The sequence below is a fragment of the Oratosquilla oratoria genome, chromosome 12 (assembly GCF_046742065.1).
Source record: "Oratosquilla oratoria isolate Oo_2021 chromosome 12, ASM4674206v1, whole genome shotgun sequence".
Taxonomy (NCBI): Eukaryota; Metazoa; Arthropoda; class Malacostraca; order Stomatopoda; family Squillidae; genus Oratosquilla; species Oratosquilla oratoria.
This window is the reverse complement of record NC_134788.1, coordinates 62671691-62736855: the sequence shown is the minus strand read 5'-3', so window position 1 is coordinate 62736855 and position 65165 is coordinate 62671691. Positions and strand designations below refer to the sequence as shown.

The 65165-nt window shown below is 41.5% G+C and overlaps 2 protein-coding genes and 1 long non-coding RNA gene across 3 annotated transcripts; 2 read left to right on the top strand and 1 right to left on the bottom strand.

The window, feature by feature from the left end:
- Window positions 1–13409: 13409 nt before the first annotated feature.
- LOC143030452 (uncharacterized) lies at window positions 13410–15507 on the bottom strand. Its single transcript, XM_076193601.1, has 3 exons — window positions 15499–15507; window positions 15230–15369; window positions 13410–14986 (listed from the first exon to the last, which is right to left on the bottom strand). Exons 1-3 carry the CDS (start codon window positions 15505–15507, stop codon window positions 14335–14337), a joined length of 801 nt encoding a protein of 266 aa, XP_076049716.1. The 3' UTR covers window positions 13410–14334.
- A 4183-nt stretch (window positions 15508–19690) lies between these two features.
- Window positions 19691–20971, top strand: LOC143030451 (uncharacterized). The gene has a single exon (XM_076193600.1). The coding sequence runs from the start codon at window positions 19691–19693 to the stop codon at window positions 20969–20971; it is 1281 nt and encodes a 426-aa protein (XP_076049715.1).
- Window positions 20972–22890: 1919 nt separating this feature from the next.
- Window positions 22891–36295, top strand: LOC143030839 (uncharacterized). The gene is made up of 3 exons (XR_012966937.1): window positions 22891–23000; window positions 34868–35101; window positions 35769–36295. It is a non-coding gene; the product is annotated as an uncharacterized LOC143030839 (long non-coding RNA).
- The last annotated feature ends 28870 nt before the right edge of the window (window positions 36296–65165 follow it).

The following is a 65165-nucleotide window of genomic DNA, read 5'->3' as shown; positions in this document are numbered from 1 at the left end:
AAGACAGATATGTAAGAAAGCTGTGGGAAAAGGTAAGGATGTATTTTGGGCTTTTATGGATTTGGAAAAGGCTTATGACATGGTAGACAGTAAGGCACTGTGGGAGGTTTTGCAGATATACGGGATAGGAGGAAAGCTGTTAAGAGCAGTCAAGAGTTTTTACGAGAGTAGTACAGCTTGTGTTAGGATTAGAAATGGAGAGAGTGAGTGGTTTGAGGTAAAGGTGGGATTTTATCAAGGATGTGTTATGTCATCCTGACTGTTCAGTTTATACATGGATGGGGTGGTGCAAGTGGTGAATGCAAGGGTAGTGGGTCAGGGATTGGAGATGGTTAAAGAAAATGGAGAAAAGGGGGAGATAAGCCAGTTGTTGTTTGCTGATGACACTGCACTTGTGGCAGGATCAGAGGAGGGATTGAGGAAGTTAGTGATAGTTTGGGAAGATGTGCAAAAGAAGGAAGTTGAAAATAAATGTGGGTAAAAGTAAAGTGATGAGATGTACAAGTGGAGAAAGTGGCAGCAGACTGGAAGTGAGTATTAAGGGAAAGAAACTGGAGGAAGTGGATAGTTTTAGATACTTTGGCGCGAATGTGGCAGGAAAGGGAGGAGTGGAAGGTGAAGGTAGAATGTAGATTAAGAGAGGCGAGTAAATGTCTTGGTGTATTAAGATGTGTAATGAGAAATAGACATTTGGGAATGGATGCTATGAGGAGATTGTATGAAGGATTGATTGTGCCAACAGCACAATACGGGGCAGAAACATGGAACATAAGAGAGGAGTTTGAGATGAAATGACTGAAAAGTATGATAAGAGTTACTAGGCTAGATAGAGTGAGAAATGAGGTGAGGAGAACAGGCGTGGAAAGGGATTTGAGAGATAGGGTTGATGAAAGAGTATTGGGATGGTTTGGACACATAGAGAGAATGAGTGATGAAAGATTATTAAAAGAGGTATGGAAGGCAGAGGTGGAAGGAGTGAACATGAGGAGGTGACCTAGGATGAGATGGATGGATGGGGTAAAAGGGGCATTGGGAAAGAAGGGAATGTCTGTTGAGGAAGGACAGGAGAGGACAGAAGGTAGGGGTGAATGGAGAATGGTTGTGTATGGATGATGCTGTGATGCATGAAGGGAAGTGGGTGGGGAATGGGGGGTGAGGGAGTATGTATGAGAAAAAAAATGGACTCAGCCTGAAGGGATTTCTCCCCATCTTCTCCTTTTCTACATGAAGAGATGGAGAGGGAGGGTCAAATGAAGCAGCCTTGCTGCGGATGTGCTGTGTCTCGTGACTTTGCCTCTAACCCAGGGCAGTGGACCCATCACCCAGGAGGCTACTTTCCATGTAAGGGCAAAAAAGCCTTTGGTATATGTATGTACTATTTGTTTTTGGTATATGGAAAAATTCACTTTGTTGGACAATTAAACCTGAACCTTCATTTCAGGATGATGCCAGACTTCTGTTGTTTTTCATACTTGGAACAGACTGGTTCAGGACTGAAGTTTGGCATCTCTTGCAAGTTTGTATGATGGATATTCAGAACATAACCTCAGTAATTCACCAAGTAAAATTTGCATGTATTCTGCAAATAAGAAGTTGAGGTTTATATTTTGTACATTTTATTTAGTTTGTCATATCAAGACAATACCAAATTTTTAGGTAATTATTTTGAAGATATCACATTGCTCAAGTAGGAAGTCCTGTACTGTTTCACAGTTTGGATGCAATATGTAGCACAGTAATCCTTTATACATTCACCATATTTTAGATCAACCTTATCCTTCACCACTCCAACACCTGTTTTGACTGTGGGATAAGATAGCCCATTGCACCTCTGTTTTTTTTTTTTTTTTTTTTTTTTTTTTTTACATGAAATTTCATTGAGAAGTGCAGCATTATTTTTATTTATTATCATTATAGGTTTATTCAACAATATTAAATACAATTAGACATACACATATATATATTTTTTTTTTTTACAAAATTGGTAGTTGAAAAGGGAGAGCGAGAAGCAAAGCTTATGGGGAGTTGCTCTCCCTTAAGGAAAAAAATTATTTTTATTTATTTTTGTTACATGTTAGTATGGTACATACACATCTACACACATATATACACACATACATGCATACACATATATACACACACACAATGACATGCGTCACGACGTCCGCTAACTCCGACCTCACGTAGAAATCGGGGGCACGAGCGAGCATTGCAACTTGTGGGGGTCAGGTGAGAGGTGAGAGGTCAGGTCGATTGTTGACGGGACGATAATTGCTTAATGCGCAGATCTGGGTCACCATGACCTGCTGGAATAGAAAAAAAGTAGTAGTCTGGAAATGGAAAATTAATAATAATAATTTTCAATCAACATGTATACATTTTACCATTCTCAATATGAATTCAGCCCCCTTGTGCCTGAATTACTATACTGAAATTACATCAAGATGTTTGAAGTTCTTGTCTTCCTTTCATTAATTCTGTGGTAATTGTTACCTATTTGAATAGGCATCTTCCTTATTATTAGGAATCTTTAATAGTGCCTACCATTTTGTTTTGGAAACTTTCCCTCAAGGTGTTGTTGTCTACATCTTTCGAATCAGGAGCATTTCCTGAAGCTTTGAACCACGCCTATTGTAACTTTGAATAAGATACGATGTAACTCCCTTCCTTTTTTATTGCTTGTTAAATCTCTTTTTATATAATAAATATTAGTTTAATAAATCGGGGATTGAACTTTTGAGAATTTACTTAAAAAGTCAATATTAACCTGTGCCCTTTTCGAGCTTTATGAACTCAGAAGAGACGTGCCAAATACATTGTCCACACTAACTGTTGCCACAGACTACCCAGAGCTCTAGTACCTAATGGATGTCAAGACTAGAAACATCAAGGCAAGGGACCTACATCTTTGAAAATTCAAGCACTCAAAGGTCTTAATCTTCTTATTTCAAATACCACTGTTTGAGAACCCAACCAGGTTGAAGACTGTGACTGGTAACTTCTCGAATGTTAATGAATTTGTTAAACTATAATTTTTATACTTCATAAAAAAAAAAAGTGCTGAGACTTGGGAACAAAGAAGCACACAACTTTCTGATAAAATCCCAGCTCTGATGTTTGTTTCGTTGAATCACTGTTGCAACTTAAGGTGACACAGTAAACGATTTTTTAACTAAATACTTTATAAAACCTTGCTAACACATGAAACATGACAGATCACTGATCAAATTGGCAGCATGGAACGGCATTTTATAATGCATGCACATGGCAAGCATCAGGATGTAAACAGCAAGCTTGACATCACAGCCTTACAAGAAAAACCAAAAGTTGGCAAAGGAAAAGTTCATATGCTACTGATATTTTGATAGGCCTTTTTTTTTATTACATTGCATTGGATTTATTTTTGCATTATTTGATCAAAAAGTGACTAAGCCATACATCAAGCAAAAATTCACCAACTCCATGAGAACCTACTCACTAGGCCTTTAAAACTGTTCACTTGTCTGGTTGCTGTTTGAATTTAGTTGTAGCCAGTTGGGTTTTGACTCTTAGTAAAGTTTGGCCAGTTTACTTCTAGTTGCACCCCAGTTTGTAGTTGTCCCATTATTTCTTCCTAACCCCCTCTTTTATTTCTCCCTATTCAACAGCTTGGGTCTGTCCTAATTATTGTTTAATGTTGATTTTAGATTAGTTAAGAATTTTACCTGGTAGCTCCCCATAAGAGCTGGAGAGAGGGTAGAGTGCCGGAGGACTGGAGGAGTGCCTGTATAGTTCCACTTTACAAGGGAAAAGGGGACAAGTGTAAATGTAGTAGTTTCAGAGGGATTAGCTTGTTAAGTGTAGTTGGGAAGGCTTATGGGAGGATCTTGATTGAGAGGATTAGGAGAGGAACAGAGGGAGTAATTGGTGAGGAACAGTGTGGATTTAGGACTGGTAGAGGTTGTGTAGATCAGATTTTTGTGTTAAGACAGATATGTGAGAAAGCTATAGGAAAGGGGAAGGAAGTTTTTGGGGCTTTTATGGATTTGGAAAAGGTTTATGACAGTGTAGACAGGAAGGCACGATGGGAGGTTTTGCGGATATACAGGATAGGAGGAAAGCTTCTGGGAGCTGTCAAGAGTTTTTATGAGGGTAGTAGAGCTTGTGTCAGGATTAGAAATGGAGAGAGTGAGTGGTTCGAGGGAAAGGTGGGACTTCGTCAAGGATGCGTTATGTCGCCCTGGCTGTTCAACTTGTACATGGATGGGATGGTGCGAGAGGTAAATGCAGGGATTGGAGATGGTTAATTAAAGAAAATGGAGAAAAGTGGGAGGTGAGCCAGCTGTTGTTTGTGGATGACACTGCGCTTGTGGCAGGATCGGAGGAGGGATTGAAGAAGTTGGTGAGAGTTTGGGAGAGTGTGTGATAGAAGAAAGCTGAAGATAAATGTGGGTAAAAGTAAAGTGATGAGATGTTCAAAGGGTGAAAGTGGCAGCAGACTGGAAGTGAGCATTAATGGAGAGCAACTGGAGGAAGTGGATAGTTTTAGATACTTGGGTGCAAATGTGGCAGGAAAAGGTGGAGGTAGAATGTAGATTGAGAGAAGCAAGTAAATGCCTTGGTGGATTAAAAAGTGTAATGAAGAATAGACATTTGGGAATGGATGCTAAGAGGAGACTGTATGAAGGAGTGATTGTGCCAACAGTACTGTATGGGGCAGAAACATGGAACATAAGAGAGGAAGAGAGGAGTTTGAGATGAGGTGTCTGAGAAGTATGATGGGGGTTACTAGGCTAGATAGTGAGAAATGAGGAGGTGAGGAGGAGAACAGGGGTGGAAAGGGAGTTGGGAGATAGGGTTGATGAAAGAGTATTAGGATAGTTTGGACACATGGAAAGAATGAGCGAAGAAAGACTAGTAAAAGAGGTATGGAAGGCAGATGTGGTGGGAGTGAACATGAGGGGATGTCCTAGGATGAGATGGATGGATGGGGTGACAGGGGCTTTGGGGAAGAGGGGTATGTCTGTTGAGGAAGGATGGGAGAGGACAGAAGACAGGGGTGAATGGAGAATGGTTGTATATGGATGATGTTGTGATGGATGAGGTGGAATGGGTGGGGGGATGGCGGGTGAGGTAGTATGTGTGAGCAAAATTTGACACAGCCCAAAGGGATTTCTCCCCCATATTCTCCTTTTATGCATGGGGGGGTCACCAATTTAATGAAGTGGCCTTGCTGTAGATGTGCTGTGACTTGTGACACTGCCTCTGACCCAGGGCAGTGGACAAGGTGCAGTGGCAAGTAGTCTCGTGTGATCGACTCTGTAGGAGTGACTGTCATGTGGCAAGTAGTTGCCACTACCTCTAGCAGTGAATAAAGTCACCTCTTGTGGCTGCAACTTTAGTGTTGTGCCTTTAGCCACAAATAGTGGCATGTTTGAAATTAAGACATTACACCTTGCATGATTTTTTAACATACCAGAACGTGTTCTGTTAGTACTACTTATGGTGAAGGAAGAGTTGGTCAGTTCAAATCTGGCCAGCAGTATAAGGGTGTATAGACATATTCCCTAATTTATGAAGAGACCTTCTAGCCTCCTGAGGTATAGGAAGCTAGTGAATAGTTTTGTTTTGAAATACTTTTAACCACAGGTTGAAATAATTCATCAATTTATCTGTCTGCAGTCCTGATCTCTACAGGAGACCCACAGCACTAAGGTAACCACTACTGGATCAGCCCACAAATTGCTCAAGGAAGACCTATGAAGTTTGGATGTGTCCTACTTTTCTTGCACTTGTTTAGTTTTGCATGACTCCTATGCTCTTTCATAATAAACCAGTTTTGCATTTGATAGACCTGGGGTGGTGTTGAGCATGGTAAGTTAGTATTCAGTATTCCACTTGTGTAACAGAATTGTGTAAGGCTATTTTAATCAAATCTGAAGAGTTTCTTTGCTTCTAAATGAACCTGAAACTGTAGTATGAATGATAGTAAAATCACAGACAATTAAATTCTTATGTTCCTACAGCTGTAGTAAACATGATCTATTTCCTCCCCTTTCCTGTTTTACATGAAAATGTTTCAAGACCAGTGGCAAGTACCTGCAATTGATGATCCATGAAGATGTTGGTAATCGCTCCAGACCAAGACTTGAAACTTTTATACCTTTTCATTCCTGTAGCTTACAACTGGCACTCCTTTACACCTTCCACTTGTCCAGACACTGCAACAGTTTCCAGTCATAGACATAGGCACAACTCAAAGAGATTGAAGTCTGATTACAGATTCACCAGCATGTCAAGTCGGATTGGATTAGATTTTTAAGTGATTCAATTTTTTGTGGTTTAAAATGTTTCCAAAGGTAATTTGATGTTTTTTTCCCTTTAAGCCACTTCTAATTCAAGGAAATCAAGCATTTAAGGTCAAAAATACATTTTTAATTAAAATACTACAAAGGCAAAGATGCTCTGGCTGAGTGGGTTATGGGGGTTCAAATCCTGCCACCAGCAAAGTTGAACCAAGGGCATGGTTCATTAAATTCCATGCTACAAAGCCTTCCAGTAGGGGGAGTTTGTGACTTTAAACCATAAATGAAAAGAATGAAAGTAAAATATGATTACTTGAAAAATGGATATTTTTATCAAAAGGTTGCAAAAAAAAATTGATCAATCTGGGTTAATTGCAAATCATAATTTTTGGCAGTTCAACATTTTAATGGTTAAATTTGGTTATCGGATTAAAAAATGTGGATCTGCTCACCTTTGCACTTGAAGCTGATAATCAAGGCACAACTGAAACCAATGCATTCAGCCACTCAAAGGTTTGGATAATGTGTTTAGCATTATTCTAAGTATGCCGTAACTTTTCCTGTGGTGCTTTGGTGACTGCTGGAAGTTCCTCAATCGACATTGGGAGTACAGTCCTAGGTAGCCCTTTTAAGGAGAGGCAAAACCCCTCAAACTAGTTGTGGGTTTTCTGTACACTGTGAAGGAGAGTTACAGAAAACCCACATATACAGGAAGCTATCTATATTTTTTCAGCCATCACCCAGACAAAATTAAATACTGTGTAGCTTTGGGCCTATTTCTTAGAGCCCTCAGAATTTGCAGTCCACCTTTTTTTGAAACTGAATTAGCCACAATACATTCCCAGCTTACAAAAACAGGTTATCCAAATTGGTTCCTATCAAAAGCATTCACCAAAGCTAAAATGAGTTTCTACAAAATTACTCCTAACCCTAGTAGTAAGTTTGTATCATTCATTCTACCATTTAATAATACATTTCAAAAGTATGTAAGGATATTCAGTAAAGTGGTGAATGTCCATCATAGAGTTAAGATGGATGACAGCCAAGAGTTTACAAAATACCTTGTAGAGATTGTGAATGAGTTTATTGGGGCCAAACAGGAAGAGACCTCAAGAGTAAAAGAACATTCTCTGAAATATGCACAAGAAAACTCCTGCACACCTCAATGAAAAACCATATGGCCTTGCCCCTAAAAATTATTGCTGAAATACATTTTTTCATTAAATGGCCCAAATGTTTGAAATAACCCCAGTCAAGTAGATGTGATGTCAACCATCCATTTACTTCTTTGGACTCTGAAGATCCTGTTACTTAGCCACATGCCAAACTCCCCATAAAGAATGACATGTCCTCTCACTTTGTCAAGATCAGTGTAGCTGTGAAGGACAAGCTAGATGAACTTGTTGCCAAGTTTTTCTTCTCATGCAACTTGTCATTCATGGCTATGGATCATCCCTCCTTCTTTGAACTCATCCAGGCTCTTGGTCCTAACTATCACCCACCCAGTCATAGTCAACTCATTCAACCTCTTCTACATGAGGTCACACAAGATCTTCAGATCCAGATGAAGAACCACTTTAAGGGAAAGACTGTCACACTTATTGAGGATGGCTGGGTAAACATCCATTATGATCTAGCCCATGCTACTAGACTGAGTGCTACCTGCTTCCTGGATGCAAAGGATACAGGAACCCTTCAACAAGACAGCATGAAACTGCAAGATGTGTCAGTCATCAATCTGCAATGCTGAAACAAGAGTTTGGATTGAGTTCTAATGCTGTCACTGACAAGAAGAATATGGAGAAGATGCAGGAAGATCTGCAAATTGAGACCCATACCTCAATGTGTATGGTTTTTAGCCCATTGGCTCAATCTCCTTGATGGGGACATCACTCCAGAATCCATTATGAAATGTATCAGTGAAATGTCTAAATTCTTATGTAATCATCATCATCCTTCTGGATGACTGAAGGCATTCCCTGGCAGCCAGAAACCTCAGCTACCTGGTGATACTTGCTGGAAGTCCCAGTTAGCCAGTATTGATATATTCATCAACAACTGTGTCCACTATATACCTATAGTACAACAACATGAATCTGAGATGGTCTTGGGCATTGTGAGACAGATCATGGACTCCAATTTGTCTTGCCAGGCCTGGCATCTGAAAGAGTAACTCTCTCCCATTGTAAATGCACTTGATGTGTGTCAGTAGGACAACTCAGGCCTTGCAGTGGTATGTGATGCTTGACTCAGTTTCCTGGAGGATCCTATTCTAGCTCAATATTGGCAAGCTGTGAAGAAATGATTTGAGCAGGTTATACGACCATGCTATCTTGTGGCACACTTACTGCATCCCAAGTACCAGGGCAGCTGTCTCATCCCAGATCAGTGAGGAAAAAAAAAAAAGTAGACTATGTTGAAGCTGCCATTTGACACTAAATTAGCACCATGCCCTCCATCTTGTTGAGACATATCTCTGCACACTGATGGTGCATCATCTGCATCAGTTGAGAGAATATTTCTAACTTTTGGGATAATACATTCCAAACTATGAAACCATTTGGGTGTGGACAAAGCTTGTTTCTTTGTTATTGTATGCTTAAAGGGAAGCAAGGAGGTGAATATTAAGTAGATTACAGACTCCAAGTACAACTTGCAACTTTTCAGTTTTAGACATCTGAGCAACTTTGGAATTTGAATCTGTTAGTACTTACCTGTCTGGCATAAGTATAAAGAATGCTTATCCATAAACCTTCCTTGTAGGTAAAATAAGGCATTCATATAGTTACGGATGCACATTTATTATTTCCACATTATGAACAGATTACGGTCTCCAATTGTAACTTGTAATTTTTCAGTTTTAGGCATTTGTCTAAGTAATATTTATGGACAAGGTGCAGGGATGACCCATCAACTAGGAGGTGCTAAGATGAGAGGGAGGGTGGAGGGGTGTGGAGTGTATTCAGGGATGGAATGGGTGAGAATGATTTTATGCCTTTTCCTTTTTGGCTACCTCCCTTGTAAGGGGGAAAAAGCCTTGGTATATGTAATATTTATGGAATGTGAAGCCTTTAGTACTTACCTCTGCAATAAGCACAAAGAATACTGATCCATAAACCTTGTTAGTAGGTAAAATAAAGTATTCATATGGTTACCAATGAACATTTATTATTTCCACATAATGGACATTTCTTCCATTATTTCCTATTTTCTTCCACACACATGGAAAAAATTCATTTCTTCCAGAAAAAAAAAATCAACCCTGTATGGAAGGGATCTGTTGGGAAAGAATTCTAATGTATTTGGTGTGAGGCCACTAGATGACAAGCAGCTAATGCTGCATTAAAGGTGGACTGATACATGTGAATGAAATATACAGGATAAAACACCATTTTGAATTACAGTTAACATTGCAACAATTTCATAATCTCTGCATGCTGCAAGTGAATCTGGTTGTACAAAATTAATAGTTACTTTTCTCTATTCATGTATTAACCACAAGTATCAAATAGATCAGCTCCTTAGGAAATGACAAAAATCAGGGCAAAAATACATAATGTCAACGCGGCATTGAGTTAGTGGTGATGATCTGTGGATCTTGGAGCAAACCATGAACCCCACTGACACTGACTGGCCTCTTCACCTCATTGCCTCTCTCTCCATGCTCTATTCTGACTGATGCCTGCCACTTTCATTCAGCTCAATGATGTTACCTCAGCAAAGGCTATTTCACCTAACCCCTTTACATATCTCTGTTCAACTTCAGGTCACTGGCAAAAATGGAGCTAATGATCCACCGACCTACCACATGGAAGTCTCTCCCTTACTTTCTGTGAACAAGCAAAACCTATTTATATACAATGGGTTTTTCCCCCTATAAGAGAGGTAGCCTAGTCAAAAGCCATATACCCACCCACCACCCTTTCCTCCCTCTCATTGTAGCTCCTCATGGATGACAGGTTGTCCCTGTATCCTGCCAACTACCCTGATAGAAGCAGTGCAGCAAGACAGTACATCCACAGAAAGGCCGCTTCATTTAATCCACAATGCCCCCTCTCACAGAAAAAAAGATGGGGAGAAACCCCTTCATGCTCCATCAAAATATCATTCACACATAACTACTTCCTAACCTCCATCCCCTCCCTTCCTGGCATCACAGTATCATCTATACACAGCCACTCTCCACTCACCCCTACATCTTGCCTTCTCCCTCCCTTGCTCAACAGATGTTCTCCATTTGCTCAACACCCCTTTCACCCCTCCATCTATCTCATCCTCTGTCATCACTGCAAGTTCAATTCATCTACCTCTGCCTTCCACACCTCTTTTACCAATCTTTCTTCACACATTCTTTCCATGTGTCCAAACCATCCCAGTACTCTTTCATCAGCCCTATCTGCCATCTCCTTTTCCAACCCAGCTCCCCCTCTGCCCAACCTTGTAACTCCTACCATACTTCTCACATTTCATCTCAAACACGTTCTGCCTCCCTTAAATTCCAAGTCTCCACTCCATACAGTGGATTTGACACAATCATCCCTTCATATAATCTCTTTGCACCCATTCCCCAATGCCTATCTTATATCATGACGCTTTTTAATCCCTCATTGTGTTTACTTGCTTCTCTCCATCTACAATTTACCTCCATTCCTCCCTTTCCTGCCACATGCGACCACAAATACCCAAAGCTATCCACTTCTTCCAGCCCCTCTCCTTTCAGAATTATGTCCAACTTGCTGCCATCCTTTCCCCTTGTACATCTCATCACCTTACTTTTACCCACATTTACCTTCAACTTTCTCCTGTTGCATACCTTCCCAAATTCCGTCACTAATTCCCTTCATCCCCCTCTGACCTTTCCATAAGTGAGGTATCATCAGCAAACAACTGGCTCACCTCCCACATTTCTTTATTTAACAATCTCCTATCCCATGCCTATTACCCTTGCCTTTACCCCCTGCACCACCCCATCCATGTACACATTCAACAGACATTGCAACATGACACATTCCTGATGCAGGTACACCTTTACCTCAAACCACTCATTATCTCCATTTCTAATTCAAACACAGATTCTACTACTCTTGTAAAAAGTCCTAACTGCCCTTAACAACTTTCACCCTATCCCATATATCTGCAACACCCCCCACATTGCCTTCCTGTCTACCCTGTCATAAGCCTTTTCAAAATCTGACCCATGCAATCCCTATCTTCCCTAAAGCCACATTGTTCCTCACAATTACCCCCTCTGTTCCTCTCCTAATCTTTGCAATTAAAACCCTCCCACAAACCTTCCCTACTACTTACAAGCTGATCCCTCTGAAACTACTACTCATATTAATCCCCTTTTTCTTTGTAAAACAAAAATATACAGGCACTACCCTCCCTTAGACACACATTAAACAAAATCACTAGCCAATCCACTATTACTGAACAATACCTCCCTTATTCAGACACTCCACATGACACCCATCCAATCCGGGAGCCTTACCTATTCTCATCATTTTCAGAGCTACTTGCATCTCATCTTTTCTCATTTTTCCTCCATTTTCCTCTCCCATTGCCATCATTTTCTTAGCACCTCTCACTGCTACCACCAATCCCTCCCTATCCTCCTCCACATTCAACAGCTTTCTAAAATACCCTGCCCATCTTCCCTTTCACCACCCTTGTCACCACTGTCACCACCACTGTCGGTCCTCGACCATTACACTTATATTTGACTTGTAATTCCACTCGTCTCGAGGCCCCTTACCTTCGTTACGTGAGTTTCACTAAATGTTCAAGTTCTTCTTATGCAGTAGGCCCTATGCCTTGTATTTCCTTTAGTCTCACTAGTTTCCAATTTCATTAGACCCCATGCCTAGTTCTCTCGTCCTTTGGGTTAATAAAAGGGTGGTGAATTTCTTGCTTGTTAAACTAACGGACTTCACGCAGAGAGAGTCCACCGGTTCTCTCCAATACTTCAGAGCACCTTCGTTCAGACGTCACTTTTTATTCGTCCAATAGTCTTTTACGTTTCAACACAAGTGACACCCTTAAGGGCGTGTCTTTTCCTTTTAAAGCCAATAGTATTACTCTACATACCCATTTACCTCCAATCCGAGAGGCTGTTACAGTCCTTCCAGAATTATTGCTGCATAAGCAAAAGCATAGAAGCAAAAACATGACATTGCACAAGTGGTATGTCTTCACGGAGGTGGTCTGCAGCTAACACAGTTTAGATTACATCAGCAATTATAAAGCAGTCACCTCCGTCGGTGTGTTTACATAGACAGAACGACGCCTTCCAATCTTTGTTTATAACAACAATAGGCGTCGAATCTTGACTTGTTGACTCAGCATGTATTTCACCTGATTACCATTCGTACAACTACCGGCCTCTTACATCCCCTTACTATCTCCTCTTCCATTATCATCTCTTCCTACGTGCTTTTTACCTTTTCTACTTGACTTGCCTCCCTTTCCTCCCTTAACTTCCTTCCAAAACATCTTTTTATTACTTTCAAAATTTTCTGTCATACCCCTCCCCATTTTACATCTGCTCTCCTTTTTTGTCTCCTTTATCTTATGCTTTTCTTCTTTTTTCTTTGTAGCTCTCACACTTTTCTCTCGTCCTACTTTGCAACCAGTCTGTGAATGCTCGCTTCTCTTCCACAGCCTTCTTCACTTTATCATCCCACACTTATTACCCTTCTATTCCCTCCCATCCTCCTTCTTCCATATACCATCTTTGCACACCTTGTCACTCCTACCTCTACTCTATCCTTCACCACCTCCCACACTTCTTGTTCTCCTGCTCCTTTTCCTCATTTAACAGTTAACTCTAAACACCTCCTTACTCTCTGTACTTTTCCTATTTTCCACCTACCCTCCACTCTCAACTTGCCTTCCACCAAAAAATGATCTGATATTACCCCACTCTCTGAACATGGACATCCAAAACTTTTCCTACTCTTTCCCTGGATACCACTACATAGTCAATCAAAGCCCTCTCCCATGTGTACTTGAATTTATTCCTATACACTGTGTTACCTACCATCAGCTCTCTAAACATATACCGGTATTCACCATTAACTCCCCATTATGATTTTTAAATGACACTCCTACCTCAGCACCAAGATCTCCCAATACCACTACAGTGGCATTTCCCCCCAAACTCTGTAAGTACTCATTTCAATCTATCCAAATTGCCTGCCTCCTTTTCCTCTGCACTCTTCTCACCACCTGGCCCTTATGCACTTAACAAAGACCCACATCTCCAATCCCAGTTTCACCTTCATCTGCATTAATCTTGATGAAAAATCCTTCCACTCCACCACAGAACCTATCTCTTCACTTACTAGTGTAGCCACCCCTTCCCTCCCTTATCCTCTCCTCACTCCTGACACCCTCACCACTGCACTCCCAAACTCAAAATCACCATTTCAACTTTGTTTCATTTAATGCCAACACATCCATTTTCTTGCATAGTGTACCACACCCACATACATTAAAAGACCAAAACCTTAGGGTTCAGGTGGGAAAACTTCCAGATTCTATTATGCCTCAACTTTTTGTAGGAATGTACCACTCAGGGTTACATAGGGCAGGATGACTAGTCCCATCACCCCCCTCTCTTTTTTTTTTTTTTTTTTTTTAAGCTGCCTTTTACAACCACAGTGTGAAAACTCTGTGGCAATATTTTTTCTTCCACAGGAGAGTAGGTGAAAATGGACATATAGACATATATATTAAGAGAAATTGTACAGGAGAGCATTAAGAGTGGTGGTGGGGGGGACAGCATAATGGAGGGACAGTTGCACTACAATAAGGTAGCATCATTTCTATGAGTAGATAGTTCCTCTATCCCTGACAAAATCATGTCCATAGGGGCACCCCATATAGACCCTAAAGTATCAGCTGCATGCTACTGAGTATATTTTATCATACAATAACATGCAGCCAGTGCCAGTGACGGGGAGCAAAACCCTAGCAAAACATAATCATTTATATTCATTGAACTGTGGATGTGACAGTGAACACGGGTTTTATTTCCCTTTGCAGAAGCTTACCTTCGTTTTGATTCACAGAAATACAGGTCACATGAATAATTACATGAACTTGAAATGCTCACATTCCCCACCGTTTGACTTGTTCCGCTTGCAGGAAATAAATAAACTGATGTTTTTGGACAAAACATTACCTTGTATTGTTTATCCTTTTCTAGGGCAACTGTCTTTGTAAAAGTAAACTGACAATCTTCAGAGGTTGCTGAGCTGACAACTTCATTCTTATCATCCATTATTTTAATAGTTCCACTACTGGGTGCTTGCATGTAATGAATATATATATTCCTGTTACTCACAAGATTTTCGATCAAGCCCAATTCTGAAGAAGGAGAGTAAGTATTTCCATAATAATATCCACCGTCATAGCCACCTGAGAAGTTAATGCAAGAAAGCACCTCTTTCCTACTGAGCCTCATACCCAAGGCTGGATTCAAAGGCACGTTCTCTGGAATGGACGAGGGGTCAGCTCCCCTAATGGCCCTCAGAATGTGAATACACTCTGTGAGGGTCAGCACGTCAGTATCGATCACATTGTCAACAAACTCGTTGCAGGACATGTCAAGGAATTGGACCTCCTTCAGTAGGTCCCCTATCTTCTCCCGAACTGCACTCCCTGATGGTTCCTCCTGCTGGGCTAGCTGAGCTTTTCCCCTACCATGTGATGAGTTACAGTTGGCATTCAAAGTATCTTAATGTATGAGCTTAATGGACAAATACTAAAACACCACTACATACTACAATTGAAAATGCAAATACATGGGAGCATTCAAAGTATCTTAATGTGTGAGCTTGACGGACTAATACTAAAACACCACTACGTACTATAATTGACAATACAAATACATGGGAGCATCCATCATTAATCAAAACCATGAATATGACTACTGTACTTACCATGCAATCAGGGCTTTGAAGGGGACAATCTCAGAAGAAAATTTTAGGCTACGATCCATCAGCAAATTCTTGAAGCTTTCTTGGCTCAGATATGATGCAGTTTCAGACAACAAGGAAGTATCAGGTTTAAGATCCAGCATCTATGAAGAAAATTTAAGTTCTATTTTCACATATACTGACAAATGATAGGAGAGGAAGCCATTTATACACTCACACAATGTCGCTATCAACAAGTATTCAGTTGTGCCATTTGGATACTACTGGGTCACCAGAATCATAGTGAACGTGCTTGTTATGGCACAACGGTTTCACTCAAGCTTTGTATGGTGCAAATCCAGTTTCCAGTCCAACAGATTCTATGGGATGCTATCTACTCTCCCAACCTGGACACACTGGGTGACTGCCTCAGTTGAAGCAAAGTGCTTCCTAGTACAAAGTTATGGCAAAGTTAGCATATGATGCCTACATCCATCCATCCATGACTTATCTTATATATTTATTCTAGCTAATGCTATAGGAAGAGCTCAAGTGTGTTTGGGATACATATACATATACAATGCCAAGATAAGAGGGAGAGAAGAGAGTGGAGGGTAGTGGAGTATGTAGGGAATGGAATGGGTGGGAATGATTTCTATGCCATTGTTTTTTTTGGCTACCTCCCTTGTATGGGTGAAAAAAAAAGCATTGGTTGTATGTGTGCATTTACTTAGTTATATTTTACAGGAAGGGGAGCTATGCTCGTGCTGTCCCGTCTTCATATCTCCTTTTATCTAGACTGTTTTTAAATTCGTGTATCGTTTTTGCACACACCACATTCTCATCTAACGTGTTCCAAACGTCTATTACTCTGAGGGGAAAGTTGTTCCTTTTTAGGTCTCTTCTATAACTGTCTTTCTTGATTTTCTTTCCGTGTCCTTTTGTATCTCTACTATCCCATTTTATTAGATCCTCTCTATCAATAGTTTCTATGCCTTTCATGATTCTATAAATAGTTATCAAGTCTCCTCTCTTCTTTGATCTAATGTCTGTAGCTAGTCTCTCTTCATATGATAGTTCTGAGAGTGTTGGTGCCAATTTCGTAATTGCTCTTTGTATTCTTTCAAGTTTTGTTATACATTTTTTTGTACTTGGTGACCACGTCACCATTTCTTCGTCCAGGTATGTAAATGTCACTTTGATTGTTCTTATTAGATTACAAGTTTCTCCAAAAAAGATTGTTTAAATGTTTCTCAGGGGACATATTATTCATAATAATGACTCCCAGGTTTTTCTCACTTTCCACTTTTTTAATTTCTTCCTCTCCCAATTTATATGATCCCACTATTCTTTTTTTCCTCTTCCAAATTCTATTATACTACACTTCTTAATATTGGATTCCATCTCCCACTTCCTACTCCATTCCCATACTTTATTGAGATCACGCTGTAGCGACTTACTATCTTCTTTTCATTTTTTTTTTAACAATTTTGCATCGTCCGCAATGAAGCTCATATAATTTTCAATTCCTTTATCCATATCATTAATATATATATATATATACATATATATATATATATATATATATATATATATATATATATATATATATATATATATATATATATATATATATATATATATATATATATATATATCAAACATTATTGGGGCCAGAACTGTTCTTTGTGGAACTCCATCAATCACTTCATTCCAATTGGAGTGTTTGCCTCTTATCACCACTCTCATCTTTCTTTCATTCAAGAAGTCTTCCATCCACTTCAGCAGTATGCCCTGTATTCCTCCTGCAGTTTCTAATTTATTTAGCAATTTCTTATGTGGCACCTTATCAAAAGCTTTTTTCAAGTCTAGAAATGCACAATCAGCCCATCCATCTCTTTCTTGTATTACATTAGCCTTGAAGAGAAACACATTAAGTTTGTGATGCATGATCGTCCTTGTCTAAATCCAAATTGCCTTGAATTTAGTATATATTTTTTCCAAATGCCTTATCCACCTAATTTTGATCATTCTTTCACAGATTTTAGCTATCATACTTATAAGAGAGACAGGTCTATAGTTAGTAGGGTCTTCCTTGTTTCCACCTTTATATATTGGTACTCTATTTGCTCTTTTCCAATCTTTTGGAACTTTTCCTTCTTTCAATGAACTGCTTATTAGACTATGTATGTTATCTGTTAGTTCATTCCTGCACTCTCAAATTCCAGTTTGCCTTTTCATCTGGTCCATGTGATTTTCTGACATCGAGATTACTCAAGTGATTAATTATCTCATTCCTTGTTACTTCTATCTCTTTAATAGGGGGGACTTTCTCCTCCCACTCGATATCTCTAGGTTGTATGTTCTCCCTCGTATACACTGATTTAAATTGCTTGTTCATAATTTCTGCCATTTCTATTTCCTCTTTACATTCAACTCTTCCTTGTCGTAGTTTCTCTAATTCTTGTTTGTTTTTCAGTTTGTTGTTTACAAATCTGTAAAATAGTTTTGGTTGATCTGTGGTGTGAGCGTGTGTGTGTATGGCGCGGACGGGGACGGACGGCTGGCACCCCTCCCCCTCCTTCGGGGGGAGGGGGTCAAAGAGCACGAGCGCTGGTATCCCCCTTCCCACCAGAAGGGGGGAGTGCCCTCGCGTCGGCGTGGGTGAGCCAGTGCCAGGGAAGGACCGCACGTGGGTGGTGGGGTGAATGTGAGTGTGAGAGAAGTATACACAAAGGAGGATCTGGTAGGCTAGTATTAATGGTTAGGAGGTAGGGAATTAGGCTAGATTGAGACTAGGCGCAGTGGAGTGTGTGTTACGAAGGAAGGCAAGGACCCACCCAGGAGCGACCGAAACCGAAGAAACGTCGTCATCGACGCACAAGTAAGTACTTTTGATCACAAGCTATCTAGGCACCGCCAAAATTACTGCACCCGCGAGTGGAAACGAGCTGTTAATGTCCGCACCTGCGAGTGGAAACGAGCCGTTCAAGATGAACAGTGTCACCCTAAGGCCGTTTGACGGGGTTGGAGATGTCTCCGTGTGGCTAACAAAGGCGGGATTGGTCGCGCGGCTGACGGGAGTAAAGGATGTGGCGAGTTACATCTCGCTAAATTTAGAGGGCGTGGCCTTATCCGTCTACATGGAGATGGCAACCGAAGATCAAAAGGATGTGGGAGAGGTGAAAGAGAGGTTACAGGAGGTTTTTGGCGAGAGTCCCTTCGAAGCGTTCTGCAAACTACAGCGAATGCGGTGGACGGGAGAACAAGTTGACGTGTTCGCCAATGACATCAGGCGATTGGCAGGCCTGATTAATCTCGAAGGCAACAGCCTGGAGATGGTAGTGAGAATGGCTTTCGTGAATGGGTTTCCAGATTACATATCGACTGGGCTGCAGGCAATGGAAAATGCAGCAAAGGCAGACATGGGCGAACTGATAGCCCGCGCCAGGCTCCTGACGAAGGCTAAGGATGGAGGGCCGATGGGGGCTGTAGCCAAAGAACAGCCACGAAGGAGGATGCTCTCGGCGGGAGAAGGCGCGCGGGCCGGAGCCGTGGCCACTGACGCCTACCGAGAAAGGAGAGCGGGTGAGCTCGGGGGTGACTACAACGGATGGCGTGGGATGTCGCGGGTCCGTTGTTACGAATGTCGGCGACTGGGTCACCTTGCAAGGGACTGTAAGGAGGTAGAGCTCATCTGTTACTCGTGCAATCAGCCTGGGCACATGGCCCAAAATTGCAGTCAGGGAAACGGGAAATCGGCGGCCACCATGCAAGGGGCCGCCGAGGAAATGTAAGGACACCTTTCAGTCGTATGCCGATCGTGGATGTCTGGGTGAGAGGGAGACGCTCGAGGGCGCTGATAGACTCAGGCTGTTCAACCACGATCGTGAGGACCGACATAGTTCAAGAGTTCAGACGGGGAGATGTGGCCCTGACGACAGTCGACGGGAGAGAGAGACGATATGCGAAGGCGACCAGGAAATTGAAGTGATAGTGGAGGGTATCCCGATACGACTTAGAGTGCTCGTCATTAGAACGATTCTAGAGGGAATTGACGTGGTGCTGGGAACGGACGGAATTACCCAGCTTGGAGAAGTCACGTTGATCGGTGGGCTCATACGGATTGGAATGAGGCGGGACTCGGAAGGGAGGATGAAGAACCGACCGAGGCCGGGTGAGGACATAGGAGTGGCAATGGGAGCCGCGGAGGGCGGTGCTGCCCCGAAGCTCGACCCTGGGGAGAGGGCGACGCCGTGCACGATTGAGGACGAGGACTTCCGGGCGGAATTTGACGGCCGGAAGTGGGAAGTAGAGTGGTATCCGAAGGAAAGCTCGCCCGTCTTGAAGAACAAAGTCGACTGCTACACGCGGACCCTCAGAGAGGGGGTGAGGGAAGACTTTGACCTCGAAGTGGAGCGATGGATCGAGGAGGGAATCTTGAGTCCCTGGGAGGAACCAGTGGAGGGCGGAATCCTGCCCTTGATGGCAGTGGTGCAGCCAACCAAGAGCAAGGTACGGCCGGTGCTGGATTTCCGAGAGCTGAACCAGTTTGTGAAGTGTCATACTGGCGACGATTTTGTAGATGTGTGTAGCGAGACCCTACGCAGGTGGCGCCGAAGGAGGGGGGCGTCCGCCGTTGTAGACTTGCGGGCGGCTTACCTGCAAATTCACGTGACGAAGAATCTATGGAAGTACCAGCTAGTAAAATACAAAGGGAGAATTTACTGCTTGACCAGACTGGGTTTTGGGCTCAGCTCGGCGGCCCCGAGGATCATGACAAGAATCCTGAAGACGGTACTGGGGAAGACTGAAGTGATGAAGAAGGGCACTGACTCGTACCTCGACGACATACTGGTGGATGATAGCATAGTATCAACGTCGAGCTTGGTGGAACATTTGGCTCGGTACGGATTGACAGCTAAGGAACCGGAGCCGTTGGAGGGAGGAGCAGTGTTGGGACTGCGACTGGAAAGGAACGGGGCCGGAACGCTGATGTTCAGGCGAGGGAACGAGATCCCGAAGGTGACGGACGAAATGTGTAAGCGAGAACTTTTCTCCCTTTGCGGCAAATTAGTGGGCCACTACCCGATCGCCGGTTGGCTCCGTACGGCATGCAGCTACATTAAGAGGAGGATGGGATTGAAAGATTGGGGAGAGAAGGTTGATGAGGACACGCTAACCATGATACGCGACGTTGTCCAGAGGACGATGCACGATGATCCTGTGAGAGGACAGTGGAACGTGCCCCAGCAGAGCCATGGCGTAGTATGGTGCGACGCGATTAGTATCGCGACCGGCGCCGTCTTGGAGATAGGGGACGTGATAGTCGAAGATGGAGCGTGGCAGCGGAAGAAGGACGACTACCACCATATTAACGTGTCAGAGTTGGACGCGGTCATAAAAGGAATCAATTTGGCGCTGAAATGGGGGCTGCGTGAGATCGAGATCAGGACGGACTCAGCCACGGTAGCGGGGTGGATGAACTCGGTGCTGACGGGTGAGAAGAGAGTAAGTACGCACGAAAGGAGCTGCAGAGATCCTTGTGAAGCGCCGCCTCGGGATTCTGAGAGAGTTAATCGACGAGTTCGGCATGAAGATAAGGAGGGTGAGGGAGGTATCCTCGGAGACGAACAAAGCAGACGCACTTACCAGAGTAAAGAAGAGCTGGCTGAAAGCGAAGGAAGAAACAGGACGAGGAGAAGCTCGAGGTGTGCGCCGCTGGGTCCTTTCGTGCAAAAGAGTTGCACGAAACGCATGACCTAGGGGTCCATAGGTCATTGTTCCTGGCAAGGAAGGTTAACCCGAACATATCTAGGGAAGAAGTGCGGCATGCGGGGAGGGCGTGTGCCCGCTGTCAGTCCATAGACCCCGCCCCCAGACCGCATTCAGCGGGGGAGCTCTGCGTGGAAGAGAACTGGGGGCGGCTGGCGATTGACGTAACCCACTATCAAGGCACCAGATACTTATCGATGGTCGATTGCGGGCCAGGGCGGTTCGGCATTTGGCGAGAACTGAAGGCGGAGACTGGAGAAGAGATTGCGCGGGTGATGAACGAGGTATTTTTGGAATGGGGCCCAGTGGATGAAATCCTGATGGACAACGGCACGGCGCGGCGTTTCGGTCGGAGGCAGGCACTGAAAGGTACATTGGACAAGTGGAACACAAGATGCTTCTTCCGGGCAGCGTACCGACCGAGCGGAAATGGGATAGTAGAACGACACCATCGTACAATTAAGGCCATAGCTGAGAGGCCGCGAATACCGCCGACGGAGGCAGTTTTCTGGTATAATATCTCCCCCAGGTCAGGCCAAGACGACCGCTCGGTTCCGCAAAAGGCTGTGTTCAAATATGATTGGCGGCATCCGCTGCAGGGACCGGAACTGCCGGCCAATGCCGAAGAAGGCCCAGTACGCCTCAGTGCAGGTGGGGGAGGAGGAGGTATGGGTGAGACCAAAGGACAGGAAGTGCACGTCACAGTGGACAAGAGGGACAGTGACGGAGGTGAACTCCCGGAACAATGTTTCTGTTGAGGGAGTGCCGCGGCATATCTTGGATATTCGGCAGGTAGTGAGTGAAGGAGAAGATGAGAAGGAAGGCCACGGAGCGACAACGAATGAGGATGGGGTGTCTCGGAGACCCCACCGCGAAAGACGCCCGCCAAGGTGGCTGCAGGACTATGATGTAGAGGAAGGAGAAGACGAGGAGTAGGTTGATCTCGAGATCAAGGGGGGGGGGGTGGCAGCGTGAGTGTGTATGGCGCGGACGGGGACGGACGGCTGGCACCCCTCCCCCTCCTTGGGGGGGAGGGAGTCAAAGGGCACGAGCGCTGGTATCCCCCTTCCCACCAGAGGGGGGGAGTGCCCTCGCGTCGGCGTGGGTGAGCCAGTGCCAGGGAAGGACCGCGCGTGGGTGGTGGGGTGAATGTGAGTGTCAGAGAAGTATACACAAAGGAGGATCTGGTAGGCTAGTATTAATGGTTAGGAGGAAGGGAATTAGGCTAGATTGAGACTAGGCGCAGTGGAGTGTGTGTTACGAAGGAAGGCAAGGACCCACCCAGGAGCGACCGAAACCGAAGAACCGTCGTCATCGACGCACAAGAAAGTACTTTTGATCACATGATCTTCACATTTTTCTATGACATCTTTCTCATGTTTTCTCTTTTCTGCTCTGCACACTTGTACATATTCATTTCTATAACTAGTATGTATCTTCCATTTTATCCAAGCTTTATCCCTTTGTCTTTTAACTCCCTACATCTTTTGTTGTACCAGCACTTTATATATTCTTTTTCTTGTTTTTGTCTTGGAACATACTTTTCCACTCCTTTATAGATTTTTGTCAAAATATTCCATTTCTCTTCTACTCTCGTTTCCTCTTTGTGTATCCTTCCCAAGTCTGCTCTTTGAAAGAATTCTCATATTCTATCAAAATTTGTTATTCCATCTGCCCTTTCTAAATTGTTCGTTTTTTCCATGTATTTTCCTCATTTAGTGTGTGTGTGTGTGTGTGTGTGTTATTTTACTTTTGTCACGGTATGTTATTCAGTCTAATAAATAAATCCTCTTATTTTCCCAAGTATTTCTTCACAGTGAAAACTATTTATGAAATATTCAATTTCATATATCAAACGTTGCATTTTCAGCAAATGCGATTACGCATTGAAACACAGTAGGCGAAAGTGTGTCGGATGGAAAGTGGAAGGTGGAAGGCTACTATATTATTCAAAATGGAAAGAAAATGGTACAAATATCGTAGCATAAAGATTGGAAACCTTCCCCCGGATATTGCATAGGTAAGAAATAGCGATATCAACAATAGGTAACGGAAAGTTGAATAATTATCAACTAAGCTGAAAATTTATGGAACTAATTTGTATACAAATCATGGAGGACCGTCACCAGTTACTGTCGATCAATTAATGTAAACATTTAAAGTCATGATTCAAATGCTGAATATAGGAAGAAAAGTGAGAATAGTACACTGATTTGGCTTACATGTAAAAGTAATACAATGCAGAAATATTTATGTGAATAATTCTGTATTGGTTGCATTGACCCAGCTTTCGACTGGTGACTCGGTACAATAGTAAAATTATTTCGATTTAAATCTTTGTACAAAAATGGGAGAGGTTGCAGTTATCAATGAGAGCTGTACATGGAAGGTTATCCAGTCTTGTCCAATTTTAGAATTAGGTTTATGGCACATTTATATGAATAGCTGTATTTTGTTAATTTTAAATTTATTTGATTTTTATTGCTGAGTTTGTGGCTATTGTTAAACTTGCTCATATGATATGGGAACAATTTCTCTGTACAGATTTGGGTAGGTATTTACTTCATTAATGTAAATATTTATAGGTAGATTTTTTCGCCTTTCCTTTACTTCAATGAAGAAACAAATGATAAATTAATAGTAACAGCGGTGTCTTGTTATCTAAAAAAGAAAATAAGTAAGTAACATCCCCTGCTTTGGAGTAATTGTTTTAAGTGCATTAGTGACTTCAGAGCCCCAAAGAGCATTTACAGGGGAATTGTACGATCTGTTACCGGGAAAGTCAAAAGAAGTTTTGCATGGCAGTAAAAACCCTTGAAAGGCCCCAAGGCAGTCAAAAGTTTTGGACAATTTATAGTTTCATCCAACCAAAGATTTTGATATGTGGCTTATGTGTTTCTGGTAAGAAATGTTGTGATATGAACGATAGTGTACATTATTTCCATCGCAAATGCATACTTTTCAAGTAATTATATATTGAAGTTATGCACTTATGCCAACATCTTCCCAACGACTTAGGGGGACCTGTGGGAAATTGGGGTTTTTGGGAGGGGAGCACTATTAACTCGAGTAATTCTCGTTACCAAACAGGCATAAAACGAACAAGAACACAAAAAAAAAAAACATATTAAAAAACATAAATTTCATCTTTGAGGGTGGGGATGGTGCCGGGGCACAGCCATATTTGTTTACCAACGATTTGAAATATTTATCGCTATATCCTCTACATTGGTAATGCGTTACCAACGAATCGCTAAATTTCTTGGTTTGTTATTATTGAGCAGCGTTACCAATGAATCGCTAAATTTCTTGCTTTTGGTTTCACCCAACCAATGTTTTTCTAATGTGGCTTATGTGTTTCTGCTGAGATATGTTGATATCCATCTCAAATAGTTTTCAAGTAATTGATATTTCAACTAATGCTTACATTTCCTCCGCAGCGATCTTTGGGGATATGTGGGAAATCGGGGTTTTTTGGGTGGGGGATTATTAAATCGAGTAACGTGCGTTGCCAAACAGCTCGGAAATGTTTTTTTATTTTCCGGAATATATGCTTACCATTTACTTTATTGCCTATTAGTTCTAACACATAAACACACATACTAATTGTTATATGTTTAAGAGACCACAAGTTACATTACTAAATGTGCTGTTGTGCGGATTGGAGGGGTCTGGGGGCGAAGCCCCCAAGCTAGGTCAGATTGAGGTTATGTTAAGTTAGGATTGGTTAGGTTAGGGTTGCTTAGGTTAGGTTAAGGTTGGTTAGGGTTGGTGAGGGTTGGTTAGGTTAGGTTAGGTCAGGGTTGGTTAGGTTAGGTTACGTTGTTAGGTTAGGTTATGTTGTTAGGTTAGGTTACGTTGTTAGGTTAGGTTATGGTAAGGTTGGGTTAGGTTTAGTTAAGTTGAGGTTATGTTACATTATGTTAGGTTAGCTGTACACAAATTCGCAACGATTGGTCCTCTCCAAGCCTCATGCATTTATTCCCTATTTTACGGTTAGCAACTTTTGTGCGGGCAGACTGGGCTAAATTTAGCGGATATAGTGAAAAATTTAGCGATTCGTTGGTAGCGCTCCTGACCAACATGCGCGGTTGGCTTCGCTAAGTCTAGTGGATATATCAATAAGTATTTCGAATCATTGGTAAACAAATATGGCTGTGCCTAGTGCCATTCCCACCCTTAAAGGTGAATTTTATGTTTTTTTATACGTTTTTTTAGTGTTCTTGTTCATTTTATACCTGTTTGGCAACGAGCATTACTCGAGTTAATAGTGCTCCCCTCCCAAAAACCCTGATTTCCCACAGGTCCCCCCAAATCGTTGGGGAGATGTAGCCATAAGTGCATAATTTCAATATTTAATTACTTGAAAAGTATGCATTTGCGATGGAAATGATGTACACCATCGTTCATATCACAACATTTCTCACCAGAAACACATAAGCCACATATCAAAATCATTGGTTGGGTGAAACTATAAATTGACCAAAGTTTTCCGCAAGTATGATTAGGCCTACAATGATTAATAATGATGATGATATGGTATAACGTCACAAACTCCCCCCTATCGGAAGGCTAGGACAGTGCCCCACACAGAGGACTTTGTAGCGTGGAATAAAACGAACCATAATGCCCATGGTTCAACTTCTCATGTGACAGGGCTCGAACCGCCATCCCCTCGACCTTCACCGCAAATAATGATGCCCAAACCCGCTCAGCCAGTGAGCTTCCTAATGATTAATTATAAATACTGATGGAAAGAAGTACGCAGTGTGTGAATACAAAGGATTACAAAGGAAGAGCATGTCATCATGGGATCTTTTGGTCCATAACTAGGTCGGATGCAAAAAAAAAAAAAAGTGAATACATGAGTAATTAGATAAATTATATAAATAAATAGTAAACATAGATGATGATATATAAAAATTATAAATAATAATAAACTAATAAAGAAGATAAATGGCAGGTTATAGCATATTTCTTAGGTGTTTATCTAAAGGAATCTTAAAGCTTTGAGCTATACTAAATTGCACTGCCTCAGCAATGTTTGTGTATGTATTTACCTAGTTTACCTAGTTGTATTTTACAGGAAGGGGAGCTACGCCCATGGTGTCCCGCCTTTGTATCTCACAGTGTCTAGTTTGCTCTTAAATTCATGAATGGTTTTTGCACACACTATTTTTTCATCCAGTTTGTTCCAAGTGTCCACCACTCTATGTGGAAAACTGTTCTTCTTCAGATCTCTTCTATAACTATGTTTTTTGAGTTTCTTTGCATGTCTTCTTGTGTTTCTCTTGTCCCAGCTTAACAAGTCCTCTCTCGAGTATTTCTGTGCCCTTCATGATGCTATAGATGGTCAGCAGGTCACCTCTCTCTCTTCTTTGCTCCAGAGTCTGTAACTCAGTTTAGCCAGTCTCTCTTCATATGACAAGTTTGAAAGTGCAGGGGCCATTTTTGTGGCTGCTCTCTGGACTTTTTTTTAATAATTTCATTGTCCAAATATGTAAATGCCACTTTATTGATCTTAACAAGTTATAGGATTCCGACAATTTTGTTTATTTGTTTATCATAGGACAAGTCATTTGAGATAATTACTCCCAAATCTATTTCAGATCCCGCTGTCTTTACCTCCTTAGTTCCGATTTTATATTGCTCTGATATTCTATTGTGTGTGTATTTACCTATTCTTTTTCAGATCTCTTCTGTAACTGTTCTTTTTAAGTTTCTTCTTGTGTCCCCTTGTATTTCTATTGTCCCATTCAAGTAGATTATCCCTGTCAAGGATTTCCATCCCTTTCATAATTCAATATATGGATATCAAATCACCTCTTTCTCTTCTTTGCTCCAGAGATAATTTTAGTGTGTCAAATCTTTGTTCATATGTCAGCCTACTGAGTGTTGGTGCCATATTTGTTAGTGCTCTTTGAATTCTTTCTATTTTTTTTTTTTTTTTTTTTCTCTCTCTCTCCTCCTAGTCCATATTGTCAAAGGCCACTTTCATTGATCTTCATAGGTTGTAGGTTTCTCCAACCTTTTTGTTTACATGTTTGTCTTGTGGCATGTCATTTGAAATGATCACTCCTAAGTTTTTCTGAATTTACTTTTGTAACTTCTTTTGTTCCAATTTTAGATTTACCGGGTATCCTATTTTTGCTTTTTCCAAATTCCATTACACTACATTTTTCAATGTTTAAATTCGCTTTTTTTTTTTTTTTTTTTTTTTTTTTTTTTTTTTTTTAACTCCAGTTCCAGACTTTGTCCAGATTTCCCTGAAAAGATTTACAGTTTTCTTTGTTACTCACTCTCTTCAATAGTTTTGTATCATCTGCAAAGAAGTTTATGTAGTATTTAATTCCTTCATGTCGTTTATGTAAATAGCAAACATTATTAGAGCCAATCCAGAGCTTACTAGATAAATTTTCATAAAGTTTTTTGTGTGGTACTTTGTCGAAAGCCTCTTGTAGGTCCAGGAAGGCACAATCTGCCCAGCCATCTCTTTCTTGTATTATGTCTAGCAATCTTGAGTAAAAGCATCTTAAGTTTGTAGTACATGATCTTCCATTTCTAAATCCAAATTGTTTGGGATTTAATATTTTGTTCTTTTCCAAGTGTTTAGTCCATTTGTCTTTAATAACTCTTTCGCATATTTTTGCAATTGTGCTTGTAAGGGATACTGGTCTGTAATTTGTTGGATTTTCTTTATATCCTCCCTTATATATTGGTACAATATTAGCATTCTTCCAGTATTGTGGTAATTCTCCATCTTTGAGTGAGAAGTCAATTATCTTGTGTATTTTGTCAGTGAGTTCATCTATGCATCCTTTTAATATCCAGTTCACTATTCCGTCTGGCCCATGTGACTTTCTGACATCGAGTTCCTTTATTTGGTCTCTTATTTCTTTGTGTGTCACCATTATTTCTTCCATTTTAGGGGATTCTTCCTGTTGACTATCATCCCACAATTATGAGCTTTCAGTTGTATAAACAGACTTAAAGTGTATGGTCATCACTTTGGCCATTTCTACATCTTCTGTGTACTGTATTTTTGATTTCCTTCACGCAGTTTTATTATTTTGTGTTTGTGTTTTAGTTCGTTGTTTACATATTTGCATACCAATTTAGGTTGATCTTTGCATTTTGCTATTATGTCTTTTTTATACATACATACATATAGATCATGCACCACAAACTTAATATGCTTCTACTCAAGACTAATAGACATAGTGCAAGAAACAGATGGACTGATTGTGCATTCCTAGACTTGCAAAAAGCATTTGACAAAGTACCACACCGAAAATGACTAAAAAAAAAACTAGAACACATAGGAGGAATACAAGGGAACGTACTAAAATGGATGGAGGACTTCCTGACTGGTAGAAAGATGAGAGTAGTGCTCAGAGAAAAATATTCAGATTGGAAAGAGGTGATCAGTGGAGTACGCAAGGATCTGTACTGGCACCAATAATGTTTGCTATCTATATGAATGATATGGACGAGGGCGTGAACTGTTACATGAGCTTCTTTGCTGATGATGCCAAACTGTTAAGGAAAGTAGAAACTGATAAGGACTGTGAAGCACTGCAAGAAGACCTGAATAGGGTATGGAACTGGAGTCAGAAATGGGAAGTGGATTTTGATACTAAGAAGTGTAGCATAATCGAGTTTGGAAAAAGCAAAAACAGAATATCAAGAAAATATACAATTGGAACCAAGGAAGTAAAGAAAGTAGGATCCGAAAAAGACTTGGGAGTAATTATCACAAACGACTTGTCCTATGATATACAGATTAACAAAATTGTCGGAGAGACTTACAACTTGCTAAGATCAATAAAAGTGGCATTTTCTTACTTGGACGAAGACATGATAAAAAAAAAAATTGTTTCATTGATAAGGCCTAGACTAGAGTATGCGGCGACATTGTGGTCCCCCAGTACCAAAAAGAACATAAAGAAAATAGAAAGTATCCAAAGAGCAGCTACAAAAATGGCACCTGCACTTGCAAACCTACCATACGAGGAGAGATTGGCTAAACTGGAGCTACCGACACTGGAGCAAAGAAGAGAGAGGGGAGACCTACTGACCATCTACAGAATCATTAAAGGCACAGAGATACTTGATAGAGAAGAATTACTAAACTGGGACAAGAGAAACACAAGAGGACATGGAAAGAAATTAAGAAAACATAGCTATAGAAGAGAACTGAAGAAAAACAGTTTTCCACATAGAGTTTTGGACACTTGGAACAAACTGGATAATGAAATAGTATGCACAAAAACCATTCACGAGTTTAAAAATACAACTAGGTAAAATACATATACCAAGGCTTTTTTCCCCTTACTAGGGAGGTAGCCAAAAAGGAAAAGGCATAAGATCATTCCCACCCATTCCATCCCTGAAAACACTCCACACCCCTCCACCCTCCCTCCCATCTTAGCACCTCCTAGATGACGGGTCATCCCTACACCTTGTCCACTGCCTTGGGTCAGAAGCAGTGTTGCAAGACACAGCACATCCACAGCAAGGCTGCTTCATTAAATTGGCGACCCCCCCTCTCCGTCCCCCCATATAAAGGAGAAGACGGGGAGAAATCCCTTCGGGCTGCGTCAAAATTTTGCTCACACACACTACCTCACCCCCCCATCCCCCTGTCCATTCCACCTCATGCATCACAACATAATCCATATACAACCATTCTCCATTCACCCCTGTCTTCTGTCCTCTCCCGTCCTTCCTCAACAGACATTCCCCTCTTCCCCAAAGCCCCCTTCACCCCATCCATCCATCTCATCCTAGGACGTCCCCTCATGATCACTCCCTCCACATCTGCCTTCCATACCTCCTTTACTAGTCTTTCTTCACTCATTCTTTCCATGTGTCCAAACCATCCTAATACTCTTTCATCAACCCTATCTCCCAACTCCCTTTCCACCCCAGTTCTCCTCCTCACCTCATTTCTCACTCTAGCCTAGTAACCCCCATCATACTTCTCAGACACTTCATCTCAAACACATTCAAGCTCCTTCTCTCTTCCTCTCTTATGTTCCATGTTTCTGCTCCATACAGTGCTGTTGGTACAATCACTCCTTCATACAGTCTCCTCTTAGCATCCATTCCCAAATTTCTATTCCTCATTACACTTTTTAATCCACCAAGGCATTTACTCGCTTCTCTCAATCTACATTCTACCTCCACCTTTATTCCACCTTTTCCTGCCACATTTGCACCCAAGTATCTAAAACTATCCACTTCCTCCAGTTGCTCTCCCTTAATGCTCACTTCCAGATTGCTGCCACTTTCACCCCTTGTACATCTCATCACCTTACTTTTACCCACATTTATCTTCAGCTTTCTTCTATCACACACTCTCCCAAACTCTGTCACCAACTTCCTCAATCCCTCCTCCGATCCTGCCACAAGCGCAGTGTCGTCCGCAAACAACAGCTGGCTCACCTCCCACTTTTCTCCTTTTTCTTTAACCATCTCCAATCCCTGACCCACTACCCTTGCATTTACCTCTCGCACTACCCCATCCATGTATAAGTTGAACAGCCAGGGTGACATAATGCATCCCTGACGAAGCCCCACCTTTACCTCAAACCATTCACTCTTTCCATTTCTAATCTTTTTCATAGTTTCTTTTTTCCTCTCTTCTTGTGTCTACGTATTCATTTCTCAGCTTAATGTATGTTTGCCATTTGGTCTCTTTTTTTTTTCGTCTCTTCCATCTTTTCCAAGCTTTGTCTCTTCTGTCTTTAGGATCGCTACACTTTTTATTATACCAGCACTTTATGTACTCCCTTTTCTGTTTCCGTTTAGGCACATATTTGTCTGTTCCCTCTATATATTTCTTTGAAAATGTTCCATTTCTCTTCTGTCTTTTTCATTATTTGCAAATTTTTCCCAACAGGCATTTTGGAAAAATTTACTAAGTTTTACAAAATCAGTTTTGTTGTACATCAGTCTTCCCTCTCTGTTTCTTGTTCCTTCTTACCACATTTTGTTCCTTAAGTTTGATCTCTATTAGTATGTGGTCATTCTTCCCAATTGGTGTTTTATAATTTATTTCTTCCACTATTTCTGGTTCAGAAGTGAATATCAAATCTAGTCTCGATGGTTCTTCGTTTTGTCTAAATCTAGTATTTTCTTTAACCCATTGCGTCAATGTGTAATCTTTGGTCATATCCAGTAGGGCATTTCCCCAGAGTATGTCTCCACCTCCCATAGTAAATTCTTCCCAATTTATTTCCTTTTCATTAAAGTCACCCATAATCACTATATTTTCTCTATATTTCAGTGTCTCAGTTAATTCATTCTTTGTATCTTCTAGTAATTTTGAGTGTTTGCTGTCAGTCCGGGTCTTAGTTTTTGGTGGCACATAAACAACTGTAAACCTTCTACTTTTCATACTGCTGTTTTTGGCCTTAACTGTGATTAATTCCACATTATCTTTTCCTTCTGTTGCCTTTATCACATTTAGGTTCTTTCTAGTCAATATCATGACTCCTCCCCCTGTTTGTCTGTCCTATTTTTTGACCAAATATTGTATAATCCTTGTCCCACCGTACTTGATTGTATTGGACCTTTCAGTTTTGCCTCTGCAATTCCCATCATGTCAGGTTATACTATTGATAGATAGTCATTCAATTCATTTAATCCTGATATCATACCATCCATATTTGTATATGCCACTTTTAATTTTTTCTTCTTTTCTTTGGTTTAAGTTTCCATTTTTCTGATGTACCATTTTCTCAGTCTCGGATCTAGCACTCTCCAATTTTTTTTTTTTTTTTCAGTCTCCATTATTTTCTTGTTTTTTTCCTTATTCTCTCTTCTCAGTTCCCTATCTTTTTCTAATTCCTCGGGATTCATTTCCTTTTTTATCCAAACATTGTGTGTGTGTGTCAATGAAAGTGTATGTCTGACTGGGAATTGTAGAAAGCACTTGTCCTCGAGGTGGCGACGGATGTTGCGTGGTTGCCATGGGGCTGTTCTTAGCTCTTGGACCCCCCCCCCCTTGTGTAGGTCCTGTCTGTTACAATGTCAAACATGCCCTTAATGATCAATATTATTGTGTAATATTCTGTATCATACAGGATTGTTGACAGTGTAGGGATGGTTCATAATGGGATAGGAGATTGTGATCTCTGGAACCACGTATTAGTCATGACCCAAATGGCAGAGGGTGTTGGGCCAGTGTTCTGTAATACTGTAAAATACAGAATATTGCACAATAATATCAATCATGTAGGGCTTACTTAACAACAGAGGTTATGATTAGGTCCGTGTCAGGAAGCTTCCACCGCTTGTGATGCTAAACAGGGAAAAATTAATTGCAACTGTACAATTTATCACCAAATGTTCAGAGTATTTTAGTCTGAATATATGAGGGTAAGTCGTTTTGACATGCTTAGGATGCGAGAGGAGGCGATGAAGGCGCAAATTAAGACTTATACTCTTCTATCTATCCATCTATATACCAAGAGCTTTTTTCCCCCTTGTAAGGGAGGTAGCCAAGTCGCAGGCACGTACCTACTCCCACCCATTCCACTCCCATCTACTGCCCTTTCCACTCCCCTCTCCCATATTAGCTCCTCCTGGATGACAGGTGATCCCTGCATCCTGCCCACTGCCTTGGGTCAGAAGCAGTGTAGCAAGACACAGCACATCCACAGCAAGGCCGCTTCACTTAATCAGCGACCCCTTCTATCCTTCTATTCTTAGATTATAAATTTTTTAATGAAAATAATTCTGTTTTAAGAAGAAAAATGCTCTTAACCCATTCAACTCCGATGACAAGATGTCTTGTCATTTGGTCAAATAAAACAAAAAATCATAAAACACCAAAATGTTTGATCAAACACCAGAAAAATATGACGTCAGTCCTCGCTTCGCTCGCGAGCGAGCGAGCGAAGCGAGGACTGACGTCATATTTTTCTGGTGTTTGATCAAACATTTTGGTGTTTTATGATTTTTTGTTTTATTTGACCAAATGACAAGACATCTTGTCATCGGAGTTTAATGGGTTAAGATCACAAGAATAAAGAATTAAATATCCTTGCATGTTAGAAAGTAAAATAATTAAGTCACAAGCTATGTGCCAACTCGCTGATCCTTTCATTTGTGTGCATCAGTTCGTATGTATATTTTCTATTTGGTGACTGACTGTTAGTACCTGCAAATGGAGGTCTTGCCTGTCTTTACAAAAGATTACAAAGGAGGACCATGCAAACAGGAGACCTTTTGGTCCATAACTAGGTATGATAAGGAAAATGATAATGATGAATAAATATAGTAATATAGATAATAAAATAAATAAACTTTCACCTCTATCCAGAGGTGCAGCCTTGAGAGGCTGATGTTTGGTCCCCAGACCAGGCCCAGGATTTCTCCGTATCAACTTTGTTTTCACTCCAACTTTTTTACGTAATGAGAGCTAGCTCTCCTCTTCCTCCTCCTCCTCCTCATTATTCTTCTACTCCATATTCTCTTCATTCTCTCCCTCATTCTTCTCATTTTTCTTCTCATTCTCTTCATTGTCATCCTTCCTCCTCCATTTCCTCCTTGTCCTGCTCCTCCTCCTACTCCTCCTCCACTTCCTCTTCCTCCTCCTCTGCCTTCTCCTCCTCCGCCTTCTCCTCCTCCTCCTCCTCCTCCTTCTCCTCCTCTGCCCCCTCCTTCTAGTTCTCTTCTCTTCCTCGTATCATCACATCCTTCCCCTCCTTCACCTCCTATTTATCCTCTTCCCCCTCCTCCACTCCTAATCCTCCTCCTCCTCCATTCTCCTTGTCCTCCTCCCCTCCTTATCTTCTTCCTCCTCCTTCTCCTCCTCCTTCTCCTCCTCCTCCCTTCCTTATCTTCTTCCTTTTACCATCTGGTGACGTAGAAAACATCTCTTGTCGATACAATACGAACAACATTCCAAATGTTTCTGTAAGGGAGAACCCAAGGGGCTCTTTCTGTTTTGGGTCTGCGGGATTTCAGTCGGTGAATCTCGAGGCAACGGCAAATATTATTACTCCCCCGTCATCCGTTGCCCTCATCGTACCTTTCCAGCAAATCTCTTCCTCTCTTAATGTTTGGTACTATTTTTTATTATTTTTTATATTATTATTATAATGTTCTCTGGTACTATATTTTACCATTTTATATATTATTTATTATTATTGTTATTATGTGCTATGTTTTGCGACACTGCTTCTGACCCAGGACAGTGGGTGAGATGCAGGGATGACCCGTCATCCAGGAGGAGCCAAGTAAAGAGGGAGGGAGGGGTGGTGGATGGGAGTGGAGTGTGTGGGTTGGAATGGGTGGGAGTGGATTTTATGCTGTTGACTTTGGCTACCTCCCTTGTAGGGGGGAAAAAGTCAATGATATATATATATATATATATATATATATATATATATATATATATACATATATATATATATATATATATATATATATATATATATATATATATATATATTGTGTGTGTTGTGTTTCGTCTTAACAAATGGAAATAAACTCCACCACAAGAACTTGAACCTTTGCCGTAGTGACTGCTTATTCTGAAACAAAAGCAATAGCATTTGTCAAAATGACACTCAACTTGTCGGAGGGCTCGCCATAATAAAGACTCGGTGAAATTAGAATAGAGACCGAGCTGGCCTAGTACCATCGGGGAACCTCCAGGTCGAGAATCGGGTGGTTCCTTTTATAGTACGGCCTGGGTGGCTTGATGCTATCGCCTTTGTTTCAGAATAAGCAGTCGCTACGGCAAAGGTTCAAGTCCTTTTGGTGGAGTTTATTTCCATGTATATATATATACTTATTACATAATCCCTTCCCTTTTCTTCCCATCTTCGTCTTAATCATTTGAATCGTGCAATTACGTGTGGTGACTTTCAGAGTGAGGTGGTTCAGCTGTGCGGCTTCTACAGAACCATCCGCTGTGTGCGTTTCTCCTCCGGAGCGTCCTCCTCCTTGGAGGGCGGTGGTGGTCTCCCCGAGAGATCCCCTGGCGGCGCGAGGTTGTCCTTCGGAAGGAGGAGCCCATGCAGGGCCAAGAGGAGCAGCAGTGCTGGTAGAGGGGATGCCTCGTGACCTTCCTGGTATGTCAACTTCTGCAGGGATGAGGACGCGGTGAGTCCTCCAGGTGCTGAGGGAAGAAGGTATAGGTCTTCAGTGTTGCTTCCCATCTCTCTCTTGTGCTCTCTCTCTCTCTCTCTCTCTCTCTCTCTCTCTCTCTCTCTCTCTCTCTCTCTCTCTCTCTCTCTCTCTCTCTCTCTCTCTCTCTTCCTCTCTTTTCTCTTCTCTGTCTTTCTCTCTTTTCTGTCTCTTTCTCTCTTCTCTGTCTCTTTCTCTCTTCTCTGTCTCTCTTCTCTTTCTCTCTTCTCTGTCTCTTTCTCTCTTCTCTGTCTCTTTTTCTCTCGTCTCTCTCTCTCTCTCTCTCTCCTCTCTCCTCTCTGTCTTCTCTCTCTCACTTGACCTCTCTCTCCATCTCCCCCTACTCTCCTCCCTATTTCTCCCCCTTTTCCCCCCCATCCCCATATCTCTCCCCCATCTCTCTCTCTCCCTCCCTCCCTCTCCCCTCCTCTCTCCCTCCCTCCCTCCCTCCCTCCCATCTTCATTATGAATTAAAAGAAGCAATGGGCCAGTGTTAGTGATCATGAGATAAAATGCAGAAAAATCAACTAGTTTGCATAAAAAATGATGAAGTTACATATCATACAATAAAAGGGCGAAGTGATTTTATACTTGCATATATTTTATGCACATGGATCTTTTCTCACGTATTTTTCCCCCACAGTGGATGTGTGAGAGCTGCTTAATCGGCATCAGTTTGCGTAACTACCGGGTATACATCAAGGGCTCCCGAGGCATTATGTTTGTGGCTGCCATGGAGTACCAGAAAGGGCACAACACCTTGAGGGAATTCTTGCCGAGGAAAGTGAGTACTCCATACCCCAAAGGTAGTGTGAGAGGCTGAAAAGGCTTCTGCTGTAGTTGAGGCTGGCCGAGGTGCTGTGGAATGTGATGAACGGGTAAGGGAAGGAAGAGGAAGAAAAGGAATTGGTTGCCTTGCGGAACCCGTTGAAGGGACAGTAAGAGGAGGGGGAGAACTGAATCCTGAGGCATTCATATTCGTAGGGGAACCCGTCATAGTCTTATCATCCAACGGAAATGGTGACCAGAACCTGGCGAACACAGGCATCGAGGAACTCAGCCAGGGTGTTGATAATCGCTACAGTGTTGACGAGTCACTCGGGGCCACTGACGTTCCGCACGATGCAGCCCAGACTGGGGAAGATCTCTTATTACCAGAACACGAAGGACGTCAGGAACCCAGAAATGATAGACCCTGGGAAAGAAACCGCCGATAGTTACGACAGAGCCGAGGTTGCTGTGCGAGAAGGTGCAGGAGTTGTTTGTGTAGAGGCAGTGAAGGCTAAGTACGGACTGACATTCTACGACCATGAAGAGTCCTTTGTGGATTTGTTTAGTTAGAACAATACTGAAAAACCTGCCTTGAAGTGTTGGGAGAGCACAGAAGACCCAGACATTTCTTCTCGACATAACCAGTGCCCTCCGACAAAGACGATCAAATGTCAGGCAGAAGACAAGTTGAGCAAAAGCGGTTCCGATGGAAAATGTTCCTCTCATCATCATGAGGCTTCTCCCGCCCCTCCTCCTGTTTCTTCTTCCTCTCCCTCAGCCATTTTGTCCTCTGCCACCTCGCCTAACCCCTTCATGTCGACAGTAAATCTATAAAGTATCCCCCGTTCCTCCCATAACCCACAAGAGTCACTACCCCAGCAGACGACAGCCTCCAGTTCTGGGGCGGAGAACTTAGATTTAGGTAAAGTCATAAAGAAGAACCGTAAGGGTTTGGATACCAAGAGAGGTGGCAGTAATGCCTCATCCGGTAAGTTCAGTGGAGACTTTTGTTTGTGTGCATATCCAGGAAGTGCCAAGATAAGAGGGAGGGAATAGAGTGGAGGGGAGTGTAGTGTGATAGGGATGGAATGGGTGGGAGTGGTTTTTGTGCCTTTGTTTTTTGGCTACCTCCCTTGTAAGGGAGAAACCCTTTGGTATATGTATGTGTACATGGGCCATACATTAGCTCAATTAGTGTGATTCCTGGGACACACTTTGGGCATTGTCGCATTTTTAGGGTTATATATATTATTATTATTATTATGTGGGAGTGGATTTATACCTTTGACCACCTCCCTTGTAAGGAGGAAAAAGCTGCTGATATATCTATGTATTTATTATTTTGTTATATATATATATATATATATATATGTATATACACTCACTATCTGAGTTACGACCTAGATCGGTTCCGACCAACCGGTCGTAAGTCGAAACGGTCGTAACTCGGACCGTATACATTCGAGGTGTATACTCAAGGACATATGATGCAGAGCGTAAATCCAGCTCAAATGTTTCGTTTGTGGCCTCATTGTAGAACATTCTCAGTGTATGCAAAATATCCAATACTCTTTGATTGTTATACTAAATAATAAATTAATAGGATAGGGTAAAGAAAGAAAATATATTACACAGGATTCTTATTAGAGACCGAAAATACAAATTAACACAAAGATACAAAATATAAAAAATAGAAAATATGCATGTAAAAAACAAAAAAATTAAAATCCACTTTTTGGTTGCACGTCATCTACACTTTCTTTGTGCGTACGGTCGAGGGAAAGATCAGGCAGTAGGTCTGGCGAGGCACCATGGGGGATCCGTTGGTATCTGCTGGTCGAGGCATAATTAATAAAAAGAGGTTGAAGTAATAAAGGCTTAATAACATTTAAAATAATTCCCTCAAATGTACATGAAAACAATTACAAGATTCGCTTCTATGCACTGGGCTCAATCGTCGCCTCCCATGCGAAAACGTTCGGTCTCTCTTCGCAAGAAAAGAAGGATAATCATAGCATAACGTTATTTCATCAAATAAATATTTTATGCATGGAATAGTACAGTGAGATATATTGTCTTATTGAATATAAGATATTATACTTCAGAACTCCAGGAATATCATAGACTTGGGTTAAAGCTATTTGTATCCATGTTCGTACACTACAGCTTTCGACTTTCGACCAATAGAGAACTCGAACCAGAATGAAAAGTACGAATGCAGGACTACTGTAAACCAACTCTCTGTCTTGGCTTTCGGGGAAGCGTGTATCACCGATCTGGCAAAACTGCCCTTTCTGACCATTCCCACCTGCCCTGATTATCGGTGGGAACTGGGAATCGAAATACGGTATAATATCAATTCCAGTAAAATTATGGTATATGGTAGACATCGTATGGTAGATGGTAGACACACACTAAATTATGGTAGAAATACCATAATTATGGCAGACAGCGCAACCTTGGTGAGATGCTGTGCTGTGCTGCCGTAACTGTCGTGCGGGATGCTGGACGCCACGTGCAAACGTACAGTAAACCAGTAAACTCATAATATGTGCATGTAGGCATCTGCTGAATGAGGTCGTGAGTACGGGTGGACGTAAGTCGCACAGGTCGTAACTCGGATAGTGAGTGTATATATACAGGCACTCCTCGTTTAACGACGACAATTGGGACCGGCTTTGCCGTCGTTAAGCGAATTGGTCGTTAAGCGAAAGTGTATACTATACGTACATGTACTGTATGTACAATGTCCAGCAATACATGTATCTTTATTTTCGTGTATTTTCCCTCTTTTATACAGTACATTAAAGCTTTATTTACTGTTTATTTATGGTGGTTAGGTTCCTGAAATTACCGTATATGACCAAATCCGCGTATGCTGACATTCCATATTGAATACCAGGGTATTTTTTTAGTTTCGACCATGGGCGCAATATAGCAATAGAAAATTAATTATTAATTTTGTAAATTAAACTGTATCAACGTAATATGCAATTTTGTGGGCAGAAATGAAAGTAAAAAATACCATGCTACAAGAAAACATGCTAATGAACAAAGTTGGTATCATAGGATTGGGACGCCATCTTGTCGTCTGCCAACGTCTCTCACGACGACGACAACGAGGATGAGCCGGATGACATTTAATTTGCAGGTAATGATTTATCAAACACAGGTCAGGTTAGTTTAGGTTAGACGAATTTATCATCCTTTTATTTCTTCGACATCGGCATCTATCATAACATAGTGTATCATTCGTCCGACATGACTTCGTTACTTACGAAATTTGTTTTAGCACTTCTTTTTTTTCCGCTCACAAAATTGCATATTACGTTGATACATTATAATTTACAAAATTGATAATTAATTTTCTATTGCTATATTGCGCCCATGGTCGAAACTAGAAATTTACCACTGCCGGTATATACTGTACCCCAGGTAGTTTTTGCAGCTTGCAGGATGGTAATGTAGACATAAGCTTCAGAACACTTTACCTTACAGCTAATATCCACCGTACAAGTTAAATTATAACATCATACAAATTTGCCTCAGCCAACTTAATTATCGTACACGACGTCGTAACTTCGGGAGATTTACATTAAACGTCTGTCATAAAGCCCGTCGTAACTCCGCATCGTCGCTAACCATGTAGGTCGTTAAACGAGGAGTACCTGTATATATACAGGTAGTTCTCGTTATATGCGGGGGTTCCGTTCCGCGGACCCCCCGCATATAACGAATTCGCATATATCGAACTATTGAACCTATGGGAAAAAGGGGGATATGTTCTCAACTCGGATTGATTTTTTTTTTTTTTTTTTTTTTTTTTTTTTTTTTTTTTTTTTTTTTTTTTTTATATATTTTATTTTGGCAAAGGGCTTACATACTGCATCTCATATATGTTTACATACATTTTAGCACAAGGCAATGGTATTCTGCAACATCAACACTTCCTGACATGTAAGTATTAACCTCGGGAAAAGACGCTACCGTAAACATCACTTATTTCGCCAAGCGTATTTTCTTCAGCTGTTTGAAAAATCAGTCTGTTTACAATTCACATTTCAGACTGCTTGCTACGCTTAAACTGACTGTTGATGTGCTCTGGAGATACACAGGCAGGCTTACTGCTTAGAGTTTATCCAGTGCGGAGAATAAACGATAATTCTTGCAGAGAGTGAAAATTGACGAAATTAATTGGGGCAGTAATAAGTATCAAAAATTAATTTGTTTGTGAAAAAAATAATTAATTTGTGTATCAAAAAAGCTTAATTACCTGCAGAAAGACAATGGTTTGGCCTATGAAACAGGAAGGATGCCTAAGACGATGCCGTCTGTACAGCTGCCAGTGTTGTTGTTGTGATAACGCCGCAGTGATGCCAGCTCTACCTAGCTGATGCAGCCAGTGTTACCACACGGCTTTATGCGCACCAACTTCAAATATATAATAGGTATTTTGAAAAAAATAATCGGCCGCGACTATTTTTATTATTATTATTTTTTTTTTAGTCAAATCGGATATCTTCGAATATATCCCCGCACATATCGAAAAGTGGTGCAAATTCTTGAATCGCATATACGCGAATTCGCATATATCGAAGTCGCATATATCGAGAACTACCTGTATATGCAATAAAAACACTAGGAGCGTGTGTTCACAAATGCGTAAGTAACCACTAGGAAAAGTAAACTAACGAAGCAGAGCGCTTTCGTATAATTACATCTTCAGTGCAGATACAAAGAAGGAATTATAAAATGAAGAAACAAGGTACAGAATATATGACATAGTGAAGAGGGCATTCGGAGAGGTAGTGGAAGAAGTACATGTGACGGACGTTTGGACCGTCCTGGTAACCAACAAGTATGGGACAACTGCTCATAATTTATATTACAATTTAAACAATTTTGAAATTTCATGAGAAATAAAACTATCTAATTTGTACAAACCTTGATGAAGATTAACATATCCCCTTACTAGATTTGATCAAACTGCATTCAATTAAATTTGTTTCTGTTATGTTGTTGTTGTATGTGATGACTTTAGCGTTATCCCAGTCAACTGGGTGGTTAAAATGGTTCATGTGGTTGAATATACCGCTAGATTGGTTTCCCTCTCTAACGTATTTCTTGTGTTGATTGATTCGTGTTGTGAGTGTTTTAGCAGTCTGACCAACATAAAACTGATTACATGATTTGCAAGGTATTTTGTACACACACCCTTTATCACTATTGACATGCACAGGCTCTTCTTCCTCATTTCCCTCTTTTTCTGCCTCCTGTAATGCCTTGTCTCTTTAAGTTCATCATTTGTGAGAGGTTTACCATGGCTTTCCAAAAGATCTTGAACTTCATCATCATTAACTCCATCAAAGCCAGCCTTATGTAACAGATTTATGATGTCATCTCTGATCACACCGATGTTGTCTTCAGCGAAGCCTGGGAAGTTATGCACACATTCTGGCCATACTTTACTCCACGCCAAGTTCATGGTAGAGTTCTTCGCTTCATCCCAAGATGACTTGATGTTATGTAAGGCATGCTTAATGTTATAAGACTTCCCATCATTCTCTGATAGTGGGCTTGCCCGGCCCATCTGTGCCCTTTATCAGTTGCTGCATGGTTCACCATTGGTAATAATCTTGGAATGTCTTGATGACTGTCTGAGCCATCGGTTGGATCAGAGCTGTGGTGTTTGGGGGAGGAACATCACCTCAATATTATCCGCCCAGTCTTCCATAGCCCTTGGGTGGCTGGAAGCATTGTCAACTATCAGTAAGAATCTGTTGGCAATGTTGTTAGCTGATGCATACTCTTTAAGAGTTGGAGGCGGATATGATGTAAAATAGTCCAGGTGAACTGAAGTGGTCAGCCATGCCTTTGGATTTGATTTCCATACCACAGGTAAGCATTGCTTCAGTAACCCCTTGAGTGCTCTCAGGTTTTCTGAATGGTATATGAGGAGTGGCTTTAGCTTCAAATCCCCTTCTGCATTGCCTCCAAGTAACAGGGTTAAGCGGTCCTTAGAGGCTTTAAACCCCTTTGCACTTTTTTCTTCCTTGTCAATGTAGGTCTTCCACTAAAGTCCTGTTTCATCATAATTTATAACTTGTTTCTTGCTGTACCCTTTCTCTTCAATGCACTTCTCTAATTCTGGCTTGAATTTGTCTGCAGCCTCTTTGTCGGCACTAGCAGTGTAACCGATAATGGTTGTGGTTACATAAGGAGGACTTAATGCGGGCGAGATAAACTCCAAAAGCGGAGTTTCTTCTATTAACAATGAAGCAATCTGGTTGCAAATATTACAAGGTACAAATGGGCCCTATGGGCAAAATATAATACGTGCCAGGCCTTGACCTAGGGCACAACTGGCTGGCAGCCTCTTGGCCTGCCTAGCTCTGGTTGGTAGGCTCTTGACCTACCCAGCTCTGGCCGGTAGGCTCTTGACCTACCCAGCTCTGGCTGGTAGGCTCTTGACCTACCCAGCTCTGGCTGGTAGGCTCTTGACCTACCTAGCTCTGGCTGTTAGGCTCTTGACCTACCCAGCTCTGGCGTTTTTGACATAGGTGTTATAGGGGGTTAGTGGGTTGTTGTAGGTAAAGGCGTTGGTCTCGCAATTCTATGCATTGGGGTCAGTTTTATATATGAAGGTTAGTCGTATAGTTGGTGGGTGTTGTTAGGTATGTGATATATGTTAGCTTATGAGTAAAATGATAGGGCAGTTATAATAGGATTATTAATAGGTTAGTCTGGTGACATTGGGTATCTATATCTTGTTTGTCTTGAAATGGGCTGCATTAGATGTATGTTCTGGGAAATGCAAGGTAAGCAAGAGGGTAGTCTCACTATGTTGCAAGCATGTGGATCACGTGCGTGGTAGGTGATGGTTAGTAATGGTTACAGCAGCCTCACCTGTGACCTTGATATTACGGAGAGCTGAATGTTGCCTGAATTTATCAAAGCACCCTTTGCTTGCTTTAAATTCAAAGTCTTCCACTCCCATTTCTACCTTCAGTCCTTCAATAATAGACCATGCTTTCTGACAGATTAAATTCAAAGACAGAGCCATATTTTGACAATTCTGGTCGTCGATCCACATTTTGAGCAACCTTTTCATCTTCTCCATTATTGGCCAACCGTGTTTTGTTAGCAATTTGCTCAGCAGATGCGTTGCATTCTCCCCAGCTTTTTTTATAGCCTCATCATTCTTCGACACCGTCCAGACTGTCGTCTGGGCTAGGCCCAAGTTTTGACTTATGGGAGGCGTAACTTCTCCCTGCTCTTTCCTCTTCAAAATATCTAATTCTACCTCCAATGTTTTGTATGATTTCAACAAACAAATGAATGGAGGACATGAAAAGAAACTAAAGAAGGACAGTTACAGAAGAGACCTGAAAAAGAATAGCTTCCCACACAGAGTGATTGATGTCTGGAACAAAGTAGACATCAAAGTTATGCACAATTTTAAGAACAAACTGGATGCGGAGAGATAACTAGGTAATTATGTAATCTTTGTGGTCTCTTTTCTTTCTTTCAGATTTCTGGACTCCAGGTCGAGGACACTTGGGAACAAGTGCGAATTGTGCCTCCTGTGGTGGAGGAACATAAAGAGGAGGTGCAGCAGGATGACAAACAGGAAGGGAAGTGGCAGGAAAGCAAATTGGAAGAGAAGCTGTGGGAAGTGGGAGAGGAAAAGGAGGAGGAAGTGGAGGAGTTCTTGGTGACTTTGGTTGACAACGGTCACTCGGTCGTTGCGAAGAAGGACGACTTAGCCCTCCTACCCAGGAGCACGAAGGACTTCACTCCATTCCTGACGGAGTTCACGCTCAAGAACGTCAGGCCCCTACGCAAGGCAGATCCAGACCTTCTGCGGCAGGTAACGCGCCATACTACGGACCTCCTTGACCATCTTGGTCGTCACAAGTTTGCCCTAAGGGTTGGCATTATAATGTGTTATCTCTTGTATCTCGCTAGCCAAGTGGGTCAGGGTGTCGTTACAGTACAAAGTCCTCTGTGAGGGGCACCGTCCTAGCCTTCCGATAGGGGGAGTTTGTGACGTTACACCATATCACGTGCGACGAAGGTAGAGATGATGACGATTCGAGCTCTGCTCGGGGTATAGTTCATTAGATTCCACGTTACAAGGTCCACCGTAAGGGGCACTGTCTCAGCCTCCTGATGGGGAGGAGTTTGTGATGTTAAACGGAAACACATCATCACAAACACTCTCTCTTTATGCCTCTTGCCTCTCTTACTATCAAACACCTCCCTACCTGTCTTCCTCTCTTCCTCTGTCTCCTTCCCTCCCTTTCCCCCTCCTTTCCTTCACTGCAAAATCACAGTTGAACACTGCAACAATGATTGATAATCAAGAAATCAAATGAGGAAAACCTTTTTGACAGTAATGGCATAATTGGCAAAGATGACGAATGCATTTGAGGCGTCTAGAATAGAAAGGGGAACACATTCTGGCCAGTATTTTACTTTGGCAGCAGTGCCTAAAGTCACAGTCAATGTCATATGGAGATATCATAAGACAGTTTCCTGTGGAAGCCAAAAATGCTGTCAGAAAAAGAGCAAAAGCAGATAAGAAGCTCTGCAACAATAATTTTGCCATGATTTGTTATCAAACATGCTTCAGAGAAAATCTGCCCATATATACAAAGAAATATATATATATATATGTATGTATTTAGATATATATGTATATAGATATATATATAGATATATATGTATATAAATATATGTGTATATATATGTATAATATGTATACATATATATATATATATATATGTATATATATATATATATATGTATATTATATATACATATATATATATATTTTGGTTAAAATCAACCGCGCTAATAGATTTAACTATCTTAAGTTGTATTTTCTTGAGTTTAAGGAAGGATTTCCTATCAACTTCATTCAATTTATGAACGAAATCATCCATGATGAACGGAAAAGGAAAAGCGCTGGAGAATGCCGATAAATTCTATTACAAGTGTAACAGCATGTAAAAACTGTTGACAACACCGTAGGCCCCGTATATTAGGCCTCCGCTTAGCCATCTTCTCCACTTACCACCAGCCCGCCAAGAATAGTACAGCGCCTCTACAGCAATGAAGTCCTCTCACCCTGAAGAAGCCTCTTAGTGAGGTGAAAAAACTCTGAGTTTTCGGTGTTGTTGTCAACAGTTTTTACATGCTGTTACACTTGTAATAGAATTTATCGGCATTCTCCAGCGCTTTTCTTTTCCGTTCATCATGGATGATTTCGTTCATAAATTGAATGAAGTTGATAGGAAATCCTTCCTTAAACTCAAGAAAATACAACTTAAGATAGTTAAATCTATTAGCGCGGTTGATTTTAACCAAAATTGTCTCCGTGAGAACCTGTGCCCTAGAAATATATATAAATATATATATAGATATATATAGATATAGATATATATAAATATATAGATATATATATATAAATATGTAAGTATAATATACAGTATTATGTATATTAAAGTGGTTAATATACAACTTTAGTGATTGTGATTAAGTGGTTAATAACAAAGTTTACTGTACTGCATTTTAAGACTTTAGTATCACCCCTGTTTTGGTGAGTGCATGTACATAGTACAATCTGTGCTGTTTTGATATATGCATTATAATGAGTTCTTGTGTGGAAGGGATTGAGGTAATCATCAGATGATTCAAACTTTCAGCTGATTTAACCCAGGTCGTTTACCATTTAGTTTGAATTAGAGTGTGCAGTGTAATGAAGTTTTCAGAGAATTTAATTTATTTATTTATTTCTCAGTCTTTCTCAATCTTTCTGATTAAATCTTCTCTAACCAGTGGTTCATGGTCATATAAATGGACACATAAAAACATAATATATATGAATAAAAAAACTTACATATCTCTTTAACTACACTTGAATGCATGGAGTAGGGTCAGAAGTGCATATAATATGAGGTTTAACAATAAACTTGCTGCATTCATGCGTGACATGTAATCATATGTTTTGTATGATTTCAACAAACAAGTGAATGGAGGATATTACTAATTTAATTTTTTCCCCTCCCCATCTCCTTCTGGTCTTGCTAACAGTTTCAAGTAAGTGGAGCCATCAAAGTATTCATTTGGTCTTTGCAACAAGTTGTATTACACTTTTTCTTCATTTTTTTTTCCTTCAAATATTTGCTTATTTTTACATGTCCACATGTATGCCTACAAACAATATTACTGGCTTCTTCTTTATCGATGCCCAGAATGCTTTAACCTGTCTTTCATCAGGACACTCTTGACATTCAGATATCTTGCAAAACAGACTGACATTTTTCACATCCAGGCAACCATTACCTCCAAAGTGAGGTGGGTAGGCATAGGAAAGGAGAATTCTACCCCTGTCACTTTCATTACATATTTTCTTGCCCTTCTTCCCACTAAGCCATGTGAAGATTGCACCTCATCACTTTGCTAGCAATACTGCCGCCTCATCTGAGTTGTCACTCATATATTTTTGTTTGTTTAACAGCCTGACCACATATTCTTATGGTTTATTCAACCCATTAACCCACATTTTTCTTGGTCTACCCTTTATTCTCCCTTCCAAACATACCATGCATACATACATATATCAAAAGAACCTTTCTCCTTTATATGGAGGTGACTTATTCAAGGCCTTATGGTTATGGAGCTGCCTAGTGTAGGCCTTATGGTTTTATGGAGCTGCCTAGTGTAGGCCTTATGGTTTTATGGAGCTGCCTAGTGTAGGCCTTATGGTTTTACGGAGCTGCCTAGTGTAGGCCTTATGGTCTCTTGCAATCTCCTTCATTCTTATGTTCTTAGGGCATATACCCACCCTTCAGCCAGCCCACACCCAACCCATCCAGAATCCATTTGTTGTCCTTTCTCTTGTAGCTTTTTGTGAATGAAGGGTCATCCCTGTCCCCTGTCCACTTCTTGGGTCAGAGGCAATACATACGTACATACATATACCAAAGGCTTTTTCCCCCTTACAAGGGAGGTAGCCAAAAAAACAAAGGCATAAAAACCACTCCCACCCATTCCATCCCTATCACACTCCACTCCCCTCCACCCTCTTCCCTCCCTCTTATCTTGGCACCTCCTAGATGATGGGTCATACATACATACATACTACCAAAGGCTTCGCCTTTGGTATATGTATGTATGTATTGGGGCATTGATGAAGCTAATTGTGACCTATGTTTGATAATCAGGATACTGTTGTTTTAGAAACATTACTTTGGATAAATTCTTCAATGATTTGCTTCTGTAGTTATGGATGTAAGTAAGAAGTAAAATAATGATCATTCTCTTCCTTGCTCATTACTCAGGTTTTGGAATGGGTGGACAGTCAGGTGGACGATGGGCTGCAACACAAGCAGATATGGCCCACCAAACAGCTGGAACTGATGCTGAAGAAGACAACCTAGAGAAGGATGCATTACTTGCCAAATGTGAGGCAAGGGATCTCATTGAGTTGGGCATGATACCAGTAAGAATTCCTCTCTCTCTCTCTCCTTTTTTTTTTTTTTTTTTTTTTACAATTGATAATAGGAAGACGAGTGATGTAGTGTGTAAGGAATCCATCTCTGAGAAGTGGTATTTTCACATGTCCCCAGCATGCAAAATCATACGTATGCAACAAACCTATTCAATCAATCAAGACCCCATTTTATACTTAAAGATTAGTCATGGAAGATGTATGATTTTTACTCTGTATGCTAGCATAATTTTTTTTATGGAAATGAAAGAAAGTACTGCACAGTTTTCACTTCATATAAATTCACACTGTGTGGAGCACATCCCTCATATATGTATATATATATATATATATATACCTCAAACCAAAAAGATGGGACTTCGTCAGGGATGTGTTATGTCGCCCTGGCTGTTCAATCTTTACATGGATGGGGTGGTGCGAGAGGTGAATGCAAGGGTAGTGGGTCAGGGGTAGGAGATGATTAAAGAAAATGGAGAAAAGTGGGAGGTGAACCAGCTGTTGTTTGATGACAACACTGCGCTTGTAGCAGGATCAGAGGAGGGATTTAGAAAGTTTGAGAAGGTGTGTGAAAGAAGGAAACTGAAGATAAATGTGGGCAAAAGTAAGGTGATGAGATGTACAAGGGGAGAGAGTGACAGTAGGCTGGAAGTGAGCATTAAGGGTGAGAAACTGGAGGAAGTGGATAGTTTTAGATACTTGGGTGCGAATGTGACAGGAAAGGGAGGAGTGGGGGTGGAGGTAGAATGTAGATTGAGAGAAGCGAGTAAATGCCTTGGTGGATTAAAAAGTGTAATGAGAAATGGACATCTGGGAATGGATGCTAAGAGGAGGTTATATGAAGGAGTGATTGTGCCAACAGCAATGTACGGGGCAGAAACATGGAACATGAGAGAGGAAGAGAGGAGGAGTTTGAATGTGTTTGAGATGAAATGTCTGAGAAGTATGATAGGGGTTACTAGGCTAGATAGAGTGAGAAATGAGGAGGTGAGGAGGAGAACAGGGGTGGAAAGGGAGCTGGGAGATAGGGTTGATGAAAGAGTATTAGGATGGTTTGGACATATGGAAAAAATGAGTGAATAAAGATTAGTAAAAGAGGTGTGGAAGGCAGAGGTGGAAGGAGTGAATATGAGGGGGCGACCTAGGATGAGGTGGATGGATGGGGTGAAAGGGGCTTTGGGGAAGAGGGGAATGTCTGTTGAGGAAGGACGAGAGAGGACAGAAGACAGCGGTAAATGGAGAATGGTTGTATATGGATAATGTTGTGATGCATGAGGTGGAATGGGTGGGGGGATGGGGGTTGAGGTAGTATGTGTGAGAAAAATTTGACACAGCCCGAAGGGATTCCTCCCCATCTTCTCCTTTTATACATGGGGGGGATGGAGGGGGGTTTGCCGATTTGATGAAGCAGCCTTGCTGTGGATGTGCTGTGTCTTGCAACACTGCTGACCCAGGGTAGTGGACAGGATGCAGGAGGTGCCAAGATGAGAGGGAGGGAGGAGGGTGGAGGGGAGTGGAATATGTAGGGAATGGAATAGATGGAAGTGGTTTCTGTGCCTTTTTCTTTTTGGCTACCCCCTGTGAAAGGGGGAAAAAGCCTTTGGTATATGTATGCATTTTCCTCTCTCCTCAACCCCTCTCCTACCCATTTCTTTTCCTGTGTTCCCCCACTTCTCTCCTTCCCTCCATTCTATCCTCCCTTTTCCTCCTTCCCCTATCTTCTCTCTGTCTCCCCACTACCAATTTTCATCACCCTCTCCCCTTCCCATTCTCTTTCTTCCTGTTTTCTTTCTCTCTCCCCTTATCTTTCTCTTCCCCACTCTCTCTCCCTCTTTCCCATTCTCTCTCTCTTCCTCTCTCTCCCTATCTTTCTCTTCCCCACTCTCTCCTCTTTCCCTCTCTCTCTCTCTCTCTTCTCTCTCTTCTTCTTCTTCTCTCTCTCTTCCTCTTCCTATCTTTCTTTCTCCTCCCCACTCTCTCTCTCTTTCTCTCTCTCTTTCCTCTTTTTCTTTCTTTCTCCTTCCTCCACCACCATAGTAGCTATTACATTCCCTGATGAGACCTTAGAGCTCATGTATTTAACTAGTTGTATTATCTATTTATCAGTTGTTGCCTTAAATTGATTTATAGTGTTGGCTAGAATAATATTTTCATCTTATTCCACATATCATCTATGTGGAACACTATACTTCCTGACATCTTTTAAACAGGTATGGTGACCACATCACCACTGCATGTTCCAATCTGAGACACATCAAGTTTTCAACAATTTTCTTCATCATGTCTTCATCCATGTAATGAAATGCCTCTCATATTTTTCAACAGATTATAGGTCTCTCCTGTTATTTTCCTTTTGTGTATATCAGGAAAAGGAGGAGTACAAGAAGCTGAGAGAGGAGTGGGAGGGAGTGAAGGATAGAGTAGAGCTAGGAGTGGAGGAGGAATGGGGATGGTTCAAGGAGGAAGTCACAAAATGTGCAAAGATAGTGTGTGGAACAAGAAGGACAGGAGGAAATAGAAGGAAGGGTAGTGAATGGTGGGATGAGGAAACAAAGAAGGTTGTAGAAGAGAAGAAGCGAGCTTTCACAGATTGGTTACAAAATAGGATGAGGGAGTCATATGAGAGGTACAAAGAAAAGAGAAGTAAAGCAAAAGGTAAAGGAGGCAAAGAGGAGAGCAGATGTGAAATGGGGTAAGAGTATGACAGAAAATTTTGAAAGTAATAAAAAGATGTTTTGGAAAGAAATTAAGAGAGAAAGAGGAGGCGAATCAAGTAGAGAAGAAAAGGTAAAAGTTGCAGATGGAGAGATGATAATGGAAGAGAAGGCAGTAAGAGGAAGATGGGCAGAATATTTTAGGGAGTTGCTAAATGTGAAGGAGGATAGGGAGGGAAAGATAGCTGCAGTGGGAAATGCTAAGAAAATGACCGTGATGAGTGAGGAAAATGGAGGAGAAATAAGGAAGAATGAAGTGAAGGCAGTTGTTAAGATGATGAAAGCAGGTAAGGCACCTGGTCTGGATGGATGCCATGCAGAATGTCTAAAAAAAAGGAGGTACAGTGATGGTGGACTGGCTGGTGAGATTATCTAATGTTTGCTGGAGAGAGGGTAGAGTGCCGGAGGACTGGAGGAGTGCCTGTATAGTTCCTCTTTACAAGGGAAAGGGGGACAAGTATGAATGTAGTAGTTTCAGAGGGATTAGCTTGTTAAGTGTAGTTGGGAAGGCTTATGGGAGGATCTTGATTGAGAGGATTAGGGGAGGAACAGAGGGAGTAATTGGTGAGGAACAGTGTGGATTTAGGACAGGTAAAGGTTGTGTAGATCAGATTTTTGTGGTAAGACTATGTGAGAAAGCTATAGGAAAGGGGAAGGATTTATTTTGGGCTTTTATGGATCTGGAAAAGACTTAAAAATAGGGTAAACAGGAATTCACTGTGGGAGGTTTTGCAGATATACAGGATAGGAGGAAAGCTTTCAGGAGCAGTCAAGAGTTTTTACGAGAGTAGTAGAGCATGTGTCAGGATTAGAAATGGAGAGTGAGTGGTTCGAGGTAAAGGTGGGACTTCATCAAGGATGCGTTTTGTTGCCCTGTCTGTTCAACTTGTACATGGATGGGGTGGTGCGAGAGGTAAATGCAAGGGTAGTGGATCAGTGATTGGAGCTGGTTCAAGAAAATGGAGAAAAGTGGGAGGTGAGCCAGTTGTTGTTTGCGGATGACACTGCGGTTGTGGCAGGAGAGTTTGGGAGAGTGTGTGAAAGAAGAAAGCTGGGGATAAATGTGGGTAAAAGTAAGGTGATGAGATGTACAAGGGGTGAAAGTGGCAGCAGAATGGTTGTATATGGATGATGGATGCATGAGGTGGAATGGGTGGGAGGATGGGGGGTGAGGTAGTATGTGTGAGAAAAATTTGACTCAGCCCGAAGGGATTTCTCCCCGTCTTCTCCTTTTATGCATGGGGGGACGGAGAGGGAGGGTCACTGATTTAATGAAGCGTCCTTGCTGTGGATGTGCTGTGCCTTGTGACACTGCCTCTGACCCAGGGCAGTGGACAAGGTGCAGTGATGACCTGTCATCCAGGAGGTGCTAAGATAAGAGGGAGGGTGGAGGGGAGTGGAGTGTATTTAGGGATGGAATGGGTGGGAATGATTTTATGCCTTTTTCTTTTTGGCTACCTCCCTTGTAAAGGGGAAAAAGCTTAGTATATATCTAACACACTGTGTGGGAAGCTATTTTTTTCCAATCTCTTCTGTAATTATCTTTTTTTGAGTTTCTTTTCATGTCCTCTTGTTTTTCCATTGTTCCATTTCAATAAATCAATTATCTAAGATTTCCACTCCCTTCATAATTCTATAGATAGTTAGTAGGTCTCCTCTTTCCCTTCTTTGTTCCAGAGTTGGTAATTCTAATTTGGAGAGTCTTTGTTCATATGTCATTTTGGAAAGAGTTGGTGCCAGTTTTGTCATTGCTCTTTATATTCTTTCTAATTTCTTAATATTCTTTTTGGTACTGGGTGTCCATAGTGTTGCTGCATACTAATTTTTGGTCTTGTTAGTGTAGTTAGATTTTTTTTTTTTTTTTATAATTTCCTCGTCCAAATTTATCAAATGTCACTTTTATTGACCTCAATAAATTGTAGGTTTCTCAGACTATTTTATTAATTTGCTTATCTGGTGTTATGTCTTTGCTGATCATCACTCCAAGGTCTTTTTCTGAGTACTTTTTTGACCTCCACCAATTTTATAATCTCTTGATATTCTGTTTTTACTTTTTCCAAATTCCATTATACTACATTTCTTGATATTGAATTTCACTTCCCACTTTTGAGTCCATTTCCAGATGTTGTCCAAGTCTTGTTGTAATGAGTTGCAATCCTCCTCAGTTTTTACTTTCTTTAGTATTTTTGTGTTGTCTGCAAAGAAATTCATATAACACTCCACTCCTTCATCCATGTCATTTATGTACAATCCTCCTCAGTTTTTACTTTCTTTAGTATTTTTGTGTTGTCTGCAAAGAAATTCATATAACACTCCACTCCTTCATCCATGTCATTTATGTACATGGCAAACATGAACGGGGCCAGTACTGATCCCTGCAGGACACCACTTTTCATTTCTTCCCAATTTGAGAATTTATCTCTAGTTTCTACTCTCATTTTCCTCCCAGTCAGGAAGTCTCATCCATTCCAATAATTTTCCTCTGATGCCACCTATTGACTTTATCTTCCTTATTAGTTTCTTGTGTGTGTGTGTATTTACCTAGTTGTATTATACAGGAAGGGAGCTATGCTCATGGTGACCTGTCTGTATCTTTCAGCATCAAGTTTTTTCTTAAAATCTTGAATAGTGTTTGCACACACTGTTTCTTTGTCTGATTTGTTCCAGGTATCTATCACTCTGTGTGGGAAGCTGTTTTTTTTTTTCTGTAATTATCTTTTTTGAGTTTCTTTTCAAGTCCTCTTGTTTTTCCATTGTCCCATTTCAATAAATCACTTATTTAAGATTTCCACTCCCTTCATAATTCTATATAATAGGTCTCCTCTTTCCCTTCTTTGTTCCAGAGTCACTAATTCTAACATGGACAGTCTTTGTTCATATATCATTTTGGAAAGAGTTGGTGCCAGTTTTGTTGTTGCTCTTTGTATTCTTTCTAATTTTTTTATATTCTTTTTTGTACTGGATGTCCATAGTGTTGCTGTGTACTCAAGTTTGGTCTTATTAGTGTAGTTATAATTTTTTTTATCATTTCCTCATCCTGTGTATGTGTGACTAATAATTTGATGTAGCCTGAAGGGATTTCTCCCTGTCTTCCCTTTTTCTGTGCTTGTAGCAGGATCAGAGGAGGGATTGAGGAATTTAGTGACAGTTTGGGAAGGTGTGCAAAAGAAGGAAGTTGAAGATAAATGTGGGTTAAAGTAAGTTGATGAGATGTACAAGGGGAGAATGTGGCAGCAAATTGGAGGTGAGTATCAAGGGAGAGAGACTGGAGGAAGTGGATAGTTTTAGATACTTGGGTGTAAATGTGGCAGGAAAGGGAGGAGTGGAGGTGGTAGAATGTAGATTGAGAGAAGTAAATGCCTTGGGGGGGGGTTAAAAAGTGTAATGAGAAATAGACATTTGGGAATGGATGCTTAGAGGAGATTGTATGGTGTGATTGTGCCAACAGGAATTTGAATGTATTTGAGATGAGGTGCCTGAGAAGTATAATAGGGGTTACTAGGCTGGAAAGAGTGAGAAATGAGGAGGTGAGAAGAACGGGGATGGAAAGGGAGTTGGGAGATAGGGTTGATGAAAGAGTATTGGGATGGTTTGGACACATGGAAATAATGAGTAAAGAAAGACTAGTGAAAGGTTTGTGGAAGGAGTGAACATGAGGGGACAACCTAGGATGAGATGGATGGATGGGGTTAAGGGGGCTTTGGGGAAGAGGGGAATATCTGTTGAGGAAGGACAGGAGAGGACAGAAGGTAGGTGTGAATGGAGCAGCAAAAAAAAAATACACTGGAGCGACGAGTGATTTCGCTAGGGAAAGTTCCAATGTCGCTTTCGCAAATCCAATAGCGGGAGCGATCTCCCACAAAAAAATTGCACCCGTGGCAAGATTAAACGTTTTTCATGCATTATCCATCATTTGGCAATCCCTGAATCCCATCACCATTGATGAAAGGATCAGAGCAAACACAACTTACCTGTGATCAATCATTGCATTACCAATCGATATCATAAACGTAACGCATCAATCAACTTTAATTTGTTGATGTACGTATGTATGTGTACAGGGTATAGCTGCTAGAGTTCAATGGCTTACCTAGTCTAGCTTCGTATCAGCTGCATGCGCGCGTATACTAATACATGTTGACAAGACTTTACACGACTATTGTGCTACATAATGTCGCTAGTTGTGAATTGCATGGTACCTGTGTGCAGGGAAGTTCATTGGTTGCATGCAGCTAGCTGCCCAATCAACACGCTGACTACATGTACAATGCACCATTGACTAAATAACAGTAACTGGATTGAATCATCAAAAATTCAAAGTGCAAGAGTTAAAGAGTGAGTAAAACTGATTAAGAGAGCTAGTGTAAACTGAGCATTGAGAATGAGAAGTTGAGAACCACATGCTAATGGATTAATCAAATAATCATATAAACAGGTCTAACCTATTAGGTTGCTATAACTAGATTGATATCAAGTAATGAAAATTGCATAGTGACCTTGTACTGCTACCATAGACAACCTGCATAGTACTATGCAGAACAGCAGAAAGTCAGAAACTACTAATTCTATTCTACAAAACTTTGCAAGTGGATCTTAAACAACTTAACAAGGAAACTCAGTAATTTGCATCATATTGAAATCCATTAACTAATTTGACATGTTTGTATCAATACATTAAAAAGATAACCTGTAAATTTGCATGTATCTTATTCTTCCCCCACCCATCCCACTCCTCCCAAAATTAAAGGCTGATTTGTTTAAAAAAAAGTTATTTTTCATGCACATGAGTAATGAGTTAGCCTTCCAATAGTTTGAAGGAAATCGAACCTGCAAAAACATGGCTCTGGAAGTATAAAAAGATGGCTCTGGTGAAATAGAAAAAAAAAAAAAATGAAAAATTGCTCTGGAAAATAAAAAAGTATTTTTTTCCCTGGAATGGAGAATGGTTGTATATGGATGATGATGTGATCCATGACGTGGGATGGGGGTGAGGTAGTATGTGTGAGAAAAATTTGACTTGGCCCAAAGGGATTTCTCCCTGTCTTCTCCTTTTCTACATGAGGGGATGGAGAGGGGGGACGTCACCAATTTAATGAAGCGGCCTTGCTGTGGATGTATTGTCTTGTGACACTGCTCCTGACCCAGGGCAGTGGACAAAATGCAGGGATGAACTGTCATGCGGAAGGTGTCAAGATAAGAGGGTGGAGGGGAGTGGAGTGTGATAAGGATGGAATGGGTGTGAATGGTTTTTATGCCTCTTTCTTGCTACCTCCCATGTAAGGGGAAAAAAGCCTTTGGTATATGTATGTATGTACATTATATCTTCCTAATTCTCATCCTTCCTGTGGTTCTCTGTACAGCGCGAGTGGCGCTGAATGATCATTTTGGTCCCAGTGCCTGGTCGTTGGCCAAAAACTCATAAAATCAATCAATCAATCTGTACAGCACGAGCCAAATCCCGAGCCACAGGGAGGTCCGTTTGTTCCAGCAGAATCTTCGACCCTCATGCGGACACCCCCAAACTGATACCTTTAATTTTTCTACTTAGAATAACTGAGATGATATAACCCAAATCTTGATATGACTATTGGAATTTAAAGATATAGACCAAGACGAAACCACACATGAATTTAAAGCTATGATTTAAAAAATAATTAAGATAATGTAAATGAATAAATTGAAAAAATGATAATAATCTGCATGTCTATGACTTAATACGTGAAGAAAATCTCTCGTTTGCCCAGGTGAAAGTCGGTGCAAGGAGCGGGGGTAGAGACTTTCTGAGGAAGAGGTATTACATCCTGTGTAAGAATATTTCTCCTCTTTCAGGATGACCGCGACATCACCATACAACACCTGCGGGGCCGGATTGCTGCTTATCAGGAGGAAATGAAGCTCATGGACAGGCAGGGCTCTGTCACTAAGGTGGGAAATGACTCTTTATTTTACTTATTTTTGTGTTTGAGATGAGGTGTCTGAGAAGTATGGTAGGGGTTACTAGGCAGGACAGAGTGAAAAACGAGGAGGTGAGAAGGAGAATGCGGGTGGAAAGTGAGTTTTGGGAGATAGGGTTGATGAAAGAATATTGGGATGGTTTGGACACATGGAAAGAATGAGTGAAGAAAGACTAGTGAAAGAGTTGTGGAAGGAGTGAACATGAGGGGACGACCTTGGATGAGATGGCGGGATGGGGTATTGGGGGTTTTGGGGAAGAGGGGAATGTCTGTTGAGGAAGGACGGGAGAGGACAGAAGGTAGGGGTGAATGGAGAATGGCTGTTTATGGATGATGATGTGATCCATGAGGTGAAATGGATGGGGGGTGAGGTAGTACGTGTGAGAAAAATTTGATGCAGCCCGAAGGGATTTCTCCCAGTCTTCTCCTTTTCTACATGAGGGGATGGAGAGGGAGGATTGCTGATTTAATGAAGTGGCTTTGCTGTGGATGTGCTGTGTCTTGCAACACTGCTTCTGACCCAGGGCAGTGGACAAGGTGCAGGGATGACCAGTCATCCAAGGGGAGCCAAGATAAGAGGGAGGGAGTGAGGGTGAATGGGAGTGGAGTACAGGTAGTCGTAGACTTACGACCTATGCGACTTACGACTGATCGACTTTACGACCGCGAGATAGTGCAATAATATTTAACATTTAATAGAGTAATAGAATTGCAATGTTATGCCTGACAGTGCAGTACAATTACTTTGCACGCCGCGAGACGCGAGTACGATAGTTTTGGCAGGTTACCGGCAGCGTCAGCTTCCCTCTTATTGAGGAGCATGTGGTATTTCTGACTTCATTCATGACAAGGATTGTATATTTAAATTTTTTGTGCTTCAAACCCCCATGAAGATGTCTAAAAGAAAATTATCTTTCGATATTTCCAAGCCTGCCAAGAAACAAAGAAAGGTTATTGATCTTGACACGAAAATGAAAGTGATATAACATGAAGGAGGGAAGAAAGTTAGTGTGATAGCACATGAACTTCAGTTATCACATTCTACAGTGTCGATAATTTTAAAAGACAAAGAGAGGATCTCAATTTTGCCTTGGATTTTATATTTCAATATGTTTTGCAATTAATAAAATGTAACAGTAAAACTTTTTAATGCCTAGTCTGTTGTCGATAACAATATGTTTGGTACAGCATTTTGTATTTTTGTTTTGCAATATTTTCGGTACAGTACGTAAACGAAAAGAAGTTTTGAAATATTTTTTTCCTAATTTTGCCTTGCATTATGTATTTTTATGTTTTGTAATCAATAAAATGTAACAGTAAACTTTGTTTAAGCCTAGTCTGTTGTCGTTAACAATATTTCCGGTACAGTACGTAAACGAAAAGAATGTTTTGAAATAATTTTGTTCCTAATTTTGCCTTGCATTTAGTATTTTTAATGTTTTGCAATTAATAAGATGTAAACTATACAGTACAATGATTTTAATTTAACCAACAAATAAGTATTTGTAGGTCAAAGATGACAGGACTTTATTCAGTATGCGTAGGCCTAGGCTACGTTTCCTAACGACAATTATAAAAAGAATAATGAATATTAAACAACGTAGCTCAAAGATAAGATTTTATTCAGTATGCATACGTTTCCTAAAGAAAGTCTGATGATAGAGTAATAAAAATGTTAAAAAATACAGTATTAAATATCATAGGTCAAAGATGATAGGATTTTATTCAGTATGCTTAGGCCTAGGCTACGTTTCCTAAAGAAAATCATATAAAATTATAGTTCAAAGATGCTAAGATTATTTCAGTTTGCTAAATATAATATAGAATATACATGTATACAGTAACAAAAATAATATTCAAAGGGTAATATATACTGTATATATATATAAGTCCGACTTGCGTCCAGATTGACTTACGACCTGTCTGTCGGAACCGAACTCGGTCGTAAGTCGACGACTACCTGTTATGGGGATGAAATGGGTGGGAGTGGTTTCTATGCCTTTGTACTTTGGCTACCTCCCATGTAAGGGGGAAAAAAGCCTTTGGTATACGTATTTATACATGTATGTATAAATGCAACATACTTTACATGTGCCCACTACATATTTTATAATGCACATATTGTGATGCATCATCATACATTAGGCAACCTGATGTGTATGCGAATATTTGATTTGTATTGAAGTGGTCAAACTCTCCACCTCTCGGCAGATGCACTGTGAGTTGGAGCGTGTGATGACGACCATGAATGTAAGGCAGAGGGTCTCAGAACGGTTTTGTGGGTTCGAATCTGTCCAGCGAGGATTAACTCTCTGCCGTAAGGATGAACAACTGCAGACAGCAGCCATGGAGGACAGAGAGAGTCAGCTGCCCTCCACAGATGGACAGAGCCTTCAGACATGATTGACTGCAGGCAGTTGTTAGGACGGGCAAACAGGTTTGTGGAATCTGCATCTTTAAAGCTTCAGGACAGGGTCAGGATGAAGATAAATATATATTTATATATGTTTTATTTTATTTATTTATTCATTTTCTATTATTATCGTTCAGTGCCCTTGCTGTGTCTTGCTGCATTGCTCCTGACCCTGGGTGATGGGGAGATGCAGGGATGACCTGTCATCCAGGAGAAGCCAAGATAAGAGGGAGGGAGTGAGGGTGAATGGGAGTGGAGTATGTGGGGATGGAATGGGTGGGAGTGGTTTCTATGCCTTTGTTTTTTGGCTACCTCCTTTGTAAGGGGGGAAAAGCCTTTGGTATATGTATTTATTATTATTTATCATTTGTTTTTTTTAAGAGAGAGAGTGTGCCATATATTTTAATGGAAGAACCTTGTTTGAAATTACGGTTGAAGAACTCCGTCATTGTTTTTGTCTTCAGGAAAGTGAGGGTTTGGTCCAGGTTTGCTGATTCCTAGTCGAGGTACACCAGTCCAGAAGAACTCTTGTCTCTGGAGGCGAGATTTTGTTCGTCTCTTGTGACCTGTGGTTATGAGTGAAGAAAGACTAGTTAAAGGAGGTATGGAAGGCAGTTGGGGCGGGAGTGAACCTGAGGGGACGTCCTAGGATGAGATGGAGGGATGGGGTGAAGGGGGCTGTGGGGAAGAGTGGAATGTCGGTTGAGGAAGGAAGGGAGAGGACAGAAGACTGGGGTGAGTGGAGAATGGTTGTATATGGAAAATGTTGTGATGCATGAGGTGGATTGGACGGGGGAATGGGGGTGAGGTAGTGTGTGTGAGCAAAAATTTTGACGCAGCCCGAAGGGATTTCTCCCCGTCCTCTCCTTTATATGGGGGGTCGCCGATTTAATGAAGCGGCCTTGCTGTGGATGTGCTGTGTCCTGCGACACTGCTTCTGACCCAGGGCAGTGGACAGGGTGCAGGGATGACCCGTCATCTAGGAGGTGCTAAGATGGGAGGGAGGGTGGAGGGGTGTGGAGTGTTTTCGGGGATGAAATGGGTGGGAATGTTTTTGTGCCTTGTCCTTTTTGGCTACCCCCCTGGTAAGGGGGGAAAAAAGCCTTGGTATATGTATGTATGTATGTATTTACTAGGTTGTGCTTTGCCTGGCCCGCCTTCCTGATAAGGGGGGGGGGTTGGTATACCATTAGGATTCGTCCTCCTTACGAGGGAGGTAGTCGCCCAAGGCAGGTTTGTATGCATGTGAAAGTGGTCAGCATTCATAATGTCACTTGAAGTCATCTATACTTCTTTCATTCCTTTCTCACTCTTCTTCGTCATCTTTGTCTTCTCCACCTCCTCCTCCTCCTCTTCATGTTCCTCATTCACCTTCTCTTCCTCCTTCAATATCTTCTCTTCCTCCTCCTCTTCCAGTTCCTCATTCACCTTCCTCTCCTCTTCCTCCTCCCTCCCTCCTCCTCTTCCTCTACCTTTTTTTCCTCCTCCTTCTCCACCTTTTCTTCCTCATCCTCTTCCTCCACCTCCACTTTTTTCTTCTTTGTCTTCTTATTCTACTTTGTTTCTACCGTCTTGTCTACCTTCCCACATGGGGTATTGACTACAATTGATGTTTTAGGAACTCGTGACATCACAGCAGACCTAGTTGGGAATGGAACAACTGGTCACAACCCAACTGGCCACGGGAAACTGGTGGGGGTGGTTTAGGGCAGGGCTGTGGAGTCAGAACACAAAACCTCCGACTCCTCTATTTTTGGCACCACTGACTCCGACTCCAACTCCTCTATTTTTGCCACCACCGACTCCGACACTTCATGTAATTAACCCATTAAACTCCGATGACAAGATGTCTTGTCATTTGGTCAAATTAAACAAAAAATCATAAAACACCAAAATGTTTGATCAAACACCAGAAAAATATGACGTCAGTCCTCGCTTCGCTCGCGACTGACGTCATATTTTTCTGGTGTTTGATCAAACATTTTGGTGTTTTATGATTTTTTGTTTAATTTGACCAAATGACAAGACATCTTGTCATCGGAGTTTAATGGGTTAACTGATTATGGCCTACATATTTCATAAAGCCTATACAACACACATACCTTCCAATCTAGAGTAGACTTATATCATTATAACTGGTTTATATCAAAGAATAAAGATATATGTTATAGTGTGGCTTTCCTATGTTTGACCTCTTCTTTAATACTTTATTACTGAAGTAGAGATTTTTTGAAAGGATATTGAAGAAAATTCAGTAAAATAAAGATTATATAATGTACCTCTTGATTTAACTACATACTGGGGTCCTGGAGCTGCAACGTCTACGTCGTGGGACCACCCCCCAACCCCAAGAGTTGGGGGCCAATCAGCAGCATCTACCCCTGGCCATCAGCTCTACGCAGATGGCACCGATCCCCAAGGAGGAGCTACACCTACCTGGGGGAGTACCACAATCCTTTTTTTCCAACACACAATGTTACGTTTTTTCTGCACTGAGGGGTCATTTTCCGGCGATCACCCCTCTTCTTCTACTTTTAGCCGGAGATGTAGAGAGCAATCCTGGGCCCACCACAAAATACACATGCCCAACATGCTCTAAACCCATTACTTCGAGCAGACAGACAAAGGGCTCAGTTCAGTGCAATATGTGCAAAAACTGGGCCCACCTCACTTGTACAACACTTGCTGACACAAACCAATACACAAACACTTGGACATGTTCTACCTGCCCTCCAGTAACCCCAATCCCACCTCCCCAACCACAGCCAACACCCTTACCCACTCCCAATTTCCCTTTGCCCTTACCCCCGATTAGTACTCCCCTTCCTTTGTCCCCGATCTCTCCTTTCCCCCCCTCTGACCCAGATCCTACACCTTCCCCACTACCACCCCAACCTCAACCCCAAACGGCAACATACAACACATACAAAACACACAACATCAACATATTACAACACAACATTGACGGTATTAACACTAAAAAACATGAACTTGAACACTTTCTTAAACAACACAACATACACATTGCAATTCTACAAGAAACAAAATTAAGACACTCACACAAAACACCATCATTTCATAATTACACCACCATCAGACAAGACCGGACTGACGGCAATGGCGGTGGACTCATCACCCTGATCCACCATTCCATCTGTTTTGTGGACACAAGCGCCACAACCAAAATTCTCCTCCCTACCACAGATAACACAACAGAAACCCAATCCATTCGTATCCGCACAGGCAACAATTCAACACTAACAATAGTTAACATATACATTCCCCCCAATCATCCCCCACAGTTCCAAACACCTTCAGACCTCAACTCAACCAACTAACCTCAATCCCCAACCTGATCATGGGTGGTGACTTCAATGCCAAGTCGTCTGCCTGGTTTGTCGACAACCCTGACACAGACAGAGGGCTTGATATACAGACTCAATTCGACTCATTGACTATCATGAACAACACGCATAATCATACACATATCCCATACCAAGCCCTCTACACTCCCTCCTCTCCTGATATCACCTTTTGCTCCCCCTGCCTAACCCCAACAACATCATGGAGAGTGGTCGGAGCCCTTGGTTCTGACCACCTTCCAATCATCATCACCACCAAAACAAGATGCACCCCAGCTGGCCACAGACACACTTACACCAATTACAAGAGAGCTAACTGGGAAGCCTTTACTGAAGAGACAGAACAACATTTTGAAACACTTAACAGTACACCAATCACAAACATAAACAATGCTGTGCACGCTTTTAATACAATCATACAAAACGCAGACAAGAGATACATCCCTAGAGGCAACAGAAAATCACACAACCCCAACTTCACACCAGAAATCCAAGGCCTCATCAGGCAACGAAACACACTTAAACACAATACCCCCACACCTATCCCTCAAAACATAGCAGACCAAATACAAACACTAAACACTGTGATTGCCAATAAAATACATGAACAAAAAACACAAAATTGGCAAAACTTTAACTTTATCAATACACTTGATCACAAAACAAACACCAGCAAATTGTACAAAACACTCAACAGCATCACACTATCCAACACTAACACTACACGCTCTCACGCAGCAATAATCACAACAACAGATAATCTACCCTCAAACAGACAACAAGCAAACGCACTCATACGTCATTTTGCACAGACGAGCCATCTTACATCTCACCCTGACGACCGACGCACCATTCGACGTAAGAAAGACTTCCCCACAGACTCAGACTATACACCCTTCATAGACAGTCAGACAAAACTCATAATGCATAGTCTCAAGCACTCATCTGCCTGTGGCCCTGATAACATAAGCAACATCCACCTAAAACACATTGGACCACAAGGTATACACGCACTCACAAACATTGCAAACTACAGCTATTCACACAACACTATACCCGACATCTGGAAGCATGGTAAAATAATCACCATTCCAAAACCGAACAAAGACCCAACAATCCCAACATCGCACCGCCCAATCACACTTCTCTGCACCCCCTCTAAAGTCATTGAACGCCTAATACTTAAACTTGTCACACCATATATTCCCCTTGCTGACTCACAACACGGTTTTAGGCCACTACACTCCACAAACACTCTTCTGACAAACCTCACACAAAGAATTTTAGATGGCATCAATTCAGATAGGCCCCACCACAGAACACTTCTTATAACATTGGACATTAGCAAAGCTTTTGATGCTATCCCCCGCCACAACCTAACAAATAAAATATATAAACACAGACATGCACAATAACACCAAAAGATGGCTGGCCAATTATCTGGCAGGCAGGAATGCTCATGTGTCATATAATGGCCAATCATCGCACATCAGAAACATTAAGAACGGAGTACCACAGGGCTCAGTTCTATCCCCCACATTATTTAATCTATACATGCATGACTTACCCACGCCAGACACCTCAGAAATACAAATCTCTTCCTACGCAGATGACATAACAATCACATGCACACATCGTAACACAGACAAAGCTGCAGAAATAATCCAGCCTTACCTTGACACACTCAACACATGGTTCATCACAAACAGACTCAAAATAGCTCCAACCAAATCTACAGCAACACTTCTCACCAACTGGACAATAGAACACAAATACATACCTCATCTCTACATCAACAACACTCTAATACCACACACAAACACACCGAAAATTCTTGGTGTAACATACGATACATCCATGTCCTTCAAACAACACCTCACAAACATAAAAAACAAATGCACACCTAGACTTAACGCACTTAAGTCAATCACTGGAACAACATTTGGACAAAACAAAGAAACTAATATAACAATATACAAACAATGCATACGCTCAGTGATGAATTATGCGAGTCCTGCATGGGCTCCTAATCTCAGTGAGACACACCACAACACCCTTCAAATCATACAAAACAAAGCCCTAAAAACAATTACAGGCTGCACAAATACATCACCTACAGACCATTTACACCATGAAACAAAAGTCCTCAAATTCAAGGACCACATCGACATGAGAGGCACACAAACACTTGCTGAAGCCACCACAAACACATCACACATCACACCCGCTACACTACATAGCAGAACACCCACACACACCAAGAAACATTAAAACTACACCCAAAGACCTTTATTACACACAGATACTCTCTTCTCTTCCTCCACAACCACCAAATACCAGCCTCCGGAAACATATTCATAATCATATCACTCACCGCTCCATTAACACACTGAAAGACAACACACTGCTGCATGCCAGACCCCCTGATATCCACCCTTCTGAATCCTCTCTCCCACGAAAGGACAGAGTCCACTTGGCCAGACTGCGATGTGGTCACCACCCAGCACTTCTAAGCTACCAGAAGAGGCTGGACGACCGTGTTGTGAACAGCTGCCCAGGATGTAACACTTCACCCCATACCATACAACACATAATGGAAGACTGCATTATACACAATCATGCACGCAAACAACACAACATACACTCTATAAAGGATTTGTGGGAAAACCCAGTTTCGGCTGTGGCCTTCCTTGGGGAGACGGGACTGCTCGGACAGACAGTCTAGGGAACGACAACAACAACAACAACTACATACTGGCACTGTGATTATTGTGATGGACACTGGTTCTGGAACCTATCTTATCGATACAAGTACAGTACAAGATACAGCTGAACATATTTGAAATGTGAAACTTTCTTCAACTTTAAATATCCTTATTTCAATAATTCAATGTTAAAAAGTATATAGGGGACAAAGAAGAGGAAAGGAGAGAAGAAGCAGTTGGTCAAGGAAGCAAAAATCTTCGAGAAATGGAAGGTAGGAGGCCAGTTGTCCGTCCATAGGAGGCTACAGAAGGAATTCTTCCCATCCCCAACTCTTCCGCTCCTGTCTCTCTCTCCCTCCTCCTTTTCCTCCCCTTCACTCCCACCTCCTCCTGCCCTTCCTCTTCCTCCTCCCTGTCTCTGCCTCTCTCCCTCCCCATCTGTCTGCCTACCCCCTCCTCCTTTTGCTCCTCTTCCTCTCCCTTTTCCTTTGCTTCCTCCCCTCCTCCTCCTTTTCCTCCCCCTCCCCTTCTTTCTTCCTCCCCGTCTTTTCCTCCTCCACCCCTTCTCTCTCTGCCTCTTTCCCTCCTCCTCTTCCACTTGCTCCA

What these genes read in the sequence shown, in the direction of transcription:
- LOC143030452 (XM_076193601.1), bottom strand. An exon ending in TTCAAAGCCCTGATTGCATG is followed by an intron (nt 14,987 to 15,229) that starts GTAAGTACAGTA and finishes ATCACATGGTAG; the next exon opens with GGGAAAAGCTCAGCTAGCCC.
- LOC143030451 (XM_076193600.1), top strand. Translation starts at nt 19,691, where the DNA reads ATGGCAGTGGTGCAGCCAACCAAGAGCAAGGTACGGCCGGTGCTGGAT.